The following is a 72,089-nucleotide window of genomic DNA, read 5'->3' as shown; positions in this document are numbered from 1 at the left end:
TGGAAACACAATGTTCCAAAATGTATGGGATACAGCAAAAGCAGTTCTAAGAGTGAAGGTTATAGCAATACAGGCTTACCTCAGGAAACAAGAAAATTCTCAAAGAAACAACCTAACCTTACACCTAAAGGAACTAGTAAAAGAAGAACAAAACCAATCCAAAATTAGTAGAAGGAAGGAAATAATAAAGCTCAGAACCAAAATAAATGAAATAAAGACTTAAAAAGTAGAAAAGATCAATGAAATTAAGAGATGTTTTTTGAGAAGATAAACACAATTGATAAACCTTTAGCCAGACTCATCAAGAAAAAAAGAGAGGGCCCAAATTAATAAGTTCAGAAATGAAAGAGAAGTTACAACTGACACCAAAGAAATACAAAGGATCATAAGAGATTTCTGTGAATAATTATATGCCAACAAATTGGACCACTGAGAAGAAATGAATATATTCCCAGAAATGTACAATCTTCCAAGACTGAATCAGGAACAAACAGAAAATCTGAACAGACCCACTACCAGTAATGAAACTGAAAACAATAATTTTCAAAATTCAACAAACAAAAGAGTTAACCATCCTTCTCAAACTATTCTAAAAAATTAAAGAGGAAGGAATGCTTCCAAACTCATTCTTTGAGGTCAGCATCACTCTGATTCCTAAACCAGACAAAGACACCACACACACACAAAAAAATTAGAGGCCAGTATCACTGAAGAATAGAGATGTAAAAATCCTCAACAAAATATTAGCAAACCTAATTCAATAATACATTAAAAGGATCATATATCATGATCAAGTGAGCTTCATCCCAGGCATACAAGGATAGTTCAGTATCCACAAATCAAGCAATATGATACACCACGTTAACAAACTGAAGAATAAAAATTATATGATCATCGCAATAAATGCATAAAAACTTTTGACAAAATTCAACATCAATTTATGATTAAAACTCTCTACAAAGTGGGTATAGAGAGAATACCACACCAAAATAAAGGCCATATCTGACAAACCCTCTGACAACATCATACTCAAGAGGGGAAAGCTGAAAACATTTCCTCTAATATCAGGAACAAGACAAAGATGTCCATTCTTGCCAATTATATTTAACATTGAATTAGAAGTCCTAGCCACAGCAATCAGACAAGAAAAAGAAATAAAAGGAATCCAAACTGGAAAGGAAGAAGTAAAATTGTCACTTTTTGCAGATGAAATGATATTATACTTAGAAAACTCTAAAGACTCCATCAAAAAACTATTAAAATAAATGAATTCAGTAAATTTTCAGGATACAAAATTAATATATAGAAATCTGTTGTTTCTATACACTGACAACAAGCTATCAGAAAGAGAAATTAAGAAAACAATCCCCTTTGGTGGACCAGGACTTTCCATTTTTTGTTCATACATTGTTTTCTACCTCAAGCATGTGTTTTTGTTTGTTTGTTTGTTCATTTGTTTGTTTTTGCCACACAGCTTATGGGATTTCAGTTCCCCAACCAGGGATTAAACCCAGGCCACAGCAATGAAAGGCCAGAATCCTAACCAGTAGGCCACCAGGGAACTCCTGAGTTATTTTTACAATAAAAGAAAAATGAAGATTGTAAAAAAAAAAAAAAGAAAAGAAAACAATCCCCCTTACAATTACATCGATAAGAATAAAATACACAGGAATAACCTAACCAAGAGGGTAAAAGGCCTATATTCTTAAAACTATAAGACACTGATGAAAGAAACTGAAAACAACACAAATGGAAAGATACACCATGCTCATAGATTAGAAGAATTAATATTATTAAAATATGCATGCTACTCAAGGTGATTTACAGATTCAGTGCAATCCTTATCAAAATACCAATAGCATCTGTCACAAAACAAGAACAAACAATCCTAAAATTTGTATGAAACCACAAAAGACCCCACATAGCCAAAGAAATCTTGAGAAAGAAGACAAAGCTAGAAGTATTACACTCCCTAATGTCAAACTATAATACAAAGTTACATTCATCAAAATAGTATGGTACTGGCACAAAAACAGACACACAGATCAATGGAACAGAATAGAGAGCCCAGAAATAAACCCATTCTTATATGGTCAACTAATCTATCACAAAGGAGGCAAGAATACACAATGAAGAAAAGACACCTTCTTCAATAAATGATGGTGAAAAAACCTGGACAGCTACATGCAAAAGAATGAACCTGGACCACTTTCTCGCATCATATATGAAAATAAACTCAAAATGGATTAAAGACTTTAATATGAGACCTAATACCTTAAAACTCCTAGGAAAAAACATAAGCAGTACGCTCTTTGACATCGCTCCTAGCAATATTTTTTTGGATCTGTCTCCGCAGGCAAGGGAAACAAAAGCAAGAATGAACAAATGGGACTACATCAAAGTTAAACACCTTTGCACAGTGAAGAAAACCATCAACAAAATGTAGAGTCAGCCTACTGAATAGTACAAGATATTTGCAAACAACATACCTGATAAGGGGTTAATATCCAAACTATATAAAGAACTCATATAACTCAATGTTTAAAAAACAAATCTGATTAAAAAATAGGCATAGGACCTAAACAGACATTTTTCCAAAGAAGATATGCAGATGGGCAACAGACACATGAAAAGAAGCTCAACATCACTAATCATCAGGGAAATGCAAATCAAAACTACAATGAGATTGCACCTTATACCTGTCAGAATAGCTATCATCAAAAAGACAACAAATAAATGTGGGAAAAGATGTGGCAAAATGGGAACACCAACATTTATGCACTGTTGGTGAGACTATAAATTGGTGCAACCACTTTGGAAAACAGGATGAAGTTTCTCAAAAAATTAAAAATATAACTACCATATGATCCAGCAATTTCACTTCTGGTTATTTACCCAAAGAAAACAAAAACACAAATTCAAAAAGATATATGCACCCCTATGTTGACTGAGCATAATTTACAACAGCCAAGCTATGGAAGCAACCTAAGTGTCCATTGATAGATGAATAGATAAAGAAGATGTGGACTATATATGCAATGGAATATTACTCAACCATAAAAAGAACGAAATCTTGCCATTTGCAACAACATGGGTGGACCTGGAGGGTATTAAGCTAAGTGAAATAAGTCAGACAGAGAAAGACAAATACTGTATGATCTCACTTGCATGTGGAATCTTAAAAAACAAAACAAAATGAAAACAGACTCATAAATACAGAGAAAGAAAGGGTGGTTGCCAAAGGGGAGAAGCAGGGGGCATGGGCAAAATAGGTACAGGGAATTAAGAGGTACAAACTTCCAGTTATGAAACAGTCACAGGGATGTAATTACAGCACAGATGATATGGTCAGTAACACTGTAATAACTGTGTATGGGGACACATGGTTACTAAACTTATCATGGTGATCAATTTGTAATGTATTTAAATGTCAAAATCACTATGTAGTACACCTGAAACTAACAGAGTATTGCTTGCCAACTATATTTCAATTTTAAAAAGAAAGGAATTTACAGAAAATAAAGAAATGGGCAAAAGACCTGAAAAGGTGCTGCACAGAAGGGTTTGTCCAACTGGCTAAGAAGAAAATGAAAGAGTATTCAAAATGATTAGTTATCAGAGAAACGCCAATTAAAGCCACAATGCTATACAATTACACACCTATGAAAATGGCTAAAATCAAAAGGATTAGCAATATCAAGTGTTGACAGGTATGCTAAACAACTGGAACACTCAAGAACAGCAGATGGTTACATGAATATGTTCAATTTATAAAAATCTTTTGAACTGTGTATTTAAGATTTAAGTATTTTAACATACATATTTAAGTTATACTTAATTATAAAGGTTTATAACAATTATCCATTCTAAAGTGATTATGTTTTTTAATATTAATATTTCCCATCCAAAGCATCATATGTATCTCCATTTGTTGCAAAGCTGTTTCATGATTAAGAGTTTTTTCTTTCCCACAAAGGTCCTATATATTACTTACAACATTAATTTAATATAGGACACTTGCCTGAATGGAAGACTGTCACCCCACCACAAGATGGGTTGTGGGGATCAGCATGCACCTTTAATTCATCAAATTGGTCTTCTCCTCACTTTTTCTATTTTATGCAAAAAGTAGTATAAATAACATGTAAATTTCTCACTTGAGACAATGAACAAATTTTAAGATGACCTAAAAGCTGATAAAGTCCTGAATTCAGAAAACATCAATACAACTCTGATGTAATTAAATGAATTTCAAAATAGATTTAAAGCAATTAGGTTGCTCATAAACTTGATAAACCGCATTATAAATTTCCAGACATGACTATGGGGGAGCTAATTAATTTTAGACGGTGTAGAAGCCCAAAAGTATAAAGAAAATCACCTGAGTAAACTCCATTATGTTAAAACAGAAGCACTTAAATGACAGAGAGTGCTATTCATGTCCAACTCTAATAAACATTGAGAAGGGAAGGAAGAGAAGAGAGTTGAAGCAGCTGAATTTGACCTTGTTGTTCTGAGGGTGGAAATGTGAAGAGAGATAATATATACAGCTTAAAAAAGTGGTGCACACACAAACACCATTTAAACAAGAACTTAAATTTCCAAAAGATATTTCATTAACATAAACATTACTAGAATGCTATAGACAAATACAGAAATCAAACATGCAATAATTTTTTAATTCAAATAATTTTTTAATCAGTGGAAAAAATGCCATGTATTTCAAAGCAGATAGCTTCCCACCAAAATTTAGAAGAGTCTATATATTCTGTGAAGCATAATAACTGAGACCAATTCAAGAAACAGGAGATGTCACTGGGAGCTCCTCAAGGGCAAGGCACACACAAATGCCTCAAGGGCATTTGGCACACACTAGCTGAATGAGTAAAAGGTGAGATCATAAGAAAGCAACTAAAAAAGGTATGCTGAAGATGAGAAACTGTCTTCTACTGGGTAAGTTTACTACTTCCATTATTAGGCTGGAGTCCCTCCACTACTTAGGCTACCTCTTTAATCCTGCTTTTAAGAACAGGAAATCAAAACATCAAACATTGGCAAACTGATCATTCACTCAGTTCAGAGTGAATTTTTAAACATGTGTAAAAAATTGATTTCCTTCAAGTAACAACACACGGACAAATAGGCGCCTATTAAAAGATCATGTATAGTTTGACCAGGTTTTGATTTAAAAAATCTACAATATAAGAGTTAGAGGTCTGCTTTAACATTCAGGGTTCCAAGCCCCCTTTCTTTATAGTTTATAAGATGTCCAAGTAAGAACCTTACTGAATAAAGGAATAACATAGGAGAAAACATCCCGCAGAAGCTAGTTCTCATGAAAATGCCTCAAATACCATTAACGGATTTACTGCACTAATCCCATAAACTGATTTGGGATTAGTTTTTTGGAAGGTGAATAGGGCAGATTCATATCCCGGTTGAAAGCTTCAAGCTAGGAATCCATTTGGACATACTCTGTTCTTTATTCCTTCTGAGTGTCGCAGCCACTTGAACTTGGCTCAGTGAGAATCTAGAAGAGTTGCCTTGAGTCCATGTCTCCTCCACTTGCTCTTATCTTCAAATAGAAGCCACCCTCCAGGACCTCTGGTGAGCTCTGGAGATGAAGTTAGGCCACGACAGCGGCCTAAACATTCAAGATGCAATTGGCCAGGATAATTAAAGTATGTGCTTCTTTTAAGGACAACTTTTCTCTTCTTTGATATATACTATTATTCTAGGAACCAGCAAATTTGAAAAATATGAAAGTTTCAAACTTTTCTTAGTACTATAAAGTGGTGAACCCAGGCATCTCATATGTGGAAAAAGCAAAGAGAACCTCTGCAGTATTGTGGTCTGCAGGTTGCATGTTTTTGCACATACATGTTCAAAAATACTAACTTGTACATTTTGCTCGTATATTTTCATCTTCTTGAGTCTGAAAGGTTCCTGATTTTTAAGACTCCTCTATGAAAATGTAAAAAATTCACTTGAATAGCAAATTTAACGCCCTTGTCAGCTAACTTCCAGGTATCATATCAGAACGCCAAAGACACAGAAGCAAGGAGTGTTATATCAAGAACAAGGGAAACAAAGGGCTGGAATAAACTTGTTTATATAAATTGGAAAATAAGGTCTAATTTTTTTCTCTCCTCTAGTTGAAACTGAAGTCATGTTAACGTTGATGCCAGTGAAAAGCTGGTCGCAAATACACTAATCTAGAGGTAAGGAAATAACTTTCAAAACTGGTCTTTTCCATGTTCCTCCCCCTTTCTGACTGTCTAACCTTAATGACTGCTCCCTAAGAATAATGAGGAATAGCCCTATCTTACTGCTGAATAGTACATATTTGCTTATAAAAGGTTCATTTTTTTTATGCTGTATGGGGAAGAAGCTCTAGTATAAAAACAAAATTCTCAAGAATTAGCATCACAAATAGTAGAACACTTCTCAATATAAAGTGAAATAAATTCAAGACTGGGGTGGTGTTATATACTCACAGTTCAAAACATAGCTGAATCACTCTATCTTCACAATTAATGAATATCTGAGGATAGAAGAGCCTTTGCAGGGATTTGCAGATAACCGCATTCAAATATGAAAATAATTTCTGCATCTTATTCAAAATAACCATTCCCATCAAACTTAAAGTGTATTTCCAAATGTATATTATCTGATAGGCTGGCAATGTCTTCTCTTACGTATTGCTGCAGTAAGAATATTGGCAGGGGAAAACTATTTTGGAGGTTGTAACAGTCCTACAGGGGAAACTATCAAATCCTATTTCCACACTCTCCTATTATTTTTTGTAATGAATTCAGCCCCTTATTTTACCTATTGGTTCTTCATTCCTCATCTTTCAAGCTCTACTAATAAGAAGGCTGATGCACATTAACCACTTGAAGAACTAGTTTTAACCTATTCTTTGCTCTCTATACTCAATACCTGGATATTCTGAATTAAAGTACGAAAGAAAACCAATCAGTAAATACTTACACTACTGTCTCAATGACCTCAGAAACCAAATAAAACACCAACTCTACACTTTAGCACTCATGGTTTATGCATTTGTGACATACAAAATAATTTTAACAGAATTTTATGGTAAACCAAAGGAGCTACAAATAGAGATAGGGAAGGCGGTCAAGGATAGAAACATGAAAAGGAAACCTATGACTCAGACCTTAGAAACACACAAAAACTAAGCTAGGCAGCCACAGGACGGTTTTGTGTGGGATTATTTTTACAACGGTGATGAATTAGTATACCAAATATTCAAGTATGTCTCTACATCTTCAATTAAAGTAAACTTCATTTTGGAGCCCATTCTCCTATTTCTAAAAGTAATTTTTTGATATTTACAGTGCTTAATATTTACTTGGGTTAAAAATATTTATCCCAAGTTAAATTATTTTCTATAATTATATTTTAATACATGATAACTAATTCTTATATTACTTATTATAAAGTATTTTTAGATTTTGAATAATCAAAAATAAAAATAAATGTTGGCTGACATAAATTTAGGAGTCACAGTTCTGTGACTATTATACATCCATTCATTGTTAGTATGGAAACGGTTTACTTACTAGAGTATTCAATTAGCTCAAACAAGGGTCAGGAAACTATGGCTCAAAGGCCAAATGCAGCCTGTGGCATGTTTCTGTATGGCCTGTGAACCAAGAATGGTTTTTACATTCTTAAAGAGGAAGGAGGAAAAGGTAGAGGGGTAGAAAGATGAGCAGGATGAGGAAGAGAAAAAAAAAGGAGGCAGATATTGTACATGGCCCATAAAACCTAACATATTTACAGAATAATGTCTTTTACAGAAAATGTAAATGTACCAAAAAATGTACCAAACCTAGATTACCACCTTCACGCAATAATCCAGAAGAAAAACAAGCCTCTGTGCTAATAACTATGAACATAACATATCCCTTTAATGTTATGTTTACATAATACATATGTAATCTATGTTCTCAAGGCTTTCCCATACTATTATCTCCACTTGTGCTCTCTCATGTAAATTTGTCAAACTGAATTTGTGAATGATCAGTTCTCAAGCTCCTTACTAAGCCTCCACCATTCACCCAGTTGGGTCAAAACGATGCTGGAGAATGTGGCAACTGTAAGTCGTGCTTGGACTCAGTCACTCTCTGCCTCTCTGCTCCAGTGTCCTCTATTGGAACATCTGGTTTCAATGACTTAAGCATAAGGCTTAAAGTCTCTTGCTACCGAGAGCATCTGCAATCAACCCTAGCTTTTCCCAACCCTTTGTTTAGTGGTATGTTAAACCTCTGAACCTGTCATTAGAGAACTTCCATTCTCTGTAACCCTATTTAAAACCAGATAACTTCACTTTCAGCTGCAAGTTGGTGAGATAGCAGTGTCATCCAATAGCTTGCCAGGTTACTCCCACAGATCTCATCTCTACAGATTGGTGAGCCAAGTGTCCCAATGTTTAGTTCTTTTACTGAAAGGTAGCCATTTGAATTCAAGGGAACCTAAGTTATTACCTATACTTCTTAAATTGTCAGCATACTGTCCCTTTTCTTTTGATAAAGCATATCTTAAAGTAACTTATCTTTCACTCTGGGGCCCAAGATTCAAATCTAATTCAAGTCACCATATGTATTACCCCTGACAGTCAGTTAACAGTCCAGATTCAAAACATCACAGAGATGTTTGGGACTCAAAGTCCACCCACATTATCAATTTTGATTTGCCTGTAAGCTTGTTGGAGAGGCATGAAACCAAAGTTATCCTAAAGCCTAGGATAATGGGAAAATGGCCACCAAGTAAAAGTTTAAATATACCAATATGGACAAGTTTGTAGTTGTGTAGTTGCTGTTGATTATTGGGACTTGAGGCTCTGCCAGTAATTCACTTGGGGCATCAAAAATACCATGTTTAAAGATATTTAGATATCCATCCCACCTGGCATAACAAAGATGTCTTCTCTAAAACTTTTTTAATTGATCTTTATTCATCCAAGAACTGGGCATAATGTAAAGAGTCATAAGTATGGTTGGTTGGAAATATATCTTTAAACCTTTTAAACATAATATTTTATGCATATACTATTTTATCAAATTTTCTCACACTGAATTTCTGACAAGTGACATATTCAGTAAGTTGTTATGTATCCTACATGCAAGTCACTCTTGTAGATATACAGAAATTCCAAATATGAGTAAGACATTACACTGTTATTAATAGATTTAAAATGTGGGCCAAATTATATATGAGCACAACTATATACAGTAGAAACAATAAAACTAGTAGCTTAAAGATGATGCGAAGTTCTATAATGGTTCTGAAAATAAATCAGATTTTGAACAGGAAAAGAATAGGAAATCCCTCACAGAAATCTGTGTTAAGGCCTGATAGACCAGTAATATTCAATTAAAAATAATGGATCAGAAAGAATTCTTAAACCAAGAGAATAGCAAAAAAAAAAAAAAAAGAATTCTTAGACCAAAAGAATAGCAGAGCATACCTGGGAAAGTATACTTGACTACAACACAGGAAACATTAGATAAGGAAAAGAGGGATCAAATCTAATACGGAAGCTTGAATGACTCACTAAGCAGCTTAGAAACTACTCAGTGGCCAATATGAGATCACTAAAGTTTTCTCATAATGTAAAGATATTATTTCTTCAAAATATTTGTTGGGTTCTTCCTCTACATCAGGGCAGACACAGCCCGTGAATTTAAGGATCTTGTGGTCTAATGGAAAGACAGAAAAAACAAATACAATGTAAGGTGGTATAATTTATTATACACCCATTTATGATAAAATATCTCCAGAAAGTGGGCATACAGGGAACCTACCTCAACATCATAGAGGCCACATATGAGAAGCCCACAGCAAACATCATTCTCAATGGTGAAAAACTGAAAGCATTTCCTCTAAGATCAGGAATAAGACAAGGATGCCCACTCTTGCCACTATTATTCAACATAGATTTTGGAAGTCCTAGCATGCAATCAGAGAAGAAAAAGAAATAAAAGGAATCCAAATCAGAAAAGAAAAAGCTGTCACTGTTTGCAGATAACATGATACTATACATAGAAAATCCTAAAGATGCCACCAGAAAACTACTAGAGCTAGTCAATGAATTTGGTAAAGTTGAAGGACACAAAATTAATGCACAGAAATCTCTTGCATTCCTATACACTAACAATGAAAGATCAGAAAGAAAATTAAGGAAACAATCCCATTCGCCACGGCAACAAAAAGAATAAAATACCTAGGAAGAAACCTACCTAAGGAGACAAAAGACCTGTATGCAGAAAACTGTAAGACACTGATGAAAGAAATTAAAAGTGATACAAACAGATGGAGAGATATACCATGTTCTTGTATTGGAAGAATCAACATTGTGAAAATGACTATACTACCCAAAGCAATCTACAGATTCAATGCAATCCCTATCAAACTACCAATGGCGTTTTTCACAGAACTAGAACAAAAAATTTCACAATTAGCATGGAAACACAAAAGACCCCAAACAGCCAAAGCAATCAAGGAAAAAAAAACAAAAAACCAGAGCTGGAGGAATCAGACTCCCTGACTTCAGACTATACTACAAAGCTACAGTAATCAAGACATGATACTGGCACAAAAACAGAAATACAGACCAAAGGAACAGGATAGAAAACCCATAAACCCATGCACCTACAGTCAACTAATCTATGACAAAGGAGGCAAGGATATACAATGGAGAAAAGACAGTCTCTTCAATAAGTGGTGCTGGGAAAACTGGACAGCTACATGTAAAAGAATGAAATTAGAACACTCCCTAACACCATCCATACACAAAAATACACTCCAAATGGATTAAAGACAAAAATGTAAGACCAGAGACTATAAAACTCTTAGAGGAAAACATAGGAATCTTTTTCGACCCACCTCCTAGAGTAATGAAAATAAAAACAAAAATAAACAAATGGGACCTAATGAAACTTAAAAGCTTTTGCACAGCAAAGGAAACCGTAAACAAGATGAAAAGACAACCCTCAGGATGGGAGAAAATATTTGCAAATGAATCAACGGACAAAGGATCCATTTCCAAAATATACGAACAGCTCACGGAGCTCAATATCAAAAAAACCAAACAACCCAAACCAAAAATGGGCAGAAGACCTAGATAGACATTTCTCCAAAAAAGACATACAGATGGCCAAGAGGCACTTGAAAAGAGGCTCAACATCACTAATTATTAGAGAAATGCAAATCAAAACTACAATGAGGTATCACCTCACAACGGGCAGAATGGTCATCATCAAAAATTCTACAAACAATGAATGCTAGAGAGGGTGTGGAGGAAAGGGAACCCTCTTGCACTGTTGGTGGGACTGTAAACTGATAGAGTCACTACGGAGAACAGTATGGAGGCTCCTTAAAAAACTAAAAATAAAATTACCACATGACCCAGCAATCCCACTACTGGGCATATACCCAGAGAAAACCATAATTCAAAAAGACACATGCATCAGAATGTTCACTGCAGCACTATTTACAATAGCCAGGACATGGAAGCAAATTAAATGCCCACCAACAGATGAATGGATAAAGAAGATGTGGTACACATATACAATGGAATATTACTCAGCCATAAAAAGAAATGAAATTGGGTCATCTGTAGAGACGTGGATGGACCTAGAGACTGTCATACAGAGCGAAGTAAGTCAGAAAAATAAAAATGAATATCGTATATTAACGCATATATGTGGAACCTAGAAAAATGGTACAGATGAACCGGTTTGCAAGGCAGAAATAGAGACACAGATGTAGAGAACAAACGTATGGACCCCAAGCGGGGAAAGGAGGAGGTGGGATGAATTGGGAGATTGGGATTGACATATATATATATACACTAATATGTATAAAATAGATACCTAATGAGAACCTGCTGCATAGCACAGGGAACTCCACTTCACTTCGCTGTACAGTAGAAACTAACACAACATTGTAAAACAACTATACCCCAAGTAAAAAAATTTATTATAGAAGTTGGCAGAAATTTTCTTCAGTAAAATAAATCTGAAAACAACTAATTAATTATGCAGAGACAGATAAAAGGGAGAGAGGCTACAGCAATGAGAGGCAGTGGGGTGCCCTGGGGAAGCATCCAAAGTTTGAAACTCAGTAACTCTAGATCTGAATTGCAGTACAACCACTTACTAGCTGTATAACTTTGAACAACTTGCTTAACCTTTCTTAGGTTGATTTTCCACAACTATAGGATGAGTTAATAGTGCTTACCTCCTAGGGACTTGTGACCATTAAATGAGATAATGCATGAAAAGCACTTGGCATTAAGTAGGCAATCAGCAGTGGTAGTAAGTATTACAACATCCCAGGCGAAAGGTAATGAAAGCGGCAGTGGGGTGCTGGCAATGAGAACATAAAGCAAAGAGTGGAAGGAAAGTGCGCTAGAAAAGCACACTCTGTAGCAGTGGATCTCACACTAGGTTGTGCCTATTTTAAACAGCACATGTTTCCTTGTCTCATCCAAATAGATTCTGATTCAAGGAGGGAAGGTTGAGAAAAACCAAGTGATTCCTGGTTTACAGTCCAGCTTTTGAGAAACACTACGCTACAGGACTTGGTTGCTGGCTGGATGAAGGAGAAAAATAAAAGGATTCAAAGATGCTCAGAGCAGGTGTTATTAATCCAAAGATAGTGATTCCTCAAAATGCTAAGGGATAGAATTCAAAGAGTTTAGGAACCACCCTTGGATATATGTTTGTATAAATGTTTGCTGAGAAGAAAATCCACAGCCTTTATCAGATACTCAAAGGGATTTCTATTCCAAAAAGTTTTGTTTCATGATTTAGAGATTGTGGTTTATCTGGGATAATGTTTAGCAATAGAAATGGAAAAGTCAGAACAACTTGGTCAGTCTGGGATGCATCTTGCTGGCAATTGATTATGTGACCAGGTATTAGGTATAGACTCTGTTCTGGAAGGTAAATTAGGAAGCATCTGTGGAAGAAAGAGGAGGAGGAACACCATAGGAATGGGGGGAAATCTTCAGAAGGAAAAATGAGGGGAGAAAATAGAAGGTGTCCAGACCTAAGAATTTGGATAACGGCTACACAGAGTAGATAAAGAATGAGTCACCAGTGGAGGAGACCAAGAAGTAGAGATCTGAGTTCAATCCAGAAAGCCAACGGAAGTGAAAGTTTCAAAAAAGAGAAGAAGGTCAACAGTGTTAAACAGCGCAGAAAGCAGATACTGAGAGCCAAGAGGAGACCAAGAAGAAGAGATCTGAGTTCAATCCGGAAAGCCAAGGGAAGTGAAAGTTTCAAAGAAGAGAGAGGGGTCAACAGTGTTAAACAGCGCAGAAAGCAGATACTGAGAGCCAAGAGAAGGGTATTAGAGTTGCTTATTCAGTCACTAGCAATGTCAGAAGCATAATTTCCCAAGAGGCGATTGAGGTTGGGCTGCAAAGGGTTAATGAAGGAATGAGCGAGTATTAATTAAAATACTTGTTCTAAGTTCATAAATTACAACATTTTCTCTGAGTAAGACAGGACGTAAAGGCCTCTTTGAATTCTCATCCCACTGAAATTCTGTTTAAATAGCTTACTCTAGCAGCTGAAGACCCACAACCCGGGGCGGGGGAGGGGGAAGAAAGACCACTCGGGCGCAGCCTTAGGCTTAACAACTTGAGTTTTCCATTTCCAAATGACGACTATCCCCAATAGCCACAGAGAGTGATTCAAAAGCCAATTACTTCTGTGTGCCTCTATCCCCTTCCTGGTCTGATCTGTGGTGGAAGGCTAAGCACAGAGGGAAAACGTCAAATAAAACATTTGCCGTCTCCATAAAATACCCTCACATTACAGGAGGATCATCCTGCTTCTTTGAACTAGCTAAAAACTGACCTTCCCTAGCTCAGAACTGCCTGTAAGAGTCCCAGGACTGGTTGCTCTGACATTCTTTTAACATCATCTCATCATCACAGCCAAAACTAATCACAAGAATATTACCCGTTGACAGGTGCATTTATTCTGTCAATTAAATCAGATGGTTAAATCAAAATGTGCCCCAAATCTCTCTTGTTTGCATTATCCATATTGGCGTTTCTTGGCCATGGTTCATTGCTGGCTGGAAGTCATCCAGCCCCCACAGAGTCACTTTGCAATATTGTGCCAGCAAGTTTCCATGCTCTGCGGCAGCCACTCTGGTGAGGCCAGAACAGCACTACAGGACTGACCTGGAATGTTACATTGCTTCACTAAGATTTATTAAAAAATGGAAGGAGGAAGACTTAGATCAATGTTTTTGGAATGGAAGAGGATATATCACCTCATGGCTAAGCACAGGCGACACGTGGGCAAATGAAGCGAAGATGCTAAAAACAGGCAGTGAAAAAGGCTCAAGGAAGGACAAAACCAGCTGCATGCCTCCAGCTTTCAGCTGCTTTTCTAAAACTCCCCTCCACCAAAGTGACCAAAGAAAAGCCTGAGGACTGACTCTTTCTGTTTTTAAGACCATTTCCCCAAAAAGACATGCAAATATACCCATGACGAGCAATGGAGCCTAAATTCCGAAACAGGTTCCCATATTCCTAGAACAGGGAGTGAGTTTACGCAACATTTTGGCCACAGTCACCAATCACAATGTGGCACATGAGGGACAGGTCTAGGATTTTAGTCCCTGGTGTACAGTTGAAGTGCCAGGATATTTTGGCTCCCATTTCAAAATCCCTTGCTTTTTTCAGCCAGTGTCACCACTGAAGTATAGCTATAAAGATGCTTGCTTTTTTGTAGGATGCATTTGAAAAGCAAATAGTTCTGCTTTGGAGAATATGAAAAGGAAACACAAAACTGAAATGGAGAGGTAACGAGTGAAAACAATCTAGGATGTGAATAAGAGGTGACCTGTCAGACTATAACAGTAGAGTCACTGGAGAATGTCACGTCTTCTAACGGCATGTTTGGGCAAAACTGCAAATTTCATTCTGTGCATTATCTACCTGAAAGGCCCTAATGGCCTCTTGGAAACATTTCAAATTGTCAAACAAACATACATGTAGACTACCGTTTTAAAGCTCACAATTGCATTATCTCGCTCAAATGTCAGAAAGTTCTCAAGTTCTGTGAACTGTATTTAGCTTTTATGTCAACGCACATTATCTACCAAAGGAGCTGAGATGATTTTCCACAATGTTTGGGCTAAATACAGTCAGTGGCTTTCAGGAGGTTTGGGGGGTTTTTTGGACAAGCTTTTTAGCTTTAAAGCACGGCATGAGATTTTAGTTACTCAACTCTCATTGATTCTAACGGTTCAGTTCCTATATACCACTTAAAGAGTTTAGATCTATGATTTACTTTTGAGGACAGTTACAGTTAATCAGATAAATATCTATTCTGGCCAATCTGTAAGGCAGGTATTCTACCCACTTGAGAGAAGCTGTTTTGTAGATCTTTATTTGAGCACTTCTTAAAGAAAAACGTTATGTTCTACACCCAAGAGAATTATTTGATCTCCAACTTAGCTAATCAGCATTTAGGACATGGACTGCATATATTAAAAACAGATATTAAGATTGTCAGGGAAAAAAAAGCCACCAAATATGCACGCTAACCAATTTTTGAAGGATTTATCATCCAGGAGTTCTGTAATATCACTACAAATTCAGCAATACTAAGTTGCTCCCTGCTGAAGAGGAGGAATGGGAGAAGGATTCTAAAGGACCAGGTGCAGAGCAAGGTTGAGTCCACATTTTACATAATTATTTCTCAAGGATGTAGTCAATAATCAAATAGGACCTATTTCCTAAAGTCTAGTATACAATTTTTTAATGTGAAAGTGATGGTAAAATGTCTCTCAGATGTTCCACTGGCCAGGCTAATAGCCACAAGTGAAGAGCCAAGTCTAAAGTCAGATGTGAGTGCTGTATCAAAAGGTACAATTTACCGTAGGCTTTTTGTGTTCCAGGCATTGTATGAAGTGCTCTGCGTATGTTATCTTATTTAATATTTGCAACAAATCTGTGAAGTATGATAACACCCATTTAACAGATGAGGAAACTGGGACTCCAAGAGTTTCAGTAATCTGACCATAACATGTAAGTAAAGAAGCCAGGATTCAAGTTCAAGTTCTTCTGACTCCAAAGCCTAAACACTGAACCTCTATATTCTACTGTTATCCTTGGCCATGCTTGGTGTATCCAGATAGGATGGAGATCAATGATTTTATGACAAATTGCCTAAAATTTTACATCCTACTAAAATGCAGAAAGGTATAGTCCCCTTGCATGAGGAAACTATTCCTGATAATTCAAGAATTCAAATTCTAACTCAGGAAGAATCAGAAGAGGAGGGAGTAGGGGAAAGGGAGAGGGAAGGGGAAAGAAAAAGGAAAGAAATTAATGTTACAGTAAACTGAGACTCTTAAACTTAGCCACAGTTCTGATTTTGATCATTTTGTAGAAGACTGAGATCTACCTAATTCCTTTCTTTTTGCCATTAAAACCTTGGTAATTTTCAAGATGTGTCACACATTCAAGTGGGAAAAAATGGTTGGACATGATTTCAAATCAATTAAAAATTCAGACTCTAATAAATAGTTTAATCTTTCACAAGGTTCTTGGTTACTAATTTGGGGGTATTCTACTAGCACATATGTTCTACTTTATCCTACCATACTTTAATCTTTCTATATATACATTGTAATATGCCTAATTAACAGTATATAAATAATATATCTGTTAGTTGAGATGAAATTAAGAAATCCCAGGGTTGTCTCAATCTTTTAAAAGTCAACCAAAGCTACCCACTGAGAGAATCTTCTTGTTCTGGGTTCCCAATCCTGGGTACTCCTTCATGAATATGTTCTGCTTAAGTGGATTCTAGCACTGAAGTGGATCTATCTCTAATACAACTCTCAAGAGCATGTGACTTTTGCCCTTTCCAGTTCTCACTCTTGGTGGAAACATTTTCAGTTCCTCAAGGTTGACTGCATTACTTTGTAGCACACCCTTAGTTTTAAAAGAAAAAATTTCAATTCCTTTCTTCTGCTTCATTTTTTTTTTTTTTTTTTTTTGGTCCATCTCCAATGTGGAAGCCACTAACCTATTTTTTTTTAAAGGACTCACAAATAAAACTTGCCTTATATTCACTCAAATGGCGATGGTATGATCTCATTACCAGCCAACACCATTAAGTGCTCTCCCAATTCTACACATCTAAATCTTCTCTACAGTTTAGAACTTATTTCAATTCCTACTTCTTCCATCAGTATCCTTTATAGAGACTTTCCATAATGACCTCTTTAGGTAAATGATCTTCCATAACCTCTCCTTTTTCTAACCAGTTACGGCCGTCTCTGTCTTTATCAACTACTCTATTAGGACATTCAACTGGGTACAATTCAAGGTCTGGAACTGCTCTTTGTTTGCATGGCTCCCCAAAATACAAATCTCTCCATGACAATCATAAACTGAGAACAGACTTTGTTTTGTATTTCTTTCTTATGCTGAATTCAATATCCTAAGAAAAAAAATGTAAGTCCTTAAAAATTTACCAAATATGTTTCTGGCATGTTGTGAATACAGCAGTGACACAAAAATAGTCGTTGAATTCAAATACAATCCTATCACTTTGGGTGACTTCAATTTTCAAGATTCAGCTTCTTGAAGAAATCTCTTCTATCTTCAGATTATTGGCCACCAGGGAAGAAAAATTTGTTGAAAGCAACACCTTCACATTCAAATGACCACTTTATGTAGGTATTCACACTACCAAAACCCTCTAAGAACACTGCATCCCTAGAGGTTAAGCTGTCACTAAAGAAGCTGCAGAAATGTGAGACTGGACCACTTGAAATGGGCTTCTGTGTTCTGGCTCTGGTTTATCCAGTATTCGTTTTGAATGTGGTTGACAACAGACATTGGAAGCTGACTTAAATGAGTATTTATAAAACCCTTACTAGTGGTTCTTATGCTTTTGTGAGGGTTATCAGTCCCATTAAGAATCTGATGAAAGCTCATACTGACTGAAGTAAGTCAGACAGAGAAAGACAAATATCATATGATATCGCTTATATGTGGAATCTAAAAAAAGGTTACAAATGAACTTATCTACAAAACAGAAATAGAGTTACAGATGTAGAAAATAAACTTATGGTTACCAGGGGGTAAGGAACCGGGGGTGGAGGGATAAGTTGGGAGATTGGAATTGACATATACATACTACTATACATAAAATAGAAAACTAATAAGGACCTACTGTAAAGCACAGAGAACTCTACTCAATACTCTGTAATGGCCTATATGGGAAAAGAATCTAAAAAAGAGTGGACATATGTATAACAGATTCAATTTGCTGTACACCTGAAACTAACACAACATTGTAAATCAACTATACCACAATAAAAATTTTAAAAAAAATGCAGCAGGAAACCCTAAAATTCCTAAAACATGGCCCATGCTTTCATCAGTTTACATAAACCTACTCAACTCAGACTTGACTTTTATTCCTAAGGTCAACTAGGCATCACATCAATGTCAACGAACATGAAAAGAGAGAAGAGGCCCCTGGAATACAGCCAGATTTTTCAGATTCCATCCCATTTGAGTCTTTTTCTTTGGGTTGAGCCTCGTTATCATTAATTAGTGACTTCACTTGGGAGTAAATGGGTATCAACCATCTGACTTCCATTTGTCAGAAGATTCCTGATAAGAGCAAAAAAATGAATGCATGGTAAATTCTGGACTACCTGCGCTCCCCCAAGGGCTTGGCATATGACTAAGCAAATATACTAGCCCAAAGAATCCACCTTTCCAAACGAATGGGCCTGGGTCCAGAAAACACAAATCTTATAAGGTTGCCTGGACTGCCAGCTGCCTCAATTTTAGCACAACGATTTAATGTATTTTAAATAAATGTAACATAAGGAAAAAATGCTTTGTACAAATTGGTCATCTGTTGTTTTTCTGGCTGGCACCATGATTTATGTAATATATCAGTAGAATGACATCTCTCTATCTGTGTCTTGGATAACAAAGTACATATGCAAGTTTCTTTATAGTGCTTTAACCCCCTGATGACTAGAAAGGTCCTACTGACAATTTATTTCTTACATAGCATCTAAGTAAGTTAAAGATGCTGTCGAATATTTGATTATTTTATTCTTTGCCTATTCTACTCTCCTTTTCCTGGATACCATCATGTTCCCCACACTCCAGGCTGCAGAATTATTTTTCTCCTTGTGTACAGAAGTCAGCACTCAAGACTTGGGTGATATCCATCTCTACTCAAACTAGCATTAACTAAATTTTCATAATATTCCAAATTAGTCTTTATTGATTTAGTGCTAATTATAAGGGCCACATGTGTATATTTACTTTCTATTCCTTCTTTTCTCCTCAAGGAAAAAACAGAAATAATATATTCCTCCAGTTTAACAAAGCATAATGCAATTCTTGTGTGTTTGGTAGAGTACCAACACCAGGGATGACATCAGCACAAATCACTGGAGCATAAACAATTGTTTTTAACCTATTTTGGATCACACACACATATTGTGAAAATCTTACGGAAACTTGGAACCCTCTCCCAAGAGCAATGTATATTTGCTCTTACATAAAATTTTGCATAAAATTTCAAGAGGTTCACAAGCCAGAAGAACATAACAATATGATTTTGTATGTCTTTCAATGATAAAGCATTGTTTTAGCTCTCTAATTAATCCCACAGGAATAACATGGTGAATTTGTGTTGTAGCTTGCTTGTAACAATTGTTTCTGGGCTAGTTAGCTTTTTTGGAGCTAATGAGGAAGGGGGTCATAGGTTCAATTCATTTGAGGGTCAGTTGGTTGTCATACAAAGAAAACGTCTTTGCCATATTGGTGGCCCACCATCTTGCAAATTTATGCATTTTTCTCACCAATGAGAGAATGGATGGCTAAGAACAAATCATCATTTCTTCTGGAAGGAAAACTCACAAGTGCTCTTCCTTGCTTTGGGGATATTAATAATTATATAATTATTGGAAGCAGTAACGTGTTATAGAAAGAAGATGAGGGCCAAGGGACCAGAACCAAAGTCTGCCACGAACTAGCTGACTGTGTGACTTTAAGCAAGTTCTTTGGCTTCCCTGGGTCTGTTTTCTCCTTAAATAAGAGGGCCAGACTAGGTAATTAGAATGATTTTGCCTCAAAAATTCTAATATTAAGGATCAACGTATAAGAAAAGCATTGCATATAGTAGCAAAAATGAAAGTACATACAACATGGGGAGCCCGTAACAGTATTCAAATGATTCACCAGTAAAACAAGGTTCCCAGAGTAAAGCACTCTTATCTCTGTCACTGATTATGGAGAAACTTAATTCACAACAATCGTACTTACTGATTTACTTTTATAGTTGACCTACATGAATTTACACTAATAGATACATATATTTCGTGTTGAAATCTATACTCCTTAGTGCCTAAGGAAATAAAAAATACACATCACCAGGAAGTTAACAAAAGAGGAGAACATGATTTTTTATGTATTTAAAACCTTCTTAGTTCAGCAGAAAGGGACAGAAGGAGATCCTGAAAGGAACCAGTCTCTTCCATCAGTCAGAAAAATCAGATGGTGTCTCTGTATAGACTGATTAAGCGAAGTACAGATTAAAGCATATATCACTTTTTATATGCAACATACTACACACACACACACACACACACCCCTGATAGACACTGTTAAGTCATGTTTCATGGTTTTGGAGGGGGGGGAGCTTTGTGATACCAAAAAATGCCTCTATTTTCATTTGTTTTATAGTCTGCTAATTTGGCTACAGAGTTAATGCCCATTTAAGGGAATATGGTGTGGAACAACTGTGCAGCAATATTAAGTGAGGAAGCCATATGTTTCTCAGCCCCACCATACTGTCTGTGACTGCCCCTCACCCCTTGTGGATTAGCTTTTTCATCAGATAGGCCTGCAGTGGGTGGAATGCCTTTTTTACAGGTGTTTGGTGGAGATCACATGCAAAATAAAGATTTCTAAGGGGAGTGGGGCTGTGTAAAAACATCCAGAAATAGCAACTTGTTTTCACTTAAGATGCAATTCACAGAGGTCCGCTTCAGACTCTTAATTTATAGTATTATCTTTATATATCATAAGTGACTGCCTGCCCCTGGATAGCTGACACAGTGCCCAGAATATTCAGAGCTGTCTGGTTTTGATCATGCTATAGTTTGTCTGGAAAAGTATTAGAAGCAAACTTATTACACCACTAGATTGTAACCAAAACTGAAAGTGTATTCCATCAAAGAGACTGCTTCATGTTAAATTCCAAGAAAGGGTACACTTTCTGGTGAAAAGATTAAAACATAATGAATTGTTAAATACACCCACAATACAAAACCACTTTTTGCAAGTTGTCACTGTAGTCTCCTGTAATCTGCTATGTTTTGGTACCATCTGAAATACTGCAGCAATAGGCAGAAACATACAATAAAGTCAAGAGGGTCCTCAACTAAGCAGAAGGTTAAACATGGACACGGACAACTCCCGTCATCTGAGATTACATTATCGTGGTTTCCTTGAGCTTGAGAGAATTCTCTTCCACTGACTCATTTGCTTCCCAAATTAAAGTGTAGGTGTGCACAGCCTCAAAGAGAAAATCAAACAAGAGAGAGGGTATAAAAACAATACAAGTGGAGAAGCATGAGGTTTATATTTTTATGCTAATATGCTGATAAGAAAAGGGCTCCATTTAGGGAGCAATAAAGAAGGGGGTGCAGGGGGAGGCTGTGAGCAGATCTCAGTGAAAAACACAGAGGCTTTCTATGCAGATGGGGGATTTAAAAGAAGTAAAATGATAACCACATAGTCAAGAGACTAGAAAAGAGACCTTGATGTTTGATAGTTGTAATAACCTGCAGAGTGCTCTAATGGCTCGGGGATCAGGTGCAGAGCTACAGCAATAACGAGAACTGAATAATTATCTCGGCCGTATCTGTATCACCAAAGTCCCAGCGTATGAGCTATATAAGGAGGCTTCTGCTGCCTCTCCAAGATTTCCTGAAATGTTAAATCACTGATTTGGGAGCACTTCCAGCATTAGTACTGCCCAGTTAGAAAGAAATAAAGCCCAGAATTCTCCTGTGGCAGTTCTAATGTCTTTGTTAATTATGAATTATGGGTAAACATGCAGACTCACAGAGGTCACGGCTGTCAGCAACAATAGTTTTCAAGAAGGATTTTTACGAGGGTCTTTTTCACTCCACCATAATGTCCATTTTATATACATAAACAGAGCCAGGCATACAAAAAATGGTGTTTGCTTTTTAGGGGAGTTGTATTTTTTTTTTTCTCTTTTTCTCCCTCCCCTCCCCTTGTGTAGAGGCATGTAAACACAGCCAAAGCAAAGCAGTGCCTAACTAGAGTTCTCCTCTGTGACTGACAACAGCTGTACCATTCCAAGGACTAGGCAGCAAGAGCCACTGGGGCTGAGGCTGGGTTAATGGTCAGACACTGAAAACCACCTCTTCCTTGTTAAGAGAGTAGGCGGCCAGTTGGGTAACCCATCTGCAGTGGTCACCTTTCACATACAATGGAAAAACAAAAGCTGAATACAGTATGCTTGATTAACCTCACTTAAATGGCAATGCTGATCGCAAATCTATCCCAAGAGCATATATAAACAGGATTAAAAATTATATTGTGTGTGGATCCTGCCCAACAAAAGCAACTGGCACAAAATCATTTTAATTAGGTGGCAATGGCTGTGACTCATTCAACTTTGGCATTAATCCTTTCTGTCCCGAAGAACTTCTGGGCCTTTCTATATGACAGTGTCAGTGTGGAATAAAGGAGATGATCAGTGGATAGCAAATCACTCTCGCGCCTCAGCTTCACACAGAGTGTGTCGGCATGTTGACAGTGGGTTTAAACAGTACAACCAGATCAAAATTTGATTAGAATATTCAGAAAATCTATGACAATCTTTGTACTTGACTTTTTCCAGGTAGACAATATATCTAGAAAAATGGCTTGGCAAATTTTACCATGCTGACCTTCAAACCATCAAATAATGTTAGCATTAGTACTCACTTAGGAGGCGATTTTCTTTGCACATGGCAAACTTAGGAAATACATTAACCTCTGGATATAGGAAAACTAGATTTCAGTGCCAGGCCCACTTCATTTCTCTTTCTGCCCTTTCTTCTCCTGGTCCATTTAAATGACATTTTCTCATCATGGGGCCTATGAGTCCTTTCCAGGTTCTAGCTCAGAACAGATGTCACAGTGCAACCCCCCACTAACCTTTCTTGGTAAAGGTCCTTTGTTACTTGAACCGACTTTTAAGATGAAGGCCAACGCAAGGTTAATCACACCTCAGATCACATAGAGAAGGCTCACTGTAAAAAAAAAAACTTTTCCTCTTCAGTTTTACAGAGACCACAGAAATGAGATGAAATCAAAGGCTCAGAAAACACACTGGTGACTCCAATATCCAGAAGAGGGTTCCGCCCAGCCCAAGTGCTTACCAACAATACAGTCTCACTGTATACACCTGAGTTACTTGCTAGCCCTTCCATTTTAAGTTAACATCATCCTATTTTCAAATCTGTTTCCTAGTACAAATAGCATCCAAGAGACCCTTCTCAGTCAATTCAGAAGGGTACGTAAAGAAGAGACCCACAGACATTGCTCCCAATCCCCAGCTCCCCCTCTAAGGCCTAGGTGAGCCCAACATTTCTCTCTGCCCTGCTAAAGAGAAAGGGCAACTAGAGGCATGGCACTTTTTTTTTTTTTTTTTTACAAGAACTCATAAGAAATTTATGAAACCAATGCATATTGAATATCTACCATGGAATAAGCAGTGCCTTTTCGATCACCCCGTGAACCTACTACACCACAGGGTTCCTCAACCCTGGGGAGCTTTGAGACAGTACCTCTACTTGGGCCTCACCCCCAAGGATACTGATACAACTGGTTATGCAGTCAACACATATCTGTCATTATTATTATTAACATCACTGTGTAGATAACAAAGTGATTAACCAATCAGTAAAAAAAAAAAAAAGGGAATCTGTTCCTGGCTTTAACTGGAAATTCTTAAAATATAGAGAGAGATAAATAGGTAGTTCTATTTAACTTAGAGGATAATGACCTATAGAAAATCTGACCATAAATATCTTCAAGTTCTGGGGAAGCTTATTGAATACAAAACAGATTATTCTAAATAATAGGCAAAAATGCAGAAGTGGGAACACAGAGAAAATCAAATTCAACGTGGAGGCCAGGGGAAAGTTAAGGCAAAGTCTCTTTAAGTGACACAGGAGAAATGTGGCTTGGCTTTCTTGAAAAGCCACGTGGACAGTAAAGAAGGTGGTAATGAGAGAAAAAAATCCAGTGTAGTAGATAAAATGAGCTACTTTGCTAGCTGATTTTGAATAGGGAAAAAGAAATTGTTTAATAGAGTCCATAAACCAATTCTCACTTAATAATTTCTTAATTCTGTTTGGATTAAGAAACCAAACCATGTCTCCTAGGAGCAGAATAAATTTTGCAGTGTGCTAACAATAAATCTTTGCTGTATTTTATTTTTTTAATTTTAACTTAAAAAAATAGCTTATGCACCAGATTACCAGGACTCAGAGAACCTCAGGGGTTAGGAGGAGAAAGGTGGGGTTGATATCGAGCTTGGCAATGGCTATTGTGCAGGAGGCAGTTTGATCCACTCAAATATCTCCTTGAATCAGCTTCTATTTTCTCCCAACTCTCATTTTCACTTTTGCCTTTTAATGTTGCCTGAATCTCTTCCAAGTGTCCTTTGCCATGGCAACACCTGCAGGTGAAGGCCCTGCTCCTCGCTGCCAGCCTCGCCAGTGATGAAGAGGCAACTAATCACTGCATGAGGAGAGGAATGCAATCTCCAAGACACCCATGAACAATTTGCGTACGAGGGTGTCCCTGAAGCACCCTCTTCTCACAGGTGTTTAACCTGTTTAGCCATACACCAGGAAAAGGGAAAGTAAACAAAGACTCTTTCTTTCTCTGTGGTTTGCATTTCATCACTCACCTCCCCAAGACTGATGCACTATCTAAATTCGTATGAACAGCCCGAAGGTATCAAAGTTATTTCGGCAGTGTGTCATAGGGTCCCAACAGTGGAGACGGCGCTCTCTGCTTGCTCTCCTCTGACAGCTCCAAGCCCACAAGGATCTGAGGCCAGCTCCAGTGCTGTCCCTTAGATGCCAAGTGACCACGGCCAGGGCCAAGATGTATGACATCCCTGCCTTCTGGGGCCTCTGCCAATCATCCCCCATTTCTGAAAAGACTCTTATTCAGAGATGTTCTCAGTCACATCACCTCCACTTCTTATTCATGCTGTCCATAAAAAATAGAATCCCATGCACTTCTGTTTGACGTTACAGCCTTTCAATTCAGGCTCTTAAAACACTTCATGAACCTTGTCTGGGTGCCAAGTACTGCCTTTCTCCCCCTTCTCCCAAAGGACAAACAGGCAGGCATACAAGAGTCAAGAATCTGACCCAATGCCTGCTTCAAATGAGTCAACACCAAGGCTAGAAAGAGCCCTGAAGAGCTGATGTTCTAACCACCCACTCACCCAGCCTGTCTTTGTTGGTGATTATTTCTATAAATCTTTATATACCTTGGCAGGTCAAGGAGACCACGTGTGGCACAACAGTACTGTTACCTGTTGAGACTTGTTGCAAAGTGCGCAGGGTGATTTAAAGTCTTTGTAAACTTGCTATTTCTTCTCTTTTACAAAGTCGACATATTCTTCTCTAAAGTTTGCAATAAATGGGCCTGACTCTTACTCTGACTGGGAAAGACAATCAAAGGACAATTTTACATAAGGCCTGAAAATCTAAACTCACAGTATAAAACCTCTATGTCCAATTATTCTGCGTTCAGGAAGTCCCTTCCGTGAACATAGCTGTCAGTGACATTATATTAATTCCTCCACCAAATGGCAAATCAAAAATTTCAAGAGGAAGTTTTGCTTTGGAAACCCCTGGGGTTGAAGGTCAGGAGTAGTAGCAGGCAACTGGCAATCATTAGTCTCATGAACCATCCTGATGGCCCAGGAAGGTTTCCAATGGCCACTGACCCCTCCCCACTCCATCCCCTGTGCCCAGGAAATCAGTTTAACTATGTTCCCTCAGCTTTCTTAAGCGGTCAATTCTCTTCTTAGTTGTTGGGATGATTTTCTGTTAATGCAGGATTGATACTCCATGGGTTTTCAGATCTTATTTTAAGAATCCACGATTCAGTCCTAACCACTAGTCCTATCAGTTCTCCCTCCTAAATATCTCACAAACCCATCAAGTCCTTCCTTGTAATTATACCTGAGCTACACTAGACTTTAATCTCCTCAAGGGCAAAGATTTTTGCCTGTTTTCTTCACTCATATCGTTCAAGCACTGAGAACAGTATCTGGTACATGGTGAGCACACAAAATATAGGTTAAACAGGTGAATGAAGAAACTAATAGAATTTCATAAATGAATGTGTGAACTAACAATTTCCATACTCTTAAAGCTGGACTCCCAGACCCCAGCTTCACAACCCTTCTCTCCAATCTCCACACCAAAGCCAGAATACAACTTCTAAAGTACACATCTGACTATATCATCCCATCCCTTAAAGTCTCTCAGTAGCTCATTATCCACTAGGAGCTAAAATCCACACCAAGAGGCTACTCAGGATCTTGACTCCGTTTCATTTCTTGCCTCCTATATTTCCCCAAACACAACGTGCTGAGACACTTTCAGTTTTTCAAATGCATTCTCTCTCTCTCATTTGTTCCCTGGCTAATGCTGTTACCTCTGTTCTGATCCCTTCCTTTTGTTCACCTTGTCATTCTCTAACTCCTACTTTCATAGTCATGTTAATATCACTTTTTTCTGACATTTCCTGGCCAGTCCATGCTTTCTCTTCTGAGTTCCAATAGTTACAAGATTACATGGCTATCTTCCCAATAGACTCTGAACCTTCTTTCATTTTGATAAAATCTACATCTAGCACAATGTCTGGCATACAGTAGGTGCTCAATAAATCATCAATGAATTATTAAATGAGCCCTTGGCACCACCATGGGAAATTCAATAAATTTAGAATTAAAAATTATTTTAGAAATTCTCTAACTCAAACTTCAGACTCCTGGCCTGCCAGTGCTTAGCTCTGCCATCTTAGGCAAGTTACTTAATCTGTCTTTGCTTCAGTTTCCTCATTTGTAAAATGGGGATGATTACAGTACCTCCATCATAAGGTTGTTATAAGTATCTAATGTATTAATATATTGCTTAGAAAAGTTCTTGACACATAGTAATCTTACAATAAATGTTTATTATTTAGGAGAAGGAGGAATTAGGGAAGAAAAGACACAGAATCTCAGATAGTTTAAAGGAAAAATTATTTGCTTAAGGACATGCTAACTATTGGTATAACCAATACTATTTTAATTAAAGTTTCCAGACTTCTCATGAACAGTATGACCACTACCATATGTTAGTTCCCAAATGAATTATGTAAACATCTACATGTGAGATAAAGATATAAACAGATTCCATATTAAAGACAATATAAATGTTGAATTTAAATTTTTTAGTTTCCCAATTTATGCATTTATGCCATGTATATTAAGAAGAGAAATTTAAAATAATGAGTCTGAAAAATACATACACACAGAAGTTCCAGTATTTTCCCACAACCAATGGATTATCTTTACTCCCCACTTAGGAGATGCCAGGTATTTTTCACATAGAATTGTAGCTTTGTAGTAGAATTTGTAGAATTGTAGTAGAATTGTCTACTTTTCCTTCTAGATTTGAGCTAGTTGAGGACAACAACAGAGACTTGAGTAAGACTTATAAATCTCTGGATTTCAGTGGAGTTGCCTGATGTCCTCTGAGTACTTAATAAGTACGCAATGGGTATCCCTTGTATTCAGTAAGAATATACCATTAGGGTGGAATGTAAGAAAGGGTAGTAGTGTCAGCTTTTATGGAAATTTGAGTTAATTCCAAAAGCCTCCAGTTGAAATATAACTTCATGCCTCCATATTTCCCAGAGTTCCAACTGTAGTACCTTATACATCAAAGATGCCCAAGTGAAAATGTGTTGATCTCTACATCTTAAGGTAATGTATTCATGGCAATTCTTTTTCTAGAAACTTGATTGATGGGATTTTAGATTAAAAGATGCGGATGACCGAAGTAGAGTTTTGGGAATTATTCAAACGTTGGTCTATACAAGCAGAGCCCACAGTCCAGAGCTATCAACACTTGCATTAAAAATCTTAAGCTAAGAAGACATCAGTCATAGAAAAACCACAGCTAATTTCACAAAACACAGCTACTAACAGTTAATATTTATCCTGTTGGAAAGAATTTAGATCCACCATTTTAGCTACATTAACACTGACAGATTAAAGATACAATACCCCAAAGTATTTTCTTGGTAAACAGACAAGGACTAGAAAGTTTTTAACCCTAACCATAATTCCTTTAAATTTCTACAAGCCAGATTTCCACCCAGCTGTCTAGTACTGAAAGTTGAATGTTCAAAACTGGAGCTTTAGTTCAGTAATTGCTTAATTTTTCATTGCAATGCCTCTTCATGGATGTAAAATGGATGGATTTTGCTTTAAAAAAAATAAATACTTTTTTCTTGTAGTTTTTTAAAGTGTAATTATTTTTGTGTCAGAAATATAATTGTACTCCATATTGAAAGCTAACCCAGTGGGGAAATAATTCTGCACGATTACAGAAAGTTTTATTAAAAGACTGATAAGTAAAGTTTTGAATTTTTAATGCATTCTGCAGGCAGTTGAGTGCCTTTTGCCATCTCTGTCACTTATCATTAAAGCTGTGTGAAAGGGAGGCCTACCTGTTATACTTGACTTGATTGGCAAAAATGTTCCCTGGCAAATAAAAGTGAAAGAGACTAAAGTCAAAATGAAAAAAAAAAAATTAAAAACAGTCACAGTTTCATAGCTAATTTAACATTAATGCCTCCCCTTTACCCACAAAAATTTCTTTGTATTTAATATTCCGTTCTTACCTACTTATTAGCCTACCATTGTGAACGTTAAATTCCTGTATAGCATACAGCAATAACTCATTTCGACAAAAGCACATCCCATTTCCAGGCCATGCTTTTTGGCTTAATTTGAAAAAATTACCCTAGTTTGACAGAGAAAACACTTTTAAACACCCATAACCTACGCATTTATGTGCGAGTGAAATCTGAAGAGTGTAATCTATCTAAGCTTTCTGTGGTGAGGGCTCTGTGAGAGCCATCCTGTGAGCGGCACTGAACGCGCTCCGAGGCTACAGTGTGAAGTCTTCCGACTGGTATATGATTCTAATGTTTGTTTGTTTGCCCTAGATTCTGCCAGACCCTAAACAACCGACCAAAATCATTTTCAGTTTCTTCAAGTTGGTGTCCAGTGAGCACCGCGGGCCTGGGTTCCACTGCACTGTCCGCGGACTGGGGGGGTCTGAAGGCTGTGCATCCAGCCCCTACTGCCCTCCTCAAACTGGCATGGACAGTCTCATGGCAAACATCAAACTGTCGCTTGGTTTCATGTGTCTGCTGCCTAATAAGTTTATTTTGGATCAGACTGAGTTGCCAGCATATGCTCGAGATAAAATGTTCAAATGATGCAAAGTGGTATTTTCAAATTATGATCCTGCGTACTTTTTTTTTCCTTACCCACTTACATGTAATCTAAAAATAAATACTCAGGCTCCACCAGGATGTGACAACTTCAGCAAACAAAATTGAAAATAGCTGCCTTACAATAGTCTCTCCCTCCAAATGAAACAGGGGAAAACATACCTTTAGAGAAAAATACAGCGCCTGTTAAGGAACAGACGAGCTACTCACAGCAGGTTTGTGAAGAGAGGCACAAGGACATAAGCAGCTCAGGATGGGTATCAAGCAAGGAAAAAACCAGCCAGCAATCACTGTGCTGAATCCCGGAAGGGGCGCGGGGAAGTGGTCACAGGTGATTGTCATGTGTGATAATTATTATTACTGTACACCTGCTCCTCCGCACTAATTAACTTTGGATATGCAAATCAATCCTATTGCATCATGCCCTGCTCTCCTCCCCTACAGATAAGAAGATGTTCAGCTGCTGGATTTAATTAGGATAATGAACGCCAGGCCCACGGTGGCTTGGCAGGGGAGGTGGGGGGGAAGCTGTGACTGACCTTTTCTCCCAAAACGTTGACATTTTCTAAGGCTTCTGAGCACTCGAAGTCACCTCCATGGCTGGGACATTGATAGGAGCGGATTGATGAGGTGTCATTAGAGGAGAGACGCCGTGGCCCCAGTGTTTGCTGGGAGAATACAGCAGGTGTTCTGACAAGGACACACACCATCACTGTTATTTGCCAAACAATTCTCTTGATTCACTAAAGTCAAGCATGCCAGCATTTCTTTATAAAAAGAAAACAAGGCTGTTTTTCATAGCCACCCAGAGGAGAGGTCATCGCTAAATTGCATCTCTGAATTACTTTTCATTTCGCATCAATATAGTAAAAAGGTTTCTATTATTCCTCTCCCCTCACATCCCCCTTCCCTCTGCACCCCTCCACTCTGCCCCCAACGGCCCTGCCCAGAATCCTCGTGGCATGTAAGCAGAAAACGTTACGTGATGGTAAGTTAAAAAGGGTTAAGTTTGTTCATATTAATCTCTATAATTCCACTCCTATAACATAAGGTAAGACAAGGGCTTCTGTGATTAAATGGAAAGACAGGGCAGAACAGCATCTTCTTGTTTGGAAATCTGGTCTGCTTGTTTATCAAAAAATTGTTTTCAATTATGTATATATATATAAAAGCCTTATTTGAATTTCAAATTCAAAGACACGCATACAAAATAATATCGAGGAACATAGACTGTAATACAATTCTGTTTTTCTCTCTCCCTCTGATCATTTACTCGGCTTTAACTTTTTAGCCATCTGTGTGTAGAGCCTTTCCTGTATTTTCTGTTCTGACAAGAGTTTTATGTAGTAATAAAATAATACCATATTAGATCTCTCTTTTTTTCTACTCTCTTCTTAATGTGTTAAATTGTAACAGAAGAATAACTTTAGGAAACTAGCCAATTTCACAAAGAGGTGAAATAAAAGCCCTTTGGTGTAGCGGAAAAATCAAGCTGATCAGAGCCCAACAGGAAGGCAATGCTAGAGTCCTATTTCTAAAGTAAAGCAGAAAGGTTTCAAAAATTAACCAGGATTTAAAGAAGAAAGAACGAAGGATCATTTTGTTTCTCTAACCATGACACGCTACACATTGCATGAGGTTTCTTCTAAGAAGTCAGAATTTTGTGATAGGTTACCATTTTTATTTTGTATCCAAGAGATGATTTATTACTTTTTTTCTCTGAAAAATTTCATTAATAACATAGGGTATTATAAATATTGCAATATATTCAAATAATATCATGCTGGGAGGCTGGAGATATTTAAATTGATCTTTTCCCTGGTGTTTAAAAAAAATCAGGTAGTCAAAACTGGAACTCTAAGGTAGGATCTAGTCATCTAATACAAAGGAAAATAACAAATCCAAGGGGGAAAAGTGCTGTCTTTTTTTTTCTGTGAGGTGTTGCAAAGTGTTGGAATTAAGTAATCAGGTTTTGTCTCTTATAGCATGATAGGTGAAAGCTATAGGTTACAGCTGGTTGCAATATTCCTTTTTTCTGATCGTATTCCTTTCATGATGAGATTTCGGCACATACTAACAGTTAACATTTGGCAGGGTACAGCTTCAGAGATTCCACGCATGGGCTATCAGCGTGGAGCTGAGTGTGTCCTATAAAATAGGGGTGCAGATCATGAGTTTGCTTATGTGCATGTGATTTCTTTCTTTTCCAGATCACTCATTTTACCTTTTGCTTATTAATGAGCGTTTTACTTAGACTCTCTCAATTACTTGTTCTGGTTCTTTCTCATTCGTGCTCCTTGCTTTTCTCTCAAGCATTTCTCTTCAGCTCTGCACCTTCAGTCATAAAGCTCCCACAGCTGTATCTAGAACCATTTTGGGTAGCTCTGTCTCCTCGTTTTGTCTCCAATACTCATTTCTCTGTGAAAGCTTGTGCAGCTGATTTCATTAAGTATGAAAAGTAGGTACTTTAAAAGTAAGTACTTTTCATTCACAAGTATGTTGGCATTTATATTACAAACCTTATTTGTTGTCAATCTCAGTTCTAGAGAATAAGAGCCTTTGAACCAAGAACCTAGACTCCACATCTCTGGGGAAGCAGATCTGACTGTGGAGAGGAGATGAGTTTAAGGCTCCTTCCTTCCCCGGCTACAGGCTCCTCTGAGGAGCCCGGGGCCTCAGCTGTCCCATCCATCCGTGTACTGGGTGCAAAAGGGAGAAAAGGCCACCACTACCCCAACCTCACTGCATGAAATTACGGTAGAGGTTCAGGTCTAGAGAAGAGCTCTAATTAAAGTAGAACATGAGGGGTTAGGACTCAAAAGTTTTACCCCAAGTCACAATATTAATTTAGAAGGTTCACCTAAACTCCTCATTCCTGAGGGTTCTCCCTCTGTTGTATCTTGCAGCTGTGTGTCCTTGGGCATATTCTTTTCTTGACCTCTCTCAACCTGAGGTCATCATTTCACTTATAAAATGAGGATAATAACAGCACCCCATAGAGTTTTGGTGAATATTATATGAGATAATAATTTATATGTAGTTCACAATGCTCAGCTTTTAATAAATGCAACATTGCCAGTGTGTCCAATAACATACATATATTGGTAGTATATATATTATATATATATATACATGTATACATATATAAGGATTAAACTGATCGAGGGCTATTTTTTAGAACTAGAGTATATATCTCATCAGGGAATTATGAGCATTGTTAAGCTATTGTTTGTAAAATCCTTTTGCACTTCTATTTGGGCACAGCACATTGTATATTTCTGTTGGAATAGGAGAAATAAATACTTATTTATACATAAGCATCATCTCTTTTTCCTACCAAAGAGATAATAATAGCTAGAAAGCTGGATACAAATAGAAAACTGGAATAGTAGGTCCCTGTGATCTTTGCACATGTACTTTGTCTGATTTTTAAGGGCATATATCTTAAATTCTTCCATTTGAGAATTTGAGAACATGTCTACTGAACTTCATGAATAGAAATCTATGGGTACTCTAGACACATTTTATATATAATTTAAGCTCAGTAATACAACCTATTGATTGCTTTGATTTTTATTTTCGCTATCTGACCAAATAAAGCAGAAACAGATGGCTTTTCTGACTTATACTATTTTAAGCTACAAACATGTTGCCCACTTTTGAGCCTATGTAGTTAATCTGAAATCTGTCACACGATAAAATTAAACCTTCTATATTTTAAGGTGGAGACAAGTGTGGATTGGATTTAGGGTCTGAAGACCTGGGCTCTCGTCCCAGCTTAACTCTGAACACACTACAGACCTCTTGTGAATCACTTCACCTTGCTGCATCTCAACTCTCTCATCTATGAGGTAAGTTAGACAAGCGTGTATACTAATCACCTAAGGATCTTGATAAAAGGAAGAGTCTGGTCAGCAGGTCTGGGGTGGAGACAGAGATCCTGCATCCCCTCCAAGCTCCTAGGGGAGGTCAGTGCTGCTGGTTCACAGTCTTTGAGGGGCAAAAGACTGGAAAAATTCTTGGACAAATGCTGTATCATCTGGAGTTTCTATAAGATTATTCATGAGAAAGCATGTTATGATGGCCCCAAACAGGGATCAAGCAAAGACAATCACTAACATGGGTACAGTATTTTACAGTCATCAAAGTGTGTCCCATCCAGTTAGTCATCACAGCATTCCTAAGAGGAACCTAAACTCAGAAAAGCTGAATCACTGGCTCAAGATCACAAAGTCAGTATGCGGGAAAGGCCAAGATCAAACACAGTCTCCAACCAGCTATGCTCACACACCACCAACGCCTTCCATGGTCACTTTGGTGTTCAACAGGCCCCAAAATGCATGAAGGCAAAGAAGACCTAACAGCCTAATTTTGTTTCATACACAGCCATATATGTATACATTTATTTAAAGTTACCTAAGTATTGATAAAATCTTGTGTTTACCTGTCAGAGCCCGTTTAAGACTTCTATATTTTTTTTCGCACCTTTCCATCATTTTTCTGCTGAATCCTATCCATCAAGTACAGAAAAGCTTCTCAGGCCAGCATGTACATTTCCAGTTTCAACTGCTACAGTACATGAGTTCTAGATCTTAAAGGCCAAAAAGCATCTATTTGACTAAAGAGCTATAAGGCAGCCATAAAAATTATGGATCACAGAAATAAGCAATTAGTGTTATCTTCAATTGCTTTATTGGCAGTATTCACTCGTTAGAATAGAGGCAGCCGTAAAACAGATTGCAACATACTGTATAACAGCATATGGGATTTTACATTATAATGCTATTCTCTGCCAAGAAGTCATATTTTCATTTGAATGCATGGAACAGATTATCACAGGGTTTCCAGCATTAGAAGTAGATGACCCTCACTTTTTTTTGTAGTTGTTGTTAAAAGGCAATTCCTGAAGTTATGACTAAATCAAAATAAGTGCGACGGTGAATGGGGCTGTGTTACGTGCCTGCATTCTGGGCCACTGGAGACTGGGCATGGCGTGGAGCTACAGCAGATAATAAAGTCAATCTCTAACGTGGTGGATAGAGGGAAAGTTGAGGGTTTGCCAGTCTTCCAAACCAGCTGGCGTCAATTCTGGAGGAAGTGTTCACCCGCCATCTCATCACAGCTGAAGCACCACAAAAGACACCATGAGCACAGGGGATAGAAATAAAACAATAGGAATAACAATATGAGAAGGAACAGAATCATTATTTAACACTGGGAGACGTCTTCCTGACATCTACTCTGCCATTTTTACAGAATATGTATGGGAGCGTGTTTACATATTGCAGACAACGTAATATAGACCTTCAAATACACACACCCTGGAACAAATGTCAACAGGCCAAGCTCTCCGGAATCACCCAGAGGCCTAGAGTCTATGAGTTTCCCCATCCCCTCACACATTTTACAAGTTTCAATACGGCACACCTGGAAATAGGGCTAAATGCCCACTGTCCTGTTTCAACAGTTAAGTTGGAAGAAGAGTAGGGTAAAGTACATCTAACAGATTCTCTTTCCAAGATCAGCCTGTGCTATAGCAAATGAAAGGCTTTGAAAGGCAGGATTGCTGAAAAGGAAGCTTGTGTGGTTTCAAATTAGAAGTCATATTGTTGCACTCACAGTTGATCAAATAAATATTAATCACCAAATGTATTTATGTCACTTCTCACACGATTGCAATATATTTCAAATGTGTTTTTAAATGGTGGATAAAACACACTGGGATGGCAAAAAAAAATTCTCCTTTTATAGAACCTCCGATACTAGGGAGCTAGAAGCATATGTAGTAATTTACCGGAACAAAGAAATATGTTTGAATTAGTTTCTGTGTGTTTTCTGCTATTTATTCAGATCTAGTAAAATCCAAATAATTTGATAAAGTCTTTAGATCCTATATACAATGATATCACGTTAAAAGTAGACTTTAATCTTATGTAATGTTTCAATGAATTAGTGTGTTCACTTAAGTAATTTTTCTAGTCTTAAGTCTGTAAAGTTATAAAATTGTAAAAAAAATTTTTAATTGTAAAGAAAAAATCCTTATAATTTTGGAAAAAGATTATACTAAATGATTTTAAAGGTGGTAATAATGCAAAACAAAGTATAATAGAGCTGTCCCTTTCTATATCCCTTGGTTACTTGGAGTAACATTTTCAGTTCTCAATTTCCACATTCCTATGTTTAAGGACTTTTCTTTTTATTCATAAAAGGATTTGATAAGAAGAGTAATTTGACGAAAAATGCAAGCATTTTGCAATCTAATCCTGCTATTATGCTATTTACGAGCCTCTGTGGCATGCATATATTGATATACTGTTTAAATTCTGTATCAGCTATCATGGATTTATTTGTAAAGTTGCATAATGACCATAATACCTACAGCCGCCTTCCAAATTGAGCTTGAAAAAGATTTTTTAAGTATTTCTCAAGTGGTCAGAGTAAATTTCTCAAGTGGTAAGAAATTTCTCAAGTAAATTTCTCAAGTGGTCATGAATGACTACCTTGTCTTATTTTTAGACTGAGGAAAGCTGGTAGTTTTCCAGCAGCCAAGCAAGGGGCCCCTTTAAAAACCTGAAATGGAATCAGGAACCAGGAGAGTGGCTAGTTTATACTTTGAGAAAATGAAGCTGACAGATTGAAGGTATTCCACCAATGTACAACATACAGTGAAACATCTGCCTTTTGGTTCAGCAGTATTTTCCTCACTAGCCCACCAATTTCCTTAATTTGGCAACTCTTGTGGCCCTGGCCTTGTGACTGAGGTAACATTATACATAAATGTTGAGAAGCAAGCTGTTCCTTGGATCTGTAAGGTAGCAAACTCAACAGACTACACATTTTTAAAATGTCAGTGAGTATATTAGTGTGTATGATTGTGTGTGTGTTTCACCAAATACAGTTGCAGAGTCAGACAACAGTAACACCAAAGGCTAATGGAGAAAATGTGTTTTTTAACATATTGATCTTGTCATGCAATAATGTTACTTAATTCCGCATTGTTCAGAACAAACCAACAATGGATAGTATCTTGCTATATAATGACTAGTTTTTCCTTTCCTTGCAATAAAGTAAAGCATTTAAGAAAAAAACAACAAAAAAAAAACCCACAAGCATCTCAAATAGCCTCTGCTTTGCTGCAAAAATAGACTGTGACGACAGTAACTCTCCCAATCAATTATGCAGCATGGTTTTAAGTGAGGAAAAAAATTCAACATACGAATCACTTCAAAATATATACAGCATACATCTATATGTACAAACTGCATAAATTTTGAAGGGCTACGAAGCATATATTTTGCTACACCAAAGCTCTCTGTTAAATTGATTGCAACAAAACTTTAATTTCTTTTTCTGAAAAACCCGAGGAATATGAATCTTACTGGAATTATTTAAATGCAGTGGTGTGTGTATACATCTATGTGTGTGGGTATAAACAAGATTTCTACAAATTCTCTTCAGTAGGCTCAGAAGCAACGCCTCTTCTCTAACAAAAATATTGCTCTGAAATTATCTCCTTTAAAAGTGACGACTTAAAAGAATATACTTCAAAGTCCACAGTCTACACATCTGCATTCTGAACCCATTCTGCATAGGGGGTCACTTAATAGTGTTCACTCCTGCTGTATACATGCAGAGTTCATTAATGGTCTCCCTTAAAAGCAGCTTTTTAAAGAATGATCTGCCACATTAGCCAGAGGAATGTAATGTGTGTGTGTGTATGTACACACACACATATATATAATTCTTTTTAATTTTGGCTGAATTCAGGAATGAGTCTGGGCTAAAAGAATCGATCTGTCACAGAGCAACAGATTGCAGTTAGAGACTGCCAACAAATCACAAGCAACGGTAGGTAATGACTAATTGTAACAGGAATGAGGGAACAGAGGGTGGGGATTATTTCAGAAAAGGTAACTGAAAAAATGATCCTTTCCAAATGAAATCAGTTTTGCTTCGGTGTTTGTTATTGTTAAATCAAATACAAGCACAGCATCTTCCCTCTTCTCAAGAGTTCCTAGTGACGTTGATCCATTTGACAATTTCTAAGAGATCTGTGAATTTTCCATCACAGGTTGCCTTTTCTGTTCCTCCATTTCTATTAATACTATATTCTACGAGTCACTTCTGAGGTTTCTCAATGAATTATTACTTTAGCACACTCGTTGGAGCTCTACAACCTAAGACTTACAGGAAACCTTGACTGTGACTCCCACTTTGTGGTAATGAATATACAACATGATCTTTAAAAAAAAAAAAAAAAAAAAAAGGGAAAGGATTTATGAAGATTTACAAGGTCCAAGAAACAGAATGGCAAGAGCAATCATATCCATCTCTTTTATTGATTAGAATGTTACGATTTTTAATTATCTATTCAATCATACCTCCTCAGAATTTCATGAAATACTTTTTTCTAATTATCAATGTACACAAACACAAATTTTTTATACCGGAAACTTAACCTTCTGAAACTTTAATCTATGAAATTACTTGGAGCTTGAGGTGCTTAAAGGATTTAAACTCTGCACTAAGGTTCAAATGCTTGGGGAAATTTCTCTAATTTTCACTCCACTGCAATGAAGATCAACAAGATGTTCTGTGTAGTTGAAACACAAGGGTTTTGTGGCTCCCTCTAACTGTAGAGATTACAAAGCATATTGGGTCAAATGTAATTTCATATTTTTTTTTTATAAATTTATTTATTTATTTATTTATCTATCTATTTATTGGAGGCGTTGGGTTTTCGTTGTGGTGTGTGGGCTTCTCATTGCAGCGGCTTCTCTTGTTGCAGAGCGTGGGCTCTAGGTGTGCAGGCTTCAGTAGTTGTGGCACACAGGCTCAGTAATTGTGGCTCACGGGCCCAGCCGCTCCGCGGCATGTGGGATCTTCCCAGACCAGGGCTCGAACCCGAGTCCCCTGCATTGGCAGGTGGATTCTTAACCACTTCGCCACCAGGGAAGTCCCTAATTTCATATTTTTAAAGGTCACTTATTGTGTTTAAACTTAACTATTTAACTTTAACCAATATAGTGTGGTGAGATTGCTCATATACTTATTCCAAATGTAAAACTAACAATTTCCTTAAGTTGATGATATAGGCTGTTATCCCAATCGTTAGGTAATACAACCCATTTTGTCTCACTGCTATTTTAATTCCTAAATCCTCTGCTTTCTACAACATGTTGAACATCAGAATCCATGTCTATTTAATACCTGCATCAACTATTCTTTATCTCCTCATAATTCAAAGAAGAAATAAATGAAGGAAGCTAAAGACTGACCTTCTTTCTTAAACGGACATTGATCGATTGATGTCCCTAAACTAGTTTCTCAATAAACTCAACTCTTTCTCTGCTGAAAAAGAAAAGAGCAGTTCCAGAATGGCAAGTGCAAAAATTAGCCAGTAAGGTAAGAACATGTAAAAGACAAAGTATCAATTGCAGAAACAGTATCAGAACCAAATTATCAACAGATGGGTAAAGGATGAAAAATAACGGTCAACTACGAACTACAGATCACTGAAGCAATGTATATGAGGGAAGGGAAGAAGCTAAGGGCAATGAGATGGCACAAGGGCAGCGGGAACCTTGTGAGTTTCCTCTGAGTATGATTTTTCCAGGAAAAATCATACTAAGAGGAAAAATTTAAAACCTTGTCAAAGAGAAGTCATGTTATATCAGGCACCCATAAAACACTAACAGAAAATCAGAATTATTCTCAGCTAAGCCCAGCCTAAATCCTAGTTGATAGGGGGTCATAGGCTTGGAATTTCCCATCTGTTCCCAAGAAGCTTGTACATATAGTTGGTATGCACCTAAACCATTCTTTTGTTTCCAAGTGTCAGGATATTTTGAACAAGTAAACATACATCAACATCTTGATAACTGAAAGTCTGCTAAAGCTATTTATATTTATCATAAAACTGTTTGAACTTCCCAAGGGGTGAGCTGCAGACAGCTTCACGTTCCAGATTTCAACACAAGTGCATCAATCTCCCATTATGACCTACATCCTTTACATCCAAACACGGGGCAAGGGCCTAGCCACCCAACAGTGGTAATCCTCCAGCCAGCATTCACATCTCAGGTGATGACAGAGATACTGTAATTAGGGCCTGCTAGCACAAAAGCCCAAGGCCAGTGTGACAGCCAGTACCCAGTTCACTAGGCATAGCAGAAACACTGCCAATAATTTTCAAAGACTGATCAAACACCACCTGAGGTCAATTCATTCAATCATTTGTTATTTATTCATTCAATAAATATTTATCAAACACCAACCCACCACGTTCCAGGTACCAAACAGTCCCATAGCCTTGTGCCTTAACATTGTAATATCACACATATATTGATTAAAGTAACCCATTTCCACAGGGAGCTCTACTCAATAGTCTGTAATGGCCTATATGGGAAAAGAATCTTTAAAAAAAAACCAGTGGATATATGTATATGCATAACATTCACTTTGCCTGAAACTAACACAACATTGTAAATCAACTATACTCCAATAAAAATTTTTAAAAAAAGAAAGTAACCCATTTCACAACAATTATAAAACTTGAATTACCACCTCTTTTCCCCATGTTCTATGTTTGACCTTTCATGTGGGTCATATGCATATTTGATACATCTGAGTAATTTCAGGTGGATTCTTCTACTTGTATATAATGACTTCATTAACAGTCAAGTTATAACATGTGAGCTTACATGAAGCATTGTGCTCTTAAAATAAAAACATCACTGGATATATTTCACCTTAATGTGAGTGAAACAACTTTTCAACCCACCACCAAAGGAGAGAAAAGCTAGTGTGAAACCACAGGAATATATTAGGGATGGATAAAAGTAAGGCCCTGAAGAGGGCAGAGGGAGAAACTGGAAACAAGGGATGACACCCCTACTTCATGATAGTGTCCAGGGCTATCGTCACTTCTGCTCCAGGATGCATAACTTAAAATACTTCAGATGTGAGGGAATCAGTTATTCCTTTTATTTGTCTTGCCTAAGTTGCAAAGTGAGATTTTTTCCATAATTTCATTCTGTAATTTGATGTCTAATCCTTTCAGTTCATGATTTTATGGCTTTCAACCAAAATGAGGACTCTCTTCTTTTGTCTTCTGTCTCCAGACGACTCTAATTGTGTTACCAAGATGCAGGCCCAGATTACGTACTGCCCTAGGTATGCCCTTCTCTCCGTTTTCTCCAGGTTCTAGTGAATAATAATTTATTTTTTGGAGGTGTTTGAACCAGAACTGCATATTCTTTTATATACACACTCAAGTTCACATATACAAATATATATCACATATTTCCAATATACAGTAAAATCATACATACGCCCACAAAAAAATGTTTTCCTCATAAAATTAACTTAAAGCGATTCAAAGAGTTTGGTCCACATCATCACTTCATGTGTTAAGATAAATAGGTAACTAATATCGTTTTTTTCCATGATATGTCAACTATGAGCAGTATCTGGCAGATTTTGGCTAATAAACTCCAAAATAACAAATACATACTTAGCAAAAACATGACTATATTAAATATTTAATGTAAATGAAGAATTAGCATGTTGGCCAATTTTTTTTCTAAAATAAACTTGTTTATAAATGCTAGTAGTTGACTAAATAATTGTTCAAAAAATGACCATTCTTTTGGAAGGCCCATGTAAAAACAAAACAAATAAAACTTCAGATTCAATCACTCTAGGCCAAAATTTGAACTTTCCTTTGAGCTGTATAGATTTAGACAGGATCATGGCAGAAATGAGCATTTCCTGGGAACAATTATCCAAACAAGCCCCACTGGTTTCCCTTCACCATCTCAAAATCACAGCTGGTGATTTCAAACCACAGGGAAAAGTGAGTGATGGCCTCTGGGTTGCTCCTGAGAACTATTTTCAGAGTATTTGTAGGTGCCCCCTCTCTTTTCCAGAGGGCACAGTGGCTCTTGAACCAGATTTTGTGTGCGTGCGGTTCCTTCCCTGTTTGCCCTGCAGCATATCCGACTTCTCCACTCCCAGGAGCTGTCCTTAGCCACTGCGACCTCGGTTCCTGCAGGTGACAGTATGGCTTTCTGCTGATTTATTAAAAATCTCCCATTTTATGGCTCCTGTGTACTCTCTGGAGTCTGATCATGTGACCAGGATAATGACAATCTGTCTCCCTGCTAACATTTCTCTACTTTGGTTATTTGTTTGATAAAGTGAGGAGCTTCCCTTTTGTTGCCCTTCATCAGAGCTTAATGTCTTTACTTTGGGATCAATATACTTTATGAATAATTTTATTTCCTTCTATTTTTATGGTCTTTTCTCCTCATTATCATACTGAGTTTATTAGCTGGTGCTGTCAGTATCTTTACCCTGTCATATGTTCCTGAGGTACAGTAAATATCACTTGTGTTGTAATTAATATGCACACCCTCTGCAGTAATTAAAGTACAGACCCCTTCAACCAGCTGAGCTTCCTACACTAATTCCACCTTATCTTCATAATGAACTTATTGTAATCTGAAACTACTACTGAGTATTGTTCAGTAAGGCTAGAAGAATGAAATCTAACGAGATGCAATAATATTTGTGCACATGTTAATATAAAAAATGAATTTAATTAGTCTAAATCTAATTAAATTTCCCATACAATTAAAAGCCTCCCCTTCCTTCCATTTTTAAAAAACTAACAAATGCCGAATTACTGCCCTTCCAGTTATTCCTATAAAGAAGCAGACTGGACAAATGCTTTTTCTCCCCATAAGATACACACAGCAAAATCTAGAAGAGCCAGAAGAAGGATAGTGACATAGTAAGGAAACAGCTAAATCCCTTTAAGGAACTACCATGTGAAATAGATGACTTGTAAGAGCAGACAAATCAAAAATCTGACCTTTCTAAAGAAGAGAAACTCAAGGAAAATAGTTTATCAAACCAATCTGCCAATCAAAAAAATAGGTTTTTAAAATATCTAATACCGGACTTCCCTGGTGGTGCAGTGGTTAGGAATCTACCCGCCAACGCAGGGGACACAGGTTCAATCCCTGGTCCGGGAAGGTCCCACATCCACAGAGCAGCTAAGCCCGTGTGCCACAACTACCAAGCCCACGTGCCTAGAGCCCGTGCTCCTCAACAAGAGAAGCCACAGCAATGAGAAGCCCGCGCACCGCAACGAAAAGTAGCCCCCGCTCACCGCAACTCGAGAAAGCCCCCACACAGCAACGAAGACACAGCACAGCAAAAAATAAATAAATAATAAATTTCTAAAAAAAAATTAAAATATCTAATACCAAATGTACATTGCAAGTGACACTAAGGTACAGTCCCTGTCCCCAAGGAGCTTATATTTTAATGAAAGAAATACATATTTCAATTCAGAAAGATTTATTGGGCATCTACCGGAAATAGCACAGACAATGAACGTCATAGAATTTCTAAGCAGCATGAAAAAAGGAAAGTCTAGCACTAAGCTTGCACCTTGAGAGACGCGAGAGAGAACATTTGGGGCAGGACACTAACTGATGCTGCACATATTCGATTTTGCTGGAGAAGAAGGTCTGTGTAAGTCAGGAAAAAATAGACACAAAAGACCAAATCAAGATACATAATTGGCACAAAAGAGGAACACGGTAAGGAACTGCATGTGCATTTAATATTATACTTATATCGTCAGGAAATCAGCAAGGAAAGTGAGTACCTAAAGTGCAGACCCACCATAGGCAGGGAGCTGGCAAAGGAGCCTGAAAACTGGGTGAAGGGTCAGGCATGATGACCACAGCAGTGCCAGGCAACGGAATTATTTCAAGGTGGAAAGAATTTACCAACAGGGTAGAGCCCTGCTTTTTAATTATTCACAGTAATGACCTGGATCTTGGAAAGAAAGGAGTTATTTCCTAGACTGTAGATTGAACTAAATTAGCAGGCAACACAGCATGGAGGACTGATAAAACACACACACGCACAAACACACACACACACACAAATACATCAATTTGAGAATTTAGAAGTGGTTTAGTGGTCAAAACACCTGTCAATTAGGACAACACATTTACTCCCACAGTTGTTTTCTTTAAAAACTACCTCTGTTTATGGCAGATTTATAAGACAGGTTACCGAATGGATTACTTGGAAGGAAGTAACCAAGTGATGTTATCTTTGCAGTAGTGGAATCCAAACTCCACCGTTACCTGGCACCTGCGCTGGCACTCTCAGAGCAATGATGGATTGGCTCCCCAAGCAAATCAACATCTACTCTCCTACTGGACTTGATGTGAACTTAATTGGGAAAGAACAGAGAAGTGTTCAGAGCAGCACCCATGCAACAGTCTCTGTAAAATTATCAGTGGTCTTGCTTTTAGGCGTGAGGTGTCCTTTGGCAGCATTGCCTGCCCATGCCCCAACTACCACCGCTGACACCACACATTGATTCTGTCACTGCCCTGACCCCTACTGCATCCTGAGCCTCTAGTTTGAAACTGCACTTTTTTTCTTAATGCATTAAGTACATAGAAAGTTAGGAACCTAGAATCATCTCATGCCATTCCTTAATATAATAAAATGAAATTTTAAATTGTATGAAGGTTACACCAGTCAGAAGGCAATGAGTCCTAAGTAGAAACCACCTGATAGTCTAGGAAGTTATCCTAAAAAGCAAACTTCTGAGATCTCAACGTAGAGCTTCAGAGATGAAAACAAATAATATGTTGAGACGGACTGCTAAAGCTATGCATTACAAATCAAAGGAACTAAAATAAAGTTAGGCGTTCTCTAGAAGAGTGCTCACTATATTTTAAGGAAGATTTAAATGTACTTCAAAAGGGAAGCATGGAGAAAATGGAATGATAGTGATATCAAAAATAAATTACAAAGAAAATCTGGGCTGTTCTGCTGCTAAAAAAATACAGCTAAAACAGATGTTGACATCTACCTGATAGCAAATATGCTTCTTAATGTTGATTCTGACCAGCAGAAGGGAACCTGGTCGGAAAGAAATCTGATAGAAATGAGTGGAGATCCTAAAAGATAGACGTTTAAAATTCCTGACTGATAACGTTTTGGTTAGGCTATGCCTCTGAAAATCATCGAATCCGGAATGTCAGCCCATTTTTAGTGAACACAAGGCCTGTGTGTACCAACAGGTATATGTGTGACTGTGTTTGTGTGTGTGTATGCACTTGTCTATATAAGAAAGCAAAAATTCAAGCTCAGAAAATGAAGTAATGTGAAATTTCCTTTGGCATACTCTTCCAGTATACTTACTGAAAATACACTTAATTTACATTTGTTCAGCTTTAAGCTTTGTGTTCAGTTCACTTGAAACCTAATGCTGAAGAATGGTTTCAAAGGTCAGAAAAAGTTCTAAATATTAGCAACAGTGTCGCTCATGAGCATGTCTGCATCAGTTTTAAAAATTATTCACATGACGGATGTGCTTGGCTTTGGAGAAAATATTTTGTGACTCATGGTTTACTCTGTACATTCAGCATAGTTTGGGAGCAACGCTAATGTTTATGGGTTACTGCACTAACTTAGAAATTATAGTAATATTTGTAATGCAAAGGAACCTTTCTTGGAAAGCAGATGTACTTATATTTGCTCAATGGTGAGATTAGTGCCAAGGTCTAGGAACCTAAGTAGAAGATAGATGTCAACTCAAGGCAGTAGTTTTGCAACCGTGGTGAGTGTGTGGTGGAGTGGTCAATTTCAAACCTCCATTTGGTGATATATTCTTGATTCAATAACAGCTTTTCAGCAGGCCGTGTTCATAAGGGAAATGTCAGTAAGAAGGGTTTTGTTATGAGCCTCATGTTGTCTTCTCTAGCCCCTCTGGTCAGCTTGTTTATGTACTGGACCATCGATCTCTTAACATTAGCCAGTTGAAACAAAGAATAAAACATGGCAACTAAATGATGAATGAGGTGGGAAACAGAACATTCTAGGATGCTTTACGTAAAAGACATCCTTGAAGGAAACCATTGATGAGGAAGAGAAAGTTGAAAAACTGGGAAAACTAAGCTATAAGCTATTCTCATTCTGTGTGTGTGTATATATATTTGCATGTAAAATATATATTATATATTTTTAATAATTTAATACTACTGACTTCTGTAGAAAACACAAATAGCAGCATTTACACCTCTCTTATTTCCAGAATTACTGAGGGGAGTTCGATAATGTATATAAAACCTTTAATCTACTAAATGTTAGAACTGTCATAATTTTTTTCACAGTTATCACTTTCCTTTGGTAATAAAAGCCCTAACTGTATCACCAGATGTAAAAGCAAAACCAAAACTCCAGTTTGCCATCGTTATTTTTCCAGCTTACTGAATGAGATTCCAAAATTAAATTTCAATGGTTTGCAAAACTCTTCTCTCAAATTAAGGCAGAAGTGACTGAAGACACTTTTAGCTACACCTGCTCAACTGCTAATTTAATGAGAAAATGACTTAGAAATTGCAAGTGGTAGATATAACAATATTGTTGGTATGAACTAAGAGATGTTGCAGTACAGACAGCTCGAGTAGAATCCATCTTTAATACTCTGATTCCTCCAACTTTCTTCATACCTAGCCTGTTTCAAATAAAGAATACGCCCAACTCCTCATTGAGTGGCCCAGCATGTTTGGATGTGAAATGGGATGGTTAAGGACTAGAAAAATTATTCTCCTGTAAGTGTTCAATATTAAGACAGTTTCTGTCCACTCTTACCTGTTCAGCCCATGTCACCAATGTCCCAGACAAGCTGTGGGTCCGCATCGTGAGCGCTAGCGAGCAACAGAGCTCCCAGCCAGCCTCCTGCACCACGAGCTGGCCCATCACTGGAGTCGGAACCCAGTCCAGAGCCATCGCAGCAAGGGCTGCTGCTGACTGGCCATGAGGACAGCATCATGCGGTTCTGGGACGCCTCCGCTGTGGCGCCCCAGCCATCCTGCAAGCTGAGTACTGCTGGCCTCTTCCAGACGGACAACACGCACGCCAACAACCTGGCCTAAGCCACAGTAGACGACTGGCCGCCCTTCCGCAAGATTGGCCGCTTCTAACCCTGCAGCGACAAGCCTCTGCTTAGCGTGCAGAAGTTGGCGTTCTGCAAGTACGCAGCCCAGCCGGTGATGGCCGGCACTGCAGGCCAGGTGCTGGTGCTGGAGCTAAGCGACGTGCCTTAGAAGCAGGCAGTCAGCATGACCAGCGTAGACCCCCTCCAGGACCGCGAGGGCTTCACATGGAAGGACCGTGGGCGGCTGATCCTGCGCCTGGGCCGCTGCCCTGGCCTCCGGCTTCCAGCCCATGTGCTGGTTCAGTGCTGTCACCCAGTGCCATCCCTGCCGTCTCGCAGCACGCCGAGTGCAGCCTGTGGCTTTTGGCACAAGTCACGGCTTTGGCCTCTTTGACTACCCGTGCAAGAGCCCTGGTCTGGCCACGTGCACCCTTCACCCCAACGACTCCCCGGCCATGGAGAGGCCGCTCTCCCAGGTGAAGTTGCTTACAAAGTTGCTGTGCTGGTCTTTCAGGCGCATGCGGAAGAGCTGAGTCTCAGGCAAGAAGTAAGATGCTAATGCGAACAGCAAGTTTCAGGAAGCCAACACGCTGCTGGCGGAGCAGGCCTGCCCCCAAGGCCTGGGGTGATGCCACTGCAGCTCTGCGTCAGCCCCGGTCGGCCGAGGACTCCCTCCCGGGCGCTGTGCACTTCTTCTATTATACTTTGCTGACACGTTCCTGGAGATGCAGGCACACACCAACTCGGGCTCCATGTATGCCACGCTCTAGCCATGCAGGCGTCAGGAAGCTGCAGGAGCCGTGGGAAAGGCACAGAGGAGCGACTGACGCCCCGCGAGCTCGTGTCGGCCCTCCCAGCGTTGGACGCACGCAAACGCCCTTAGCCTGACCTATGGCGAGGCCTCGTGGGTTCTGGCGCAGGCGCAGGACTTGCAGGGCGGACGCCGTGCTCACCGGGTGGGCGGGGCCGTTCAAGGTGTTCACGCTGCCAAAGGAAAGCGCCAAGACGAAGTTCAGGCCGATGGCCCACGAGGGCTGTCGCGTGCACAAGGTGGCACTGGCTACACCTGCCAGCGTGGCCTGAGAGGACTATGCCAAGACGTGCCTGGTCTGCCTCCCCAGCCTGGGCAATGCCCACGTCTTCTCGGTGCCTGGCCTGCGACCCCAGGTGTACTACTCCTGTAGCCGGAAGGGGGACACAGCCGCATCACCTCCTGTGTCTTCAAGTGCCACAGCCTGTTTTTACCTGATTTCCCCATGGGAGCTGGAACGCTTCTCTGTAAGTGTCCAGAACGTCACAGAGCCCCTCGGCTTTCTGGACATTAGCTGGCCCCCGCAATGCCACCCGTGCCAGCTGCAGGCTCCCAGAGTTGCCAAAGCTGAGACAGGCTAACGGGACCCTAGGCATCGTCTTGGCTTCACGGAGCCGCGATGGAAGCGTGTTCTCACCCATGTCCACCAACCCAGCCACCAGTGACGACACTACGCTGGACATGACAGGGGACGTCACAGTGGAGGACGTGAAGGATTTCCTGGGTCCTGTAGAGGAATCTGAGAAGAATCGGAGGACGGTGGCAGAAGACAGGGCTTGAGCCTGCGCCATCCTGATCAACTGAGGAAGGCTGGAACTACCCGACCACCTCCTACCTGCCCTGCTGGCAGCTGAAACCCAGGACCCCAACCCCTTCTTGGTCTGTTACATGGACCCACACCTGCTAACCTGCTGGCTCCAGTGGGACCTGCCAACCCTGACCCCAGGTTGTGGGCTTGGACTTGGCCCAGAGCCTCCGGGGCAGTTTCAGACTGACCCTTACAGGTAGTTGGCTACCCTGAAGCCCAGGTGCCAAGGCGAGAGGATAGATAGGGCTGGCAACCCAAGCTACCTCCCACTCCACACACCGTCCTTTCCCACTCCCTCTGCAGAAAGAATTTTTCTAATGTCCATGCTGGGCTGGACAGTCATTTTAAAACTATTTTGGTACTGGGCTGGGGGTGGGCAGGTGGGCAGGATGGGTTTCCCTATAGATTGTACCTTGGGGTTTTTTCTCTTTTTTTTTAATTAGCAATTTTAATATTAAAATTACTGATTTTTAATTTTGAAAAAGAAAGCATTTAATATCTCTTAAAAGGGGAAAAATAGAGAGTATCAATAGAATGAGCCAGAGCAAACATTTTAATTATAATTCTATTTTACATGATTCTGTATACCCAGCATTGTTACCCAGAATGTTGTTGAGCAATGGGAAAGGAATCAGATACTTATTTTTAGGCAAAACATTAAGGAGTTTATGCCTGAATTTCATAAGTGATAAGGTTACCCATGTGCCTTTGAGAAAATGCTGAGAAACTTTTCTGAGCCTCAGACAGAAAATACAAGTTGTGAACTTCTTTAATGGCTATACCTTCCAAAGTAGAACAAAGGGAAAGAGTTATTGAAGTAACTAAAACAAAGCAAGAAATACTGCAGAAAAAGAGAAAAATATTTTTCCCCAGGTCTGAATCTAGCAGCTCAGAACACATGAAGGAGATGAATGAACTGAAAAGGTATTTGCAACCGAAGAGATAGATGCTGAGCTATTATTTCTTGTGATGCTATGAGATATTTATAACAACAAAAAAAACCTCTTGAAAATAAAATCAGCACCCAGTTTCTCAGCAGCAAACAACCTTCAGACTCTACTAGCAACATTATACCTTAAACACCAATGCATGTTTAAATATTTTAATAATGGCTTAAATAAAGTTTTGTTTTATTTATCAGCTGTGCCTATATTCACATGCTATTTTCAGAATATTTCCTTTAATAAGCTTCTTTCCCCATAAGTACAATAATAAAAGTAAACTTAGAGCAAAATATTTTCAGACTGCATCCTTATTCTAAAATGCTAATCAAATCATAACATATAAAAACCTTTAAGTGTGGTACTTAATTCTTAAAAAGAAAATATTAAAAGTAGGTTTTTTAGTAGTCAAAGTTTTTATAATCCAAAAAGTATCATGAAGTCAACTTTGAAAGTGTGCTCTCTTACCTTTCTCGTTTAAAAAAATAATAATATACATATATAAAGGGCTTGATATTTCCCTTAGTGAGCTGTAAGTTCCAGAAATCAGAGGACATTACTGGAACATCTGTTATTTCACTTTTTCCACTGAATGGCTTACACGGTCACATGGTCAGAAGACAATTACCACCATACTCTCAGTCATTAGGGGCTTTGCAGTTTATACTACAGGCTTTCAATGTTTCTACTCTCTCTTGGTATTGGTTCATACAAGTGAAAGAGGTGGATTAAACTGTTCTGGTGCACCAAGTGGTATCATATGGGCCTGAAATAATTCACATATCTCACAAAGCCCTTGGAAAGAGATTTTTTGCATGTGAAATAAAACAAAACCCATTTAGTTGTAACCCTCATGCAACATTTTGGTAAAATCAAATCCAAGATGTATACTTTGTCATAAGTCTCTGTCTTCTATACCCTATCAAAGCAACTTGTTGACAAAAGTAAATTATTGATGTGGTAAGTTTTTGTCTTGGTTCACTTTGGGGGATTGCTTATGTGTATGTTTGTTTGTTTTTCTTTGTTTCACTTTGTTGTTTGTTGTTGTTATATGATACCAAAGAGTTGATTTGATAGATTAGTTTTTGGTCATGGTAGTGACATGATTAGATATGTTATTTTATTTGCAGATGTTTAACACACAATCTCATAGACAAAGCCTAAATGGAGACTCAACACATTAAAAGATACGAATTTATGAGAAACACCATACAAAACTGAGTAGAAATTGAGGAGTTCATAAATAATCTATACTAACTTCTGATTCCAAATCCATTTCTGAATTTTTTTTTTCAGATTTCATGATATATTCCTTAAAAAAAGGCAAAAGGGAATGTTATGTAAGAACTTTACATTATATGTCTTAAAAACTAACATCATATTCACTGCGGTGACTTAATTTTCCACATAGAGTTATGATATTACCTCCCTCCCCTGTGTTCTTCTTAAATGTGACTTTGACACTACTCCCAGCAAAAGATGAGGTCTATGTGCCCTTCCTTCAAAATGAGCTGATTTAGTGACTCTTTTGACTAACAGAGTATGGCATTCACAAAGCTATTGACCTTTGTGGCTAGGTCATTAAAGACCGTGAAGCTTCTGCTTTGTTAACTTTGAAATTGTATACAAAGCCCAACTGCACAGAGGACACCATGCCATGAGGAAGACTAAACCCACCCAAGAGGAGAAACCACATGGCAGCCATGAGAATACAAGAAGAGAGAGAGGTGTCTAAGCGGCCCCCAGCTGCTTGGCCTCCCATTTTTCTAACTCTAGTACTGCCTCTAGCCCCCATCTAACTTCAGCCCCAAGAGAGACCCTGAGCCTCGACCACCCAGCTGCACCCCTTCCAAATTCCAACCTACTGAAACCATGAGAGATGATAAAACAATAGTTGTTTTAAATCACAATTTTGGGTGAATTAATTGATTTATCAATCATTCATTTAGTAAATAAATATTTTTGAATGTCCGCTCTGTTCTGGGCAATATCTTGAGTACAGAATCCTGCAAAGATTTCTCCTCCTAGAAAGGAGTTTAATTAACCCCTTCATCCTCTGTGCTTCCATGGCTTTTTAGACTGGTGAAAGAGCACTTATTTCTTTTGTCCATATTGTATAAGTTGTATACATGTTTGGTTATACATTTATAAATTCAGGATCTGGATCACGTTCGTTTTGTTTCCCTCAGCAGTGTCCATAGTGCGTACACATGTTCACTGACTGATTTATAGCACCTATCTGGATAAGGACATTTAACACAAGGAAATGACACCATTATCCCCCAGGGTACAAATTAAAAACTGATAAAGGTTTTCATACATAGATTGTTTAAAATAGCCGAAGTTTTCAATTCGAGGAAATTAATTACTTTTTAAAATATTTGAATATGTAATCATTGCTATTAAGCTACTTATTGTAGCAGTCAAAAAAGGAAGCATTTTTCAAATATCCTAGTCATTAATAAACAAGCCTTAAGCTATTAAAATAACTACCTCTTAAACTATTTTTTTATTTGTCAAATAGTCTGTTTCCATTTTGTTCTCATTATAGCCTAAAACAGAAAAGGGCCTTGGATATGATAAAAAGTAATGTCCAGGCCTCCTAGTTACAATCTTCCTTCCTACCACTAGTCTATGCTGTTGCACTAAGTACCAAATGCTCATTCAGTGTCCATAGACATGTTGAAAGGATAACTTTTAAGATTTTCAGCTCAGATGGAAAAAAGTCAAATGCCTGATTGTTTTCTCAAATTTGAAGCAAACAATTTAAAAACAATTCTGTTCACAAAATATATATTTTAATTCATAAATTTAAGTTTTAAAAACTTTGTCAATTCAGAAAAGAAAATTCAGAGAAATCTTTTTTTAAATCTCTCTAATTTTGAATAGAAGCAATCCAATCATCATAGTTATGCATTCTTAAAATGTTCAGTTTTTGTTCACTTCTCCTGGTCCTTTGCCCTGGTTTGACCTACATTTAATGATCAAATGAATTTCCAAATCCCATGAATTCTACCTCAGCACTCCTTTCTCTGCCTAACCCATTTCCTCCCCTTTCTATTAGTATAGTTCAGAACCTTAATGTCTAAAAATTAAATAACAGTACAGGCAAACATTTATTGAGGTCTTATCTGTTTGAAGCCCTGTGCTAAGGGCTTCATATATGCTACCCTGTTTAAACCTTACATTAACATGGTGAAATAGATTCTAAAAGTATTCCTATTTTACAGATGAGTAAATCTTGGAGGATTTGCAGAACTAAGTAATTTGCCTAAGGTCATAGTCAGAAGTGCTGGAACCAGTATGCAAATTAGAGAGTGAGACCCAGAGCCTAGTTTTCTATCCTACTTCTCTAACTCATGGCTGGAAAGTACTTTAAAATCTAGTCCACTCCCCATCTTTTTCTTCATTCTCCTTTAACATTCCTGCAAGTTGTCACAAGCCTGTGCTGAAGCATCTCCGATGACTGTGATAATAGTCTCCTATCTCTCAACTCCAACTCACACTAATGGTACCAGACTAATTGTTATCAAAATCTTTTCATCAAAATACCCCTCTGCTCAAATAACTCACATTTCTAAATGAAGCAAAGGTGACCACTTCAAATATCCTAAGCTCCCTCCAAACCTAGCTACTCACACTCTTCAATTCACAACCTGCATCCAGAATCCTACTTCTAGGGTTGTCCTCATGGGGATAATAGCTATGTCCTCCATCTTAGAATATGGTCCCCACTGCCTCTATCTCTACATATCCCTATCCTTCTCATCCTTCAAGAGCCTCTCAAAATTGACACAACTTTTGCCACATATTATTTTCTATGGTGTATTATAATTACATGAAGGACAAAATTCAGAGATCAGCAGCTGTGACTTTGCCTATCCTCCACTAATCTGTTTTGAGAACAGTCACAATTTTGTCTTAATTTCTCTCTAAGAAACTTGCAGTGTTTTAATATAAAATATGAAGAAATATTTGATGGATGCGTATATGCATGCATGCATATGTGGATAGATGGATGAAAGCATTAAAAACAAATGAGCTCCATTGTTTCTGCGTATATAAGTAATGCTTCAAAAATGTCCGAATTCAAATTACTGGCTCTTAATAAACCCTTTAGCTGCCTTAACACTACCACAGTGTTACTAATTCAACCAACTGCTGTCAGACTGCACTTAACAGGTTTTTAATTAATTGACCAAATATTTGACTGGATTTAAAGCATAGTCTTTCAAAGTAGTTTTTGATAAAACCAAACTTTATGGAGTTTGTTGCTTAAGCTCATTTGATATGGTATAAAGCAAACATCTCATGAACCTTAAGACTGTAAGCTGTTCAACATTTTAGGAAACATTTTATTACTTACAAATGCAGAATGCACACCTAGTATTGTAAACCAAAATACGAAGATTTGTAAACTGAAGGTCATCAGGGGTCATACATGGTGGTCAAGAGGAAGACAAGCGTGCACTCTTTTACTATAATTTGTGGTGATTTGCATTTGTAAAGAAAGAGAGTCAATAGAAATAATCAATGTGAGTGTATGTGTGTTTTTCCTTCTTAAGAAGAGAAACACATGACCCAAAATAGTACTGGTTTTAAAAAAACAGACTACTAGTTAATTCATGATGCAAAAAAAAAAAAAAATTAAGATTCCAAATTGAAATATTTTAGAAATAATTAGCCTTTGGTAAAACTGTCAAGTGGAAATTCATTTTTATTCACAAAATATGTTTTTTCTGTGCTACTTTAACTTTGTTTTAATTTGCTATTTAGCAGTGCCCTGAAATATTAATAATTTGTTTAATAAATTCCTTCCAACTCTTAATAGATTTTTAATGAAGAAATCTATCTTAGAGATCTGTGTGAGAATTGATATTACATACTTTCTCAAAGTGTTAAATTATTGACCCCCTGAACCGTTTCATTGAACTTCTATCCTTTGTTTGCCATCATCTATGTTCAGATCTTCTTAGGAATTTTGTGAAATGTAAAAATCATTGATTCTGTAAACCATAATAACAGTTATTCTAGAAATGGGAAGGAAAATATTTCATCCACAGAGTCAGTTTACAAAAAATAAAAAGTTTTATTCCAGATTATAGTGTTAAATCATTTATAATTAGCCTGATGAGTAAAATAAGCCCATAGTACTTAAGACTTTGGGTGAGGGTAGAAGAAAACAGTCCCACAGGGGTTCCATCATTGGTCTGTTTTCTATGAAACACGCACCTAGATATCCCTCCAGGGTTGCCTAAGTGTCAGGGCTGTAACAGCTCCAGATAAATCCCTTTCTCCACGCTGATTTTCAGCACACAGGAAGGTCAGCTTTGGAGTCTGACGGAGTCAAGGTGCATTTTATCAGAATTTCTGTGAGGCTGACTCCCGTTATCGTCTCTTCTGGATCACGACAATAAAACACAATGCTCAGCTTCAGAAATAGGTAAATTTGGAGATAAAGGAAAGTTATGGCACTTTCATACCCCAAACCATTTACGCCTCCGGGAGAAATTTATACAGGGATTATCTCTGTAGATTTTGGAGACAAAGTGGTTAGTGAAAAGCCTGTGGGCTTTGCAGTCAATCAGATCTGGATTTGATCCCTGGCTCCTCAATTTACTAATTATTTGATTTTTGATAATTTAACTTCTCTGAATCTGTTTCTTTATAATGTTACCAAACTTGTAGGATTGGGAAGAAAGATTAAATGAGATAAAGCTTATATGATTTTAAGTGTTTGTTACCAAACTCAACACATAGCAAACGCCAGTGACTGTGGTGGTTAAATTCTCTGTAGGTTCCAAAGCCAATCTTCCTCTACGGACAGGGTGGAGGGCTATGAATTAAACTCATTGTGAAGTTCCCCAGGGGATGTCAACCTCTTACACCTCAAGGGCTAATTCAGTGTTGAAATTAAAACTCAGATTTGGTTTTAAGTCTACCTGCCATGGCCCAGGAACAAGGAGGGTGCGACTAGCACTATTTCTCTGCCCTGAATGCCCAGTGAGAGCCACTGCAAAATGGACAGTTTGGGGAATGACTGTCGATTGCGTCAGACAGACCTGGGAGTGTTTTGTTCTTATTTCGTTTGTTTGTTTTGTACTTGTTTTGTAACATTTCCCAACAGAGAAACCTTGGGAAATCTGCTTGAATTTTCTACATCTCCATTTCCTTATCAGCAAAATATGAAAATAATGACATGTCTTTAATTCACAACAACTACTTTATGCTAATATTATGTCGTGGTAATATTAGCAATATAGCTAATATTAAGGATTAAAATCCTTAGAGAGACTCTTGATCCTATACAATATACTTTGTATGGCCCTGTGTTTCAGAGTTCCCCAAGCAGAGTTCCCAAGTTTCCCTGAACACTTGTCCTTAGAGATGTCCTGACAAAAAGAATAATCAGAGTTCCGTGGTCAAATATAGATGGAAGACACTAAACTTTTTACCCTTTCTTGGAGAGTCACAATTAATACTGGCATATTAAAAGCCTTGAGAAATTCTTCAGTAAAGGAAATCTATACAACTCAATGGTCCCCTGAGAGTGTTTCCCAAAATATTAAATATACAGCCCCCTTCCTTTTCTTTTTCATAATGTCTCTTGGCATGGGTGTTTAGCGGAACACACTTTGGGAAACATCAATTACCCTGGCCTCCTCAGATTAGCTAAAATTTTGTACTAGCTGCAAAGGATGTGAATTGTTGGGTGATATCAACATCACAGATGGTGCTGATGCCTTCTGATGGTCACAGAAACCAGCTCTGACCAACCCATATCACTTATCAGGGGTTCTCTGGCCCCACAAAGTGAATCTCCTTTTTAACTACTAAGTGGACTTCCATTTTGTTCTTGTCTTTTAAAGTTGCCCCGTCACATTGAAAGAGGTAAATACTGGGAAGAGGGAAAGTGACACATACAAGACTCAGAAATCTTGATGGAGGTATTAGCATAACTCATACGCATCCTTAAGCATGGATATTTTGCACTGATAATCACATACATTTATGGATATGATTTGGATTCTATGAATGATTAATTCCAGGCAAACTGGACCAGAATTTGAAAACCAAATCAGACCAAAATCTGATTACTGAGGGGAGGGTCCAGGGGTGTTACTATTGTACTTCCTAGGACCTAGCCAAGCAACAAGACTTGTCATTGACGTATTACATATAAGACATAGTACTACTCACTGGATGTACAGTGATTTATAAGACATATATATGTTCTCCAAAAGAATGTCTGGCACATAATAGGCCCTAGGTAAATATTTGTTAGATATATGAGCAAACTAAAGCAAAGAGTTTTACTAGGCCCTACAAAGAGGCCTGGATTTACATTAAAAATGAAGAGGAGACTATGCAGTTTTTATTAATGTTTAGTATCGACTTAAGTACACATTAAATAGTTTCAATCAAACTTTCAGTCAGGTTCTAATTTGCCAGTTGTGTGAAAAAGAATTAAAGTTGAGGCTAGCAAAAGAGCTAGTCAAAGTTTTGCATTAAAAAAAAAAAACACTGCAATATTGGTGCAGGTCTATAGGAGAAAAAAATATGTAACTTACCTAAAGAAGTCAGATCTCTGGGATCATATTTGAATGAAAGGACATGGCCAACATGGAGCCCGAAGTGTTTCAGGGAAACATATCTGCATAAAAAGTCTCAGTTACTGCCTGGAGTTTGGGTTAGAGTCTATCAGAGTGATGGCAACGACAGTTTCCACGAGGAAGAATTTTTTTCAATAGGAAAGACTAAAGTTTGAGGATAGAATGAAGTAACAAACCAGAATGGAAGAAGCGCAGATATGGGAGAGAAGAGCAGCCCACAAGTTCAGGGGCAAAGCCCCATCTAGAACCACAGAAGAACTCAGAGAGGAGCTGAGAAGGTCATATATGTTGTACATCAAGACTTTATATATAAAGGATTCCTTATGGCTCCATTGGATATTAGTAATTTGACTAAAGAGTAGAGGCTTTTGTTACAGTAATATTTTATGGCAGCCAAGTAGCTTCTGGAATACTGGAAAATTCATGGGAAATAATTCAGTCACACAAATTGCTTAGAAGGGGGCTGAGGGAGAATGCATTTACCCTTGGGGACATCCTAAGATCATCATAAAGTGGCCAGAACATACTGAATTTGCGTAAGGAAACCTGAGTTTCAATTTTGGCCCTACCACTTATTTCCAGTTATGTGACTTTAGGTAAATCATTGAGCCTAGTGAGTTTTAAACATTCAACTGGTTAAAAATAGATATTTTGTAGAGATCCTGTGAAGCTTAAATGATGTATCTATAAAAGTGATTAACTCATTGCCTACCACATAATACACACTAAAAAGTAGTGTTCGAAATATTGCATTGGCCAAAGATTATATCAGCAAATGATTTTATTTGATAGAACTAGGCCAACATATCCATATCCCTTTTTTCCATTTTCAGTGAAAATTTATCTGCCCACTAAATTACAAGGAAATAAAGTTGAACAAGGAGAGCAATTTGGTGGGCTAACTAGAGATCTCCCTGACTTTTTTTACTGTCCTCTCTGATCAATTATACTGCACACAAATATTTCTAAAACTTTAAATGCACTGAAAGTTTACTATGCCATCCAGTGTTTTTGTCTGTTTGGTATATGTTTATTCTACATCAGAATATTAGGATAAGCTATTTTCACAAATTGTACCTACTTTATTTTATTTTATTGAAGTATAGCTGATTTACAATGTTGTGTTAATTTCTGCTGTACAGCAAAATGATTCAGTTTTATATATATACATATATATGTATTCTTTATCATATTCTTTTCCATTATGGTTTATCACAGGATATTTAATATAGTTCCCTGTGCTATACAGTAGGACCTTGTTGTTTATCCATCCTATATATAAGAGCTTGCATCTACTAATCCCAAACTTCCAATGCATTCCTCCCCCCACCCACTTGGCAACCACAAATCTGTTCTCTAAGTCTATGAGTCTGTTTCTGTTTTGTAGATAAGTTCATTTGTGTCATATTTTAGATTCCACATATGAGTGATTTCATATGGTATTTGCCTTTCTCTTTTTTAAATTTCATGATACTTCAGAGAGACATATAGAATGTTAGGATACCAAAGTGAATTTTTTTTCATGCCAAACCATAAAATATAAAGTACATTTGCATGTGATCCTGCCTTTTATAAGACCCAGGTAGGCAAATCCTCATAATTTTCCCTTCTTATGCATTTTTCTTAAAATATTTTCTCTACATCACATTTCAATTTAGAGATGGAAGTACCTTTTAATAGAGCCCAATAATATTTCTATGTGAGCATGTAATAAAGCATTAGTTGAATGAGTCATGTTAAAATGTAACCACAAAAAGCAATTATTAGCTTACCTCTATAAATGCCAACAAAAACAGATGTCAATTTATTTTTCTCATTCTTAAGTCAAACACAAAATTGTTTAATTAAATATGTTATGCCAATTTAATACATTAAAGAGAAAAAATTCCAACTTTAAAAAAAATATCCATTTTATTGAATACTAGTGTTTTAACAGTTAGGGAATATTTGCTTCTGAAAATGAGCATCATCTGTCCATTAGTTATGTCAAGTACATGTGTACAATTAAATATATGTGTACTAGTTAAATACATATGTGCTAAACACGAAGCTCTGAGGTCAGACAGCCCAGATCCCAACAGTTACTATCTGGGTTACTTAACCTCTATTTGGCTTAGATTCCTCACCTGAAAAAAACACGAGTAATTTCATAAAATTGCAACATAAATTGTATAAAGTTCTTTAGCTCAGGACATAGCATATAGTAAGACTTCAGTTAACATTAGCTCTATAAATGGTAGTAATAACTGAACTCTATCCCAATTCTTTTTTCTAACACATACAATTTTTAAATAATTTGAACTACCTTAAGACCTAGACCTGGCCTAAAATAAACATCATGTTATACTTAATTATAGGTGACCTCTGCTTTGAGTCTTTTATAAATGTATTTTTCACACTTGGTTTCAAGCTGGTACCTATCTCCTTAGGTAAAACTGCTTCTTCATCCAAATATCTGAAAAGATGCTAAGATCATTTTAATTAAAGCAGCAACAACAGATGTATATATGTTCATTAATAAAAGTGTAATTTGTAGCTGTGTCCCTCTGAAAGTTAAGCCAAAAAATTATAGATTATATTGAGACACAAAAAGAAACACTGTTCTCTAAGTCAGATGCTCTATTATTAAAAAATGTCATCCCTTATGAATATCATAAATAGCAAACCCAGGAACAGAGTAACCATTTTAAAAAGTCTGGAGGGGATTCCATAACAACATTTAAATGCATTACTACTCAAACAATTTGATTGGATTATAAAATATTTAAAACTGCAGCTGTAGTTGTGGTGTTTACTGTTGATTATTTTGATTTCAAGATCTTCACACAGAAAAGGTACAAGCTTACAGATGTATTTATGTTTCACTGACAAGTAACTGCACTATAAAATGCACTGTGTATAATACATATTCAGATTAAAAGGGTAAAGTTAGAAATAGAAAAGTAAAATCATAATTCTTTAAAAGTTCTGTCTCCAAACAGGAGCAATCAGTTCAAAATCAAAAATGCCAAATACATGTTCCAGTTGAAAATGATATTAGAAACTAAGTAAAAATACATTAACATGAATTCTGTTTATCATCAAGCTTTACAGTAACTCACCACACATGATTCTATATAAATCTAAAAACACTTTGTAGATATGAAAGCATTTATAACCTAAGAACTCTAAAGTAATAATTTTATTATTTTGTTTCTGAAGATGAGGCCCAGTATCACTTAAAGAGTTACTGCTTTATGATGACAAGTTTCATTAACATATACTATCATTATATATTTAAAGAAACCCAGTCAATGGACTAAAAAATAAAAGAAATATGAAATATATACATATATGCTTAGTAGGATGATTAAAAAATATGAAAATGAAAGAATACAGCTGAAAAGATTTTCACTGTACCCAACCTGACTTCCTTTCCAAGATAGAAAATGGGACAATGATGACCAAACCTTCTGATGAACTAAAGTAAATGCCAGTTTCTGAAGCTTCACTGTACAGTTATCTGTGATAAGCTCTATTAACCGCTGGAAGTTAAAGCTGCATTGATGACTCAAACCACCAATAAGGCCCCCCATTAGATGGGGAAATACCTCTACTGCAAGGTTTCAATCTTAAGACCACCCCTCAAAGAGACATAGTCCTGTTAAGCACCTGATTTTAACTCCATGCTGCCTATAAATTCTGAATAGTCACTGTATCAACCCACCCCCCTCAGTCCAATGCTGATAATAATAAGAAAACACTGTACCTAAAACTTTTGCATTTATGATATTGTTTAATGGACAAAAAGTTTAAAAACTCTTTTGCTCACTCTTCTTATTTGACAAATAAAAAGAAACTGACCCTCAGCTCATTAAGTCTCTTGCTCAAGGTGGCACAGCACATATCTGAGAAAGCTTAGACCTGGGTAGGATAGAACCTTTTGCTAAAGTGGGGAGCGATTCTCTGGCTTTGAAGCTGAACGCATGCAAGTTCAAATCCTCGCTCCATCACCGGGAGAAGTCACTTGAGTTCTCTGAGCCGCTGTTTCCTCATTGTAAAATAAGGATCCTAGTAGTACCTGCTTCATAATGCTATTGTAAAGCTCAAATGAACTAGTGTATGTAAAGTATTGTTTTAGGAGGCTGAATAAATGAGGAGAAGGTGAAGCAAGCATAGGCAATGATGGTTTTTCAATGTACAATCTCCAAAGCGCATTCAACTAGTTGGCGAAGTTTTAGTTCCCAATTAGGGATAGAAGCATATTCACTAAAATTAAGTTGGGGGTCATTTATGTCCTAATGTTGATTGATAATCCAGCCACCTAGATTCGAGAAAGAAAATACCAATGATGTGGGAAAGGACTGGTTGAAATACGAGAAACGATGTGTAGAGAAAAGAGTAAGGCAAAGAGATGTTAATACAGGTCCTACTCCCTCATTTATTTGATCGACTTCCACTCTCTTGCCTCCAAGTCTTCCTTTTCTGCTTTTATAATGAATACTTGTGGTATAAATGGAAGTAGCTCAGACTATGAGTTCAGATAATCCAAACTGAAGGCCAGTTATTCATAGGATGATCTCAAATATCGCTGAGGCTTAATATATTCACCTGTAAAACGAAGATAATAACACCTGTCTGTATGCCTCACCATGCACGTGGGAACAATGGATTACATATATGTATATATGTGTGCATTTTATTACTTAAAACTGGGCATTCTAGATGCATACTGTGAACTTTTGGCTGGTGTCCTGCCTTGGACCAATTCATTACTGAAATTTTTGGAATCCTTGAACATTTAATTTTAGATAATGATATCTAGATTTTTCAAAACTATTTCAGATTGACATACTGAATTTCTTATTTTCACGCTATTTTTACATTGCCCTTTTAACAAATAGAATTTTGATATAGCTTTACTTTAATGGCTAGGAAAAGGGTTGGTTTTGAATGTTTTGGAGGTACAAGCACACCCTTTATATTTTACATGCAATCCTATAATATAGAGATCTTATGTATGATAAAGTTTTCCTGTAAGTAGAGAGATGGACTCATGAGTCACATATGAAAAGTAATCTTGTTATTTTATAATCACACCAGGCAACTGCTCTATATATTCACGATCTAGAAGATATAAGTAAACAAATATAATTTGGTAAGTTTGGTAATTTCAGAAGTGAATGTAGACTTTGAGCTCTATTAACTGAAATTGAAAATTAGACCACCAGATTTCAACTACCCAGCAGTAATTAATTCCAGCATGTGAAGCTTAATTAAGGAAAACCAAAATATATCACAAATTGTCGAAAAGGAAAGCCACCAACTGATGACACAGGACTATTTAAATATATTAAAGAAATGGTGCAGTATGTTAAGCATGTAATTCCGCCAAAATTCTCCCAGCTTTATTTTGTCTTCCTTTCCATATCCTTGGCTCTCAAAAATTCATTCTCAGTTCTTTGGCAAAAGAGACTGGAAGAGACCAGAAGGAGGAGAGGGGGAGTGGACAGCTCATGCTAATGCCACTCTTGATTTCATATTTTTGTTAAAAAATCCTACTTTGTGAATATAAAATATAGTTCATTTCTTATCCTGAGAGTTACCCTGGCATATGGCTCAATTGGAAACATCAAGGTTTTTAGTTCTTTTTTAAATGGCTTGCCTCTTTTCCAGACTTTTCTTCAGATGTATTGTCAATGCCACTTTTAGAGTCTATCACCCGTGAATTGGTAAAATCCTCTTCACTTCCTGGCCAAGAAGGTCCTGACCATGAAAGGAGGCTAATAGAGAATGGAGAAAGTCTGGGAGTCCAAGCATCCATCTGAGTAGTTTCTTTTTCAGGTATGACTGATCTCATGTTCTTAGACTTTTTTGTAATGTAAAAGATGTGTTATCTAGACCCAGAGAGAAAACTCTTTCCTACTTTCTCCTCTTCTGTTGAGTTAAATAATCCAAAGACATCTCTTGAACTCTATAATCATGCTCCAAGGCCTATGTACCCAAATGAAGTTCCATGAGTCCAATTCAATCTGAATCTTCTTGTTAAAATACAATGCCAAGTAACTTACCTGCAAGAACATTCCTACATATCTGAGGCCTTTCAAAAGCAATGTTGGGCTGATGTGGTAATGACATGAGTAGAGTTGCCAATTCCTTAAAGTTGAATGTGGACTGTAGAGAAATAATAATACCTTGTAATACTACCCATCTTGGATGAAATTTTTGGTTTCAAAAGTACAGAAATACTTATCTAATTTCATTCATCATGACTGCTCTGTTTTAGTCTGCAGTAAGTACAGGCTAGAGTCATTGGAATGCATCGAATTATTGGATAATATCAGATCCTGCCCAAAGAGGGAAAGTGAGATAGCCTAAAAGTATGTATCAAATAAGGAAGTTTTGAGTAGGAAATAAAAGGTAAAGGTAAAAGGAAACAGAAGGAGGTAGTTTGTTCTTTAAATTATTTTTCCTTAAACAGGTATAAAAACATAAGAAATATTTCTTTTTTTGTAATGCTAAAAAAGGTTTCAAGGGTACTTTATAAAAGTGACTTTCAACTTCTAGCTGGCTGTAATTTCTGAGGCCTGAGGCAATTGTCAGTCACTTTTTCAAATTGGAGAATACGGTAATAGTTTAAAGAGGTAGCCCTACTTCAGCTCAGTATGTATATTCTAAATCTAAATATCATTTGTAAACAATATACATAGAACTTCATGTGGCAAAAAACTTACAAGTTATAAAAATTCATTTACAATTGGAAACATATAAATGTCTGCATCCAGATTTTTTGAAGGACTGTGCAAGGTTATACTTTTCCTTAGCAAACCCTTCATCTATTTTCCATTTTTCTTACCTGGCAGGCAGCTAGAGGCTACAGAGTCAAATAATGAAGTTGTCTTTCATTTAGATATAGTTTATTAATGGCAAAACACTAATCCATTAATCAACTTAAAACAAGTCAGCAAATTAAAAAAAAAATCGGTATCTCCTTTAGTAACAGAGATCACATGCCTCTTAAAAAGGATCCATTATCTCCATGGGTTTCTCAGCTGAAGTTAAAAATCTAAAAATGATTTTCATTCATTTTTCATTAATATGCAAAATTATTCAAATTAGATAGTAATTAACCATCTACTCAGTAGAAAACCATTTCATGTTAATTTATGATAAACTCAGTTGCCGCTTTGATTGAGATTGATTTTTGGTGTTGAGAATCTATCATGAATACAAAAAAGCACCTGAAAAAATATTTTTAAACACCTAACTTATTGCTCAGCTAATTACATGGTAGCTGTATTCACACACTGTTCCAAAGAGAGGCTATGGAACCGAGACCAGCGCCGAGGAAGCTGTGCACACACTCTTTCGTGTGCTTCTGGTAAATTTCATCCTAAAACACTCTGTCTTTGGTTGCCTCAGTTTAGCTGATTCATATCGTTTGGGGCTTTATCATTGTTTAATGCAGCCAACTGACATAGTCTAGATCAGACTGCCTGGATAAAACAAAATTTCAGTAAGTAAAGAACTATGGAAATTTTTATGTGTTCTCGAGATCAGTTGATGTCACTGGATACTTAGATCAATGCAGTCAGTATGATTTGTAAACAGACTTCAGTGTTACTTTCTGTAGATGAGAAACAGACCTCAGTCGTAGAGGATGAAAGGGTGATTATCATGGGCTTGTCAGGCCAGTGGAAGTCATTTTCATTCTCAACAACAAAAGCTGGAGTTGAGTATCAGTGACCATAGGATATGCAACTGAATCTAACACTGAAGACTGCTATTCAAAACGTTGACCCCTGGGAGTAACAAAACCACAGGGACACAGTTAGTGACCTTCTGTTAGCACTTTTAAAGTACACAAAGGAAAACACCTACTACTTTCAGTACCTATTTGGTTGCAGAGATCAACTATGGGTGAGAATTCCTGTGGCAATAGATAAAAAGGAAAATCTAGCTCCAGCTGGGTATAGATGGCTCCCTCAATCATCCATTTAAAAGCATGTTATTGTGGGATCACAATAGTACACACTACATTTGGCAAGCATTTTACCTTAGGTTTTTATTTGTATGCAATAAGATTTCAAACGTTATATCATTTGCTCCTCTGCCAGGTATGCTGGACACATATTACACTCATCTTCCAGATAAAGGACTTGAGGTCTGAGCAGTGTAACTGTCAACAAGTTAATCGTTCAGTTAGATAAGGAGGGACTGGGATTGGTGTTTCTTTTACTTTTTATTTCAGCTATCCACTGTTTTTCAAAAAGCCTCCCAAAGATGACCTACATCAGCATCACCAAGGGTGCTTCTTAAAGATGCCAGTTGCCAGACCCTTTCTCAGGTGGGCTGTGTCAGGCTCTGGAGAAGCGATCTAAGTTATTTCCATTTCTAAGCTAGCTGCCCAGGTAATCCCCCCCCCCCCACACACACACAATTTTAAATGCACTGCCTATAACTCTGCTTCACTAAACAGTCGATCTCCCACCCCTGCCAAGTGTACATTGTACCTTCAGGGAGTGGAACAAATGGGGAGTGTGATACCCTTCCATGGATCCTCCTGGGGATTTTCTGATATGGTGAAATATAGGGTAATTAGTAAAATATCCTGAAAACATTGTCCTGAATCTTTGCAGCAATGTCTGAGAAGGGTAATTATAGAATAATGAGCAGAAGTCTAAACAAAAAGGAGAAAAATCTGCATGCAAAAAGCAACACCTTGAGAGTTTTTGAAAGGTATCTCTACAGAACTGAGCGGTGAAATGACTGAAATTTGAAGCATACTGCTAGTTCCCATAGGGTACAGTAAGTTCCCACTCTAGATAATATGCATGCACATTCGTTCTGATAGAATTCTAAAACAACAGAATTAGCCATAAGCTAAGAGTTGCCATGATTTATGTTTTATAATAGCCCCTCCTTTCCATTTCCTGGTCAGCGTTCTGGATGATTGTTCCATTTAGCACATATTCTCTAGTTTGTTTCTCTCGCTTCAAGTCTATTTTACATTTTCCTGTACTGAACTGCGTTTGCCATCTGCTGATCCAATTACTTATACAATCCAAATCCTTTTGAGTCTGATTGTTTTGTTCCTCATTATTTGCTCAGCCTCCAGTTTTAGTATCCTCTGTAAACTCTAAAATCTTGTTTTCAATACCTCATCTGAATTACTTATATACAATACAAGCCAATTAGCTCAAACTTTAGGTTTTCCTAAGGCTACTTGGGTCTGAAGGGATTTAGATTAGTTGAGTGGATTTGGATCCTAAGAAAGGCCTGACAGTTCACTCATCTAAGGACAGCTGATCCATCAGAAATTGAGCCATCCTCTTTAAATGGGGAGGAATCAAAAAGCAGGAAAGATACAGATTCTAAAATGATACTGTATGTAATAACAATATTATCATCATCGTCATCATAATCTTTATTATTGTTACCAATTATTATTATCTCATCAACTGTTTATTAAGTTCCCACTGTAAGACCATCTCTGTGTAAAACAATAAATCTACCCAAAGACTAGAATTGAAGCTACAAGGCCAACATATAAGCTGTAACTGCCCAGTTTATTCCTCATTTACATCTGTTTCGGTAAATTATATTTTTTCAACCAGATCTGTCCTTTATTTGGTATCTCAACATAGTTTCTCTTGAACCCTATAGACTGATTTTTTTCTAGCATGTTACTTAGCAAATAATGGTAAGTTTAGGAACATTAAAGGGCTCAAAACATATTCACATGTTTAATTTTGCCTGCAAAAATCCTTACTAAACCAAACAATTAGTAAGCAGTAGAGAGAAGTTCATGTTTCAATGCAAAATGAAATAATTCAACTTTTATTCATTACTCTCTGAAATGTCGTTTTTCCTTCAGTGAACACCCATCATTTTTTTTTTTAATTTTATTTATTTATTTATTCATTTTTGGCTGTGTTGGGTCTTCGTCTCTGTGCGTGGGCCCTCTCTAGTTGCGGCAAGCGGGGGCCACTCTTCATCGAGGTGCACGGGCCTCTCACCGTCGGCGGCCTCTCTTGTTGCGGAGCACAGGCTCCAGACGCGCAGGCTCAGTAGCCGTGGCCGACGGGCCCAGCTGCTCCGCGGCATGCGGGATCCCCCCAGACCAGGGCCCGAACCCGTGTCCCCTGCATTAGCAGGCAGATTCTCAACCACCGCGCCACCCGCGAAGCCCAACACCCATCATTTTTAAGATCTAGCTCAAAGGTTACTTCCTTTGTGGACCCTTCCCTGACCCCTTCCCTGGGGTGAAAGTATGCACTCCTTTATTTCTATACCCATTGTACTTATTAATTTCTATTACAGCACGTGATATATTTTATATTGTTCCTTTCTTAGATCCCTAGAGGGGTCATTAAATATTGACTGGATGAATGAATGATTGAATGAATGACTATTAGTCACTCAATTAAAAGTTTATAAAAGTTGTTAGTTATCCAGCTCTGCCTTCCACTCTGAGGAGTTAGGTTTTGCTGAAACTCTCTGGTACTAACTGGGTTATTGCTGCCTGCTACTCTATTCTTTAGATTCCACACCCTGCTTTGCTCAGCTCCCTCCCCTCCCCTGATGACAGTTCTAGCAGAAGTATCCGCCCTACCCCAGTAGGGGTGGGGAACTACAGAAGTGATAGAATTGAAAACACTCTACTGAATCTTTTAATTAGAAAAACAGAAAGTCTCGAATACTACATTGCTTTCTACAGTAATACTACATTTTTTTTTTTTTGAATGCTATTGGTATTTAGAAAGCCAGGAGGTAAACAGACCCAAAGGGATTTGAAACCCATTCAAAGGTCTGCACAGCAGATGTGGGGATCGAGGTGTCCTCTTCAGGAGTAACAGCAGACAAGTGTAAGGGATCCATACTTTTTTTACTCTTCCCAACCCTGAAGGGCGACTAACTCCTGGTAGCTTCTGTACCTCCTAACAATCCCATGTGACACTTAGCGGGGGTGATGCTATCTCCTATTATTGTTTCTTTCTTTAATGTACACTTGCCAACACCAACTCAACCAGATTTTAAACCCTTAAATGTTATTCTTTCCCTCTTCCCAGGGCCTAGCAAACACTGATTTCTCCATAATAGATGTCCAACAAATGGTTATTGATAAAGTATATTTATTTTATTTCAACAAGTATTTACTGAGATGCTAAACTGAATACTTTGAGGAGAAGCCTAAGCAAGGCAGTTTTCAAACTCTTTAAGGAACTTTAACTCAGTTGAAACAATTAAGTACATGGGAGCAATTGTACAAGGTGATAGGAGACTTAAAAGGAGGGAATCCAGGGTAGTTTTTGTAGTTGAAACTGCTCTTTCCAGACCACAAGCTACCACATAATGCATCAACAGGTTGATGCGGACTATAGTAACAGCTCATTTTATTTTCTCTGAATATTACATTTATTATAAACTTCTGTGGATTGCACTTCCTTTAGATTACCTGCATCTAGTAGCTGGAAAAGAACCTCTGTGATAGTCTTTAGCTCTAATTAAAAAGAAATTATTACATACCCAGGAAAATATATCCAGTCAATGGAGGCTAGATGAGAGGTGCATGCATATAAACCTCAAGCTCATGGATCTCTGAGCTCTTTTTTGGAGTGGTCTTTCTTCTTCTTCCTTTCAAATTTCCTTATGACTTTGCAAAAAGAACTAGCTCTCTCTCCTTTTGGAGACTGCTCCCTGGTTAAGCTAACTTTCCTCACTAATAACAATTCCTTATTCAGAGATGCAATAAGTGGGACATGATATTTCAGAACCTTTAGACCATGAGCAACACAGGCAGTTCAGTCTGAGAACAGGCAAGAGGGAGGCCTGACACTGCACTTGCAGCGGGATCTGGAAGAGAAGTCAAGAGTGGAGAAAGGAAGAACAGAGGGGAAAGCAACCTACGTTGTAACAGAGAGTGTATATGTTTGGAGCCAGTTCTCTTAGTTTTATTGGCTCATAATATTTTCAAAAACAACTTTGTACCACTTTCCCTAAGTCTCTATTTTGTGCCTTTTATTCCTGAGGGTTCATTTTCCATGAATGGTTTCCAGATTTCAGTACTTTCATTGTATTTTCCAGAGTAAGGTATAATTTTTATATGTAAACATGTATTGATCCCCCTCAGAATCAATTCTTGTTTTGTAAAGGGCCTCACTTCTATTTTTCCTTCAGTGCTATTATTATTCCTCTATCATCTCCCGTTGCCCTTTTTATATAATGAAACAGATTCATTATTTTCTATACCAGATATATATTTTGTATAAAAGGTATATATAGGATGTTCACATGTTCCAAATAAAAAATTAGGGCACATGGCTCCACAGAAAAACATTTTATTTGGTTTGCAAATTTTTTTCTGTGAAGTATCACATAGTGCTGTAAAAATTAAATACTTATTTGTACATATAAAAAGTTGCCGTCATTGAAAAAGAATAAAATTATGTGAAAGTAAATACATAGTTCAGCAAAAATATAAGCATATCAGTTACAATAATACTGCATTTTATTTTGTACTTCTTCAACTATCGAAGTTGATGGCATATTTTTCTGTTCACACTTGCTTGAAATTGGGTAACACGATAATATTTAATTCTTCTTAAATGTCCATGAACATCTCTGGGAAATGGTCAGAATAATTAATTTGGAATATCAAGAAATAACTTACTCTTTTACTGGCTATGGGCCATTGATAACTTTTTTTAACAGGTACAGTAGTTAATCAGTAAAAATGCTCACTGCTTCCTTTGTACTTGATAGTGACATGTTGAGATGTACCTTTTCTTTATATTTGAAGAAATCGTACAGTAAATAGAAATTGTACAGTACATTTGGTTATCTTATACTTTCAGAAACACATCCCGTTTAGATCATTGTTCACACTGAAAAATATTCTTGTACAAACTGGAAAAAATATTGCCCAAAACTTTCCACTGAGTCCTTCTTCTTTCTTCCCTTCTTTCTTATATTATTTTATTCATGTGTTAGTTCCTTTGAAAGAACATTAATAAGTATCTCTATTAGTTACTAGGACTAAAGAAACAAGATCAAACTTCTGCCCTCACAAGGTCTCACAGGAGACAACAAAACAGAATAAAGCTAAGTAAACTACTTCACATAGAAATTAAATTTATATCCTAGACCTCATCTGTAACCTGCTCTTAGCAAAAACAAAAACAAAAACAAAACCCAAAAAAGCAACAAAAAAAACCAAACTCACTAAAAATTACCAGCAAGAAAGTCATTGATAACATTTTATACAATTTATTGTACAGATCTTAGAAACACAACCACACCATCTCACTTAAACGTCTCCTGAGACAAAGTACTGATTCCGATTCCCTACAATAATGACTCTTAAAAGTGGACATTGAGGTTTAATATAAAATTTCTTCCTCTAGTTAACTAGAGAAACTTCAAACTCACTCCCTTGTAAAAATCTGGTTACTGAAATGTCACAAAGCTATGGATAACTGTGAGCCACAAGAAATATTTCCTCTAAACTAAGAAATCAGGTAATTATATTAAATAGAGTTGTCAATGGCCTCAAATAGGGTCTGTTCCCAAATTTTAATGTTGAAAAACAAATTAAGAGTGACATACAAGGTCTGTACTGATTTTGACAATATGTTTCTTATATATCATATGATATTGGAAGCAGGACGACTGAACTGGACAAACATTGTGTTTTAGTTTGACCTACCATGAGTGCTGAATAGAAATAATAAAAAACACTCGTGCTTTAGAAATATACGTGTAACATATTAAGAAAGGAAAGAGAATACTGAAGCTGGTCTTTCTAATACATTATAAAGGTATTTCTCAAACCACCTTTCTGACACATTTGTCTATATTGATTAGATGCTGTTAGACTGACATTGCCTGACCTGTCTAAATCCATCAATTGCTAAGCTGTTGATGCCTGATTCCCAGGATATTTTAGCACCTAGCCTAAATATGAATATTTTCATAAGCTTTTTACTAAAGAGATCAATAATTATGTGCATATTAAATTTGTATTATTGCTGTTGTTAATGGTGCCCTTTAGCTGGCCATACATTACACTCCTCTGCTTAGGTGGCCATACATGATAAACATTTCATTAGCAACACTTAGAATGTACACACGGGATACCATATCCCCAAGAGTGTATATGTGAATTTTAAGGAACCTGTTCAGTGTTAGGGTAAGTACATATTCCCTGTAGTCTTCACTGTATTTCCATTCTGGATGCCACAAACCCTACCATTAAATACGTTTTGCCCACTTAAAAACTGCTTTGTGGGGATGGCATGTCTTAATTGTTCCCAAGACAATGCATAATGCACTGCTGTTATGGGCCTTCAGTTAAACTAATAGGCAGGCCAGTTGCCGCCTGGTTTCAGCAGATTTTAAAGCACTAATGAAACTGTACTTAAAAAAAAAAAAACCTCAAAAACTTGTTATCATGGGAAGAAAAATAAGATTCCCAAAGAGCTTTTCTGTATTTTATTTTTTACAAATAAAAATAGGCAAGAAATGCATTTTACTGAGTGTCAAGCTTCTGTTGTCTTCTATACCTAATATATTTTAGGCCCAAGAACAGAGAAATATTGGTGCCAAATTTTCCAAAGTAACTAATTTGTGCCTAAAAATTATGCAGAGGAAGACAAAATCAGCTAGTTGCCCTTACAAATCAGGCAGTTGTGCATGTAAAACAGGTAATGGTATATTTTGCACCAGCAATTGGCTTTCTTACACCTGTGAGTGCCTGTTTTGCATATGTTAAGTAGGTCCCTGTGTATTGCATTTAAAGCTGCCACCTCAGCTTCTTTAGGTAACTTTATGTTTTTACTAAATGTCACTCTGCAACAAAAAGAGGGGAGCATTTCTATGGTGGGTTTATATGTATGTGTGCACGTGTGTGCCTGTGTGTCTGCTTTTTAAATAACTGTAAAATTGATGCTAACTTCATTTGATTTTAACTGCTGTACCTTGCAAGGCCGTGTTCAGTGACATAAAATATTTCATTTTGGTTTTACAACATAAATGTCTAAATGTCCTGCTGCTGAGATGTATCAATCAAATCAAAGGTGCAAATTTAATATTATCCAGGTGCCAGGATGAGGGGGAAAATGATACTTCAGTTCACAGTCAACTGATACAGAACATCTTCACAGTCAGTAACAGGCTCCTGCATGGACTTCTCCTGGAGCGATTACTTCAAGGGTCATAAAGTGGGATGTGGTACTTCTGACAATTCTGTAGTTTCCCCCCTTATCTATGTGCATATACGTA

At 37.4% G+C, this 72,089-nt stretch overlaps 1 pseudogene; it reads left to right on the top strand.

Annotated features, from left to right (window-relative positions):
* Positions 1-13,122: 13,122 nt before the first annotated feature.
* LOC103018528 (lethal(2) giant larvae protein homolog 1-like) lies at positions 13,123-48,270 on the top strand (annotated as a pseudogene).
* The last annotated feature ends 23,819 nt before the right edge of the window (positions 48,271-72,089 follow it).

The sequence above is a fragment of the Balaenoptera acutorostrata genome, chromosome 12 (assembly GCF_949987535.1).
Source record: "Balaenoptera acutorostrata chromosome 12, mBalAcu1.1, whole genome shotgun sequence".
Taxonomy (NCBI): domain Eukaryota; kingdom Metazoa; phylum Chordata; class Mammalia; order Artiodactyla; family Balaenopteridae; genus Balaenoptera; species Balaenoptera acutorostrata.
This window is presented reverse-complemented; position numbering and strand designations above follow the sequence as displayed.